The 68,031-nt window shown below is 48.6% G+C and overlaps 6 protein-coding genes across 8 annotated transcripts in view; 3 read left to right on the top strand and 3 right to left on the bottom strand.

Moving 5' to 3' along the window:
* LOC306805518 (fatty-acid amide hydrolase 1-like) overlaps window positions 1–100 on the top strand; it is an 8,172-nt gene extending 8,072 nt beyond the window's left edge. The window contains exon 15 of the mRNA XM_079313319.1: window positions 1–100. This exon is cut by the window's left edge and continues 197 nt beyond it. The gene's annotated coding sequence lies outside the window, so the exon portion shown is untranslated.
* A 14,564-nt stretch (window positions 101–14,664) lies between these two features.
* Window positions 14,665–24,706, top strand: LOC306805517 (vitamin D3 hydroxylase-associated protein-like). Its single transcript, XM_079313318.1, has 15 exons — window positions 14,665–14,970; window positions 16,275–16,388; window positions 16,665–16,808; window positions 17,950–18,083; window positions 19,023–19,229; window positions 19,642–19,682; window positions 19,895–20,019; window positions 21,111–21,236; window positions 21,608–21,705; window positions 21,870–21,969; window positions 22,070–22,113; window positions 22,562–22,601; window positions 23,018–23,126; window positions 23,383–23,528; window positions 24,135–24,706. Exons 1-15 carry the CDS (start codon window positions 14,752–14,754, stop codon window positions 24,324–24,326), a joined length of 1,839 nt encoding a protein of 612 aa, XP_079169444.1. The 5' UTR covers window positions 14,665–14,751; the 3' UTR covers window positions 24,327–24,706.
* A 519-nt stretch (window positions 24,707–25,225) lies between these two features.
* On the bottom strand, window positions 25,226–28,873 carry NSUN4 (NOP2/Sun RNA methyltransferase 4). The gene is made up of 6 exons (XM_079313320.1): window positions 28,691–28,873; window positions 27,704–28,122; window positions 27,408–27,562; window positions 27,088–27,242; window positions 26,348–26,472; window positions 25,226–25,649 (listed from the first exon to the last, which is right to left on the bottom strand). The coding sequence occupies exons 1-6, from the start codon at window positions 28,868–28,870 to the stop codon at window positions 25,376–25,378; spliced, it is 1,308 nt and encodes a 435-aa protein (XP_079169446.1). The 5' UTR covers window positions 28,871–28,873; the 3' UTR covers window positions 25,226–25,375.
* Window positions 28,874–29,773: 900 nt separating this feature from the next.
* On the bottom strand, window positions 29,774–31,046 carry UQCRH (ubiquinol-cytochrome c reductase hinge protein). The gene is made up of 4 exons (XM_079313337.1): window positions 30,940–31,046; window positions 30,837–30,857; window positions 30,466–30,627; window positions 29,774–30,027 (listed from the first exon to the last, which is right to left on the bottom strand). The coding sequence occupies exons 1-4, from the start codon at window positions 30,961–30,963 to the stop codon at window positions 29,995–29,997; spliced, it is 240 nt and encodes a 79-aa protein (XP_079169463.1). The 5' UTR covers window positions 30,964–31,046; the 3' UTR covers window positions 29,774–29,994.
* Window positions 31,047–31,203: 157 nt separating this feature from the next.
* On the top strand, window positions 31,204–39,078 carry LRRC41 (leucine rich repeat containing 41). Of its 3 annotated transcripts, XM_079313314.1 has the most exons (10): window positions 31,204–31,404; window positions 31,490–31,576; window positions 31,807–31,877; window positions 32,635–33,748; window positions 34,151–34,396; window positions 35,255–35,419; window positions 35,717–35,815; window positions 36,253–36,375; window positions 37,215–37,290; window positions 37,948–39,078. In XM_079313314.1, the coding sequence occupies exons 1-10, from the start codon at window positions 31,278–31,280 to the stop codon at window positions 38,180–38,182; spliced, it is 2,343 nt and encodes a 780-aa protein (XP_079169440.1). In that variant the 5' UTR covers window positions 31,204–31,277; the 3' UTR covers window positions 38,183–39,078. The 3 variants fall into 3 exon arrangements, with proteins under 3 accessions (XP_079169440.1, XP_079169441.1, XP_079169442.1); XM_079313315.1 differs by lacking the exon at window positions 35,255–35,419; XM_079313316.1 differs by lacking the exon at window positions 31,807–31,877 and having other exon boundaries at window positions 31,272–31,404.
* A 126-nt stretch (window positions 39,079–39,204) lies between these two features.
* RAD54L (RAD54 like) lies at window positions 39,205–56,577 on the bottom strand. The gene is made up of 18 exons (XM_079313317.1): window positions 56,496–56,577; window positions 56,317–56,406; window positions 55,199–55,318; window positions 54,451–54,511; window positions 52,753–52,888; window positions 51,932–52,001; window positions 49,600–49,888; window positions 49,054–49,178; window positions 47,557–47,707; window positions 46,305–46,431; window positions 44,099–44,173; window positions 43,564–43,694; window positions 43,354–43,464; window positions 43,081–43,204; window positions 42,685–42,763; window positions 42,400–42,579; window positions 40,820–40,983; window positions 39,205–39,692 (listed from the first exon to the last, which is right to left on the bottom strand). Exons 1-18 carry the CDS (start codon window positions 56,496–56,498, stop codon window positions 39,491–39,493), a joined length of 2,238 nt encoding a protein of 745 aa, XP_079169443.1. The 5' UTR covers window positions 56,499–56,577; the 3' UTR covers window positions 39,205–39,490.
* Window positions 56,578–68,031: the final 11,454 nt, after the last annotated feature.

The raw sequence follows: 68,031 nt of genomic DNA, 5'->3' as shown, positions 1-68,031 counted from the left end.
GGTGCCTGGTCTGGCTGCTGGCTTTGGGAGCAAGGGGAAAGCTCTGATGTGGTGGAGCTCTTCCAATCATTGTCCTAACACAGTAATTTTTATTATCTGAGTGGTATTTCAAATCTCTGTCTGTGTGTGGGGATGGGGTGGATTTTAATCACCCCAGGGAAATACAAGAACATGAACTTTCTCTCAGAAATGGGGAAACTGGGGCACGGTGACTGGTTGTGTCTGAGATGCTCAGACTAGATTACTGGAGCGCTGTGGGAACAGGGATTTTCCCCTCTGTTCTCAGCTCCCTGAGGATGAAATCTGGCGTTTTCCCAGCACAGAGCAGCAGTCAGAAGGGCAAGCTGAGCCTGTGTGCAGACTCTGGCAAGCAGGGATGGAGCTGGCCCACTTCCCACAGCATAGGGCTGCTGGCATCCTGCACAGAAGGAAGGAGGAATCATGCAATTACAGAGCACTTTGGGTTGGAGGGGCCCTTGGAGATATCTCCTTCCAAACCCCTTCCACAAGCAGGGACACCTTCCACCAGACCAGGTTGCTCAGAGCCCCACCCAACCAGGTCTTGAGCACTGCCAGGAATGAGGCATCCACAGCTTCTCTGGGCTACCTGTGCCAGGGCCTCACCATGACAAGGAAAGAATTCCTTACCTCTTATCTCAATCCACCCCCTTGCAGTTGGAAGCCTGTACTGAGCAGTGTGCCAGGGTCAGATGGACACATCTTCTCCTCCCATTTGGCCCATGTCAGGTTTTCCAGCAGGATTTTCCAGCCACTGTTGCTGGGATTGGCAGCACTGGCTGCTCCTGGCAGGTTTCCAAGGGAATGCCACAATGCAAAAGTGTTTTCCTAATGCAGGAATGTCAAAAGCAGATTGTAAAAAAAGCTCTGGCAGGATTAATGTTTGGGTTTTTGATTTATTATTGTAGTTTAAACCATGCAAAAGCATGGAGTGTTTTCACTCCATGGGCTTAGGACAGTGTTTATCACAGCCAAGGAGAAAGCAGCCCCCAAAGACCCCCATTGTTTATCAGCAGGCTTTGGAAACAGGAGGGAGGAAGCTCCAGGCATCCCATGACTGAATGCTATGTAGAGCCAAGCCCTGAAGAGCCTGGGTGTGGTTACAGGTGCTTTCTTCCCACACAGAAAATGCTGGATGTGGTTATATGTTTATTTTAGAATCCAAGCCTGGAGGACTTGTCCCAGGAAAAGCTGTGCCACGTGCAGCCCTGCTCCCAGAGCCAAGCACCACATCACTGTTTAACCTCTCTCTCCCTGGCACAGGGGTGTGCAGGGTGTGGGAGGCTGAGCCATGGAGCCAGCAGTGAGCCTGAGCCTGTAATTATTCCTCACTGGAAGCCCTGAGCAAAGACCTCCAGCCAGCCATGCCCATGGCAGGGCTGGAGCTGCTGGGTGGCTCTGGAGACCTGAGGCTGCCAGGGGCCAGCTGCAGGCTGGTGTGATGGCAGCACTGAGGCACAAAGGCTGGGATGGGGCAATGAAGACCAGTCAGTGGGGAGAGGTTGGTGACATCCACACTGGGTTGTTTGGCTCATTTTGCTGCTGTGCAAATAGGGAGGATCCTTCTCAGTTTTCAGTCAGCAGTTTCTCTGCAAGGTCTCATGTCTTCCTCAAGCTTCCTCCCTCCTGCTGCCACAGGAATAATCCCATGGACATGTCTGTAACATGATACAGCAGCATGGACACTGCCTTCAGTCCCCAAAAAGACCCCTCCACCAGAGAGCAATGGTCACTCTGGACCACTGCTCTCCCCTTACAGGCTGTGCTACCCTGCTGGCTGGAGCAGAGCCAGTGTCTCTCCAGATACAGGGGGGTTGCCTTTCCTCTTGGCAATGAGCTCCCAGAGCCATCCCCTGTCCCTTCCCTCTCAGCTTGCACGTGCTTGAGAGCTGAGAGAAAATTTTTTAGCCTCTGCTTTTCACACTAAGCCAAAGAGCAGTGCTGGGCAGGGGGAGCACCTGTGGCAAGGGGCAGCTGGTAAGACAACATGGTCCATCTTTGCATTCTGCTGGGTGCAGGATGGGTCAGAAACAGTAGAGCAGACTCTGGATCCATCTGAGAGGATTTCCAAAAGTGCTCACCCTTTGATTCAAGTTGCCAAAATGCTTTTCAAAGGGGCTTTTCTTGAACATGATACAGAGCAGTGAGTCCTTGAAGGCACTTTCAGAGTTCCTTCCACACTGCGTTTCCAGAGTCACTGCTGCACCTTCATCCTCTTGGTTCTCCTGAGCTCCCATCTCCACAGGCACAGTTCACTCCCTCCGTGAGGCTCCCCAGGACAAGCAGAACCACGTTTTCCCAGGCTCAGGGGGCTGCAGGTGATGCTGCCTGAGGGACAGGGATGATGGCTGAGCAGTTCTTGCTAATGGGCTTCAGTGCCCATTAATTATTACCCGTGGGTGTAGCAGGGCCAGCCCAGAGCTGGGCTTTGCTGCCATCCAGCTCTGTGTGTAGCCAGGTACAGGCACTGGCTGAGGGAGACAGCCCTGGGGACACCCCCACCTTGGGGAACCCCCAGGCTGGGTAAGCTGAGCTCACTGCTTTGCAGCCTGACCCACAGTGCTGCTCCAGCAGCCAGACCCTTTCACAGCCCATGCTCTGCAAAGTCCAATCCTGCACTCTGTTAAAGCTGCTTTGCTTCAGAGCTGATCCTGCACAGCAGTGCAGAGGCTGTGTTCACCAGCACTCCAATGAGTAGGTGGGAGAGCCAGGTGTCTGCAGCTGGACGCAAAAGACAGAAATCATAACTCAAGAGTGACTGTGGCAGGTCCTGGATCTATCCTGAGGAGACTTTTGTGTCCTCCTGGCTCTGCTGTGCAGCTCAGCTCAGCTGTGGTGCTTCTGGAATGGCTGGGAAGGAGGCAGGTCCAGCAGAAGATGGATGGGGCAAGGAGGTCTCAGCATCTGGCCCTGGAGAGAATGGAGAAGGCAGCTCACAGGCTGAAGGAAGAGGTAAATTTGGGGTATGTGCAAGGAAGGGATTATAATTTGAGTAACCAAAGAAATGGGGGAGCTCTGATCAATGCCTTATGAATGGTGGCTGGGGCCCTCCCACAAAAGACAGTGCAAATTAAGTATTTCTCAATACAGACACATTCAGGAATTCCTGAGGATAAGAGAAAAGTTGGAGCTTGGGACCTTCTCATTCAGGTCACCACCCCAGACCTTCCATGCCCAATCTCCTCATCCATCCCTTGGCATCAATCCATGCCCAGCGTTTCCTCTCCCATCCTCTTTCCTCTGCCCCTCCATAAGGATCTGTCTGCCCCATCATCCTCAAAATACAAGGAGGTTCCACATCCTTCCAACATCTGCACATCAGTGACCAAAAGCCATTTCCTCCTGCCCATGCCCAGGTAAAGAAGCACCTAGATTTTAGGATGTCAGGCCTTTGGAATTGTCTTCAACACATAAGAAATACCTCCTGCTTTTCTTTTCTTGGAAGGGAGATTGCAAACAGCCCACACCCAGTTTTTTCCCCTTGTTAATGATAAATTTTAGCTGGTTAAACTGGTATTCAGTGAGTTAGTTAGAAGGGGAGTGAAGGCCTGTAAGAGAGTAAACAGAGACAGGTCAAACCACACACACAGGTTCATGCAGCTCTCCAGTCAAGGTGCAGTTTTCTGCCTGTTTTGGTTTTGGTTTTATGAACTAAGACTCAGCAAATTCCCCATCTGTAAATTCCCCACTGCAGCACACACAGTGCTCTGTGGGAGGTCTGCATGTCTACAGGGCATATATCCTAAAATTTTCCACTCAAGGTGATTGCTGGGCAGATGTTAGAGTTGGGTATTTGCAGCCTTGACAAACCTTTTTCTTCCCTCTGTACCCAATTCTCCACCCTCTGCAGAACCCAGGCACCCACCCTCACACATCCTCTCCCTGGCAATGGTGGAGCTGGCAGGGAAGCTGAAGGAGGAGTCCCTGTCCCCAGAAAGTGTCCTCTACTCCTACATGGACAGAGTGAGTGGCACCTCCAGTAACCAGAGATGCATGTTCTGGACAGTGTTCTGGACAGCACCTGCTTTTCACCAGCCCTGTTCCATCATTCCCCCAGCCCAGCAGACCTCAGCTGGTGCCTCCTGAGCCTGGGAACAGCCCAGCCTTGCTCTTCTCCTGGATGCAAGTCACGGCTCCTCTTCTCACAGGTTTACAGCAGCTCCAATCCTCTTCACACTGGGAATTAGGAAGGAGATGGTTACTCCCAGCATGGAAAGGACTGTCCAGCACACAAGGAAGTGCAAGGTGCAGGGCATACAGTGGGTTCCCATGCCTGTGGCTGCCTGGAGCTGTTACCCTGCTCCTAACAAAGTCTGGATAAAACACTTTGCATCTCCACTTCTGCTCCCGGTAAAAGCGAAAAACAAATGAAGAGCTTGTTTTCTAAACTGGACTGATCTTGCTTATATTTCTGGCCCAGCAGATGTACTAATTATCTCCAAGTCAGATATCTCCAAGTCACCCCAGGCACTGTTTTTTTGGGTTTTTCTTGGTGTTCCCATAAGTATCAAACTCAAAACAGTGACTTGTCCTGACTGTTTCACTCTCTGCCCTCCCAGCAAAGGAGACATCATGGATCCCAACCAGAAATCTCAGTACAGTACTCACAGGCTTCCTGCTCTGTGAAAAGGATCTTGGCTATAATTTTGAAACCCATAGTAAGTGTGTGGATGTGTCTCACCTGTGTTATAGGAGATCTGCAGGGTGGGGAGGTTTCCTCTGCAGGGAGGTAAATTGTACCACCCAGGAATGCTTGGCAGCTTCATGTTAAATGCCTGGTGGGCTTCATAGTGAAACACATTTCCTTTTCAAACCCAAGCTGAACTTATCAAGCGAGTCTGACAGCCTTTGGTGGGAGTTTTGTGTGGGAAGGTTGAAACATGAATCTTTCTCAGGACACCTGTGAGCATACAGCTCTTCCAGCAGTGAGCTCCAGGAGAATATCACTATGAGGATCTAAACAGCATTCCCACATCCACAAGATGCCTTCCAGAACTAGGAGTGTGGTCTAGAGCTTTATTTGTATGAGTTGTATAATTAAATGTGTAAATTATTGTGGGAGTAAACCCACTTCACTGGAACTGGCCTGTCCTTCAGAGCCACTTCTGCTAGGACAAGACAGAAGCCCAAAATGCAATCACAGGGTAGCCAGCTATTCCAGCTGTGTTGTTGTTGACTAATCCCAAGTTTTTCTCTTTCCTCTGAAGGCATCCATGAGTTTCTTGGGATCTCAGCTCTCTGTGGAGTGGGGTAAGACCCAGTGAGACAGTTCTGGAGAGAGGGGATGTCTTGGCTGTGGCCACCCCTTCCTGCAGGGCTGTGCACAGCCTGAGCCAGGTGAGTGTGTGCTGCCTCTGCCCCACCTGGGCTCAGCACTGCCTTATCCAGGACTCCTCAGCCACAGGCTGCTTCAAGAGTGAAGGATGCTCAGTGGCAGGGCTGGGATGACTCCAGGGAGATCAGCACAGGGAGATAAGGGCTGTTTTCCCCATTGGGTGGTACCCAGAGCATCAGGTGCCACATTAGTGCAGAGGCCTCTGCCTGCATGTGCAGGGTGGTGTGAGGTACCTGCACCTCCACAAGAGGCACAGACATACCAAACTGGTAGAAAATCAATTTAGAATACTGATTTTTATCCAGATCTTCTGGCATGCTTTAACACAAGCTCTTTTGATGTGCCTGTAAGCATGTGTGCACCAGGGGGTCAGCTGGGTGGCACCATTGCTTGTTCCCAGAAGGGTCATGCACTTACCTTAAAAATGGGCTGTCTGTGCATTTTCTTAATTGTTTTCTGTTGCCACAGCCACAAAGCTCATTAATTCTGCCACTTTTCCAGATCTGGGATCAGCACGGAGCAGTGGCAGTAATGTGACTTTTACTTTATTTTTCTTACTGCAGTGAGAGGTCTCCAAAGTTTCTAAGCAATTGCTTTGCCCTCTGTGACAGACTTGGGGCTGGAAATTATTCACCATACTTTGCCCTGCATTGTCGAAGCAAAACCAGCATAGGAACAACCACTAAAGATGAGGCTTCACTTTTCTGTCTCTTGCTGCAAATTTCTTCATTTCAGATATTAGGTATTATTGTTCTGAGCTAAGGCCATGCTCTAACTATCAGGCAGAGACAATAGAAGTCAAAAATGTTGTCTATGAACTCTGTGACTTAGATAGCTTCCTTATGAACTCATTTGAGACCAGGAACCTCCAACAGGAAGCTTTTTCCTGGACAGCTGCATCCAGTGCTGCCACAAGCTGACCAGGTTCCTCTTTTAAACCAGCTGAGTTTTATGCTTCAATCTGGCTTTATTGAGTGCCTCCTCTTGTCTCTGCTCTGATGGTTGGAAACCTTCATGCTTCCTATGCTCTTTACTCCCTTCCAGTTTATCCTTATTTTATTTTTGTCCTTGGGTTTAAATAGCACCTCTCCTCTCTGGTATTTTCCGCTGCCTCTGTCTATTTATAGAGAGTATCCTCTTTCAGCTGGTGTTTTGCAATGCTGCAGGAGCTGTTTTGGTGTCCTCCCACAAGGCAGGATCTGTTCTTTGGGACACCCTCACAGTCCTCCCTGAGGAGAAACATCCCCAGCCTGCACCACCAGCCTTTATCAGTGCCACTCACTCCATGGATGTGCACTGTGGTCTGGCAAATTACAGGGCAGAGGAAAAACTCCTAAAAAGATGCCTTGGTCACTGGTGGGAGTGTTTGAAATTAAATGGGCATTGAGTTTTTAAAGGTGAAAACAGATTCCTCTCCCACTCCTAAAAAAATAAAAAAAAAAAGCCCACAGAAAACCAAACCAAATGAATAAACATTAAAAAAACAAGACAGACAAACCAATAAAACACACACACACAAAAAAAAAACCAAAACAAAACAAAAAAATCCCAAACAAACGCCAAAACACTTGAGAAGATTTGATAGCTTCAAAGATATTTTGAACTGTTGCAGCTCACTGAAACCATATTTTCATGAAACCATGTTTTCATCTGCTGCAAACAAGAGCTGATTCAAAAGTTTTGGCTAGTGACCAGCTTTTCTCTCAGAAAAAAAAAAAAAAAATCAGGTTAGCTGCAGTGACTGTTTCCTGGAAACACATCTCATTTGTTGAATTTTCATCAGGAAGGATCTCAGACTGCAGGTGGAAATTGAGGTCAGACTCAAAAATAGCCCCAAGGCCAGGTCTTTTGTGAGAGAGCTGGAAGTCACTTGTATAGAAAACTTGCTGTGAAAGGTTGTGCAGAACAGGGACTGGGCTGTGGGACAGATGTGTCCCTGTAGCCAGAAAATGCTCCACTCAATATCATTCTAAAACAAAGGTGTTCATGGAGAGGATTGGGTTAATACTCAAATAAATCAGTTGTGCAACACACACCTAGCATTAATGTCTGGGTCTGGGCAGCACATGGTATTCTGACAGGAAACCTAAAAGTGGAAGCACAAACTCCCTTGACCTTTTCAAAGCACAAATCAGATTTTATCTTAATTTTTTTTTGTTGTTGTTGTATCCAGGAAGGCTTTCTGCTCCTGTTCCTCTGTGTCAGCATTGATCTGCCCCTGCTGTCCAACAGACAGGTCTGTCATCTTCTCTGCCTTTCCTGCCAGGCTTACTGCACTGAATTCATGGTCCTGTTTGTGGCAGAGCTGCAGCAGGAGACTTGGGTCCCCTGGACATTCCCCAAACCATTCCCTCTGGAAGAAAGCAAAGGAGAGATTCCGGGTGGATCTTCTCACACCCCTCCTCATCTGAGCTGAGGATGTTTGGATAATTATGGGGCAGCAATTAGTGGTCCCTCTGTCCCAGGTGTTCATTGGTGGGTTTTCCCTGTTTTCCTGCTGCAGAAAGCCCCAGAGATGCTCCTGCAGCAGACAGTGCCAGTGAGAACAGCTGTGGTAGACTTTGGTACAGGACCAGGCTCTTTGGGATGCAGCTGTCTCACATTTCCCAAGACTCTGCAAACAGCAGGAAGCCTCATTGCGTGGGACTGGCAGAAAAAAGGCCCTTTTTTAACAGCTTCCAGCAAACAGTCAGGGTCCTCCACCCCTCTAGCAATGACCTTTTGGGATCCAAAATCCCCACGGTGATGTTGCATAACTGGACATCAGGAATGTCTTTAAAAGGTAGCTGGGATTTTTCCTCAGGGATAGATGCAGACTCTGAATTGGTCCCTCCCAGGAAACATCAAATCTCCACATGGTGACAGGTGAAAGCACAGGTCACTCTCTGCTCTGTGGGACTCAAACCTCTCCATCAAAAGTCTCTTTGAGGCAGCACATTTTAGGACCTCCTGTGGACCAGCAGCTCCAGTCTGCAATTCCTGCAAATCATGTTACCATCTGAAGGTCATTGCTGGCCCAGCACATTAAATTTTGCCATTCTGCATGCTCTGTGTTCCATCTGCACCCTCCTACACCAATTTGTACAACTTGCTGAACTTCCCAGCTGGGGCGGTGCTGGTCAGCACAGTCATGAGAGCCTGAAGCAACACCGAGGGCATACAGACACCCCTGGGACAGCAGGCTGGAAGAGGCCAGCAGGAAAAGAACCCAGCCCTGAGCAAGCAGAGACACCCCTGGGACATTGTCCCAAGGCTTGTCCTCATCTCCACATCTCCTGGGGAGGGTGGGAGCTGGCTGGGCAGTGCAGATTGCATGCAGTGCTCCAGCGCCCCTGGCACAGCAGGGCTGGTGTTTGCAGCTGTGCCCTCGCTGGGCTTCCTCTGCCCTCCCTTCCTGCAGGGTCCCGTGCCTGCCCTGGGGCCTGACTCAGCACTGCAGCCTCTGTCAGGAGCTGTGGGATGACCATGGCTCTGCTGTGGCAGGAGGAGATGTGCCTGCCCTTCTTGAAGGAGGCTCTTGCCCGTGGCACCAGGAGAAATGTGTGATTCCTGGGAGCCAGCCTCCAAAGTGATGGCTTTTCACTCCCTGCCCTTCACTCCAGCCACCTTCTACCTGATATGAAGCAAAATAGGCCGTGAGTTGAAAACTCTGAACTAATGTTTTAATAAAGTGGCACTAAATTCTGTTTAGAAATAGCAAAAATCTCATCTCTGTCTAAATTGTCCTTCATTGTTAGAATTAAACTGAGTTTAAAAATCAACAAAGGAGTTAATGCTAGGTCAAAGGGATCCAATAACAACAGTTTAATATTATATGTTTGGTGTGAAACCAAAGAGCTGTTTATTGCAATATTTTACTTCCAACAGTGGGCAGGAGCAGATGTTTGTGGGAAAGTATAACCTGGTAAGTGCAGAATTCCCTCTCTGGCTGTGCCATTGTTTGGCCAAGAGACCTTTTGGCAAAGACTTGCAGTCGGCCCATGGGTTTAAATAGCTGCCAAGAGAGCTCTTCTCCACAAACTTGTCCCTTTCCTGAACTCATTTGCTGTCTGGATCTCCACACCATCCAGCAGTCTAGCTGTGCAGGGAGTACTGCAAAGCTTAATGCTCTCTGTTTAACCATAAGCTGAGAGAAATGTTCACTGGTCTATCATCACTCCTGTTCCTCATTATTTCTTCCAGTTAAGCAATGGGAAAGATGGGTGTTTATTGCCTACAAAAGCTTCAGGGAAAACTGAGAAAGCATTTTTTTGGCTACATTTAGGCATTCCACTGTTTGGTGCTTCCAACAACAGTGTGACAATCTTGGTGTGCTGTTTCTTGACTCTTCACTCTCAAAGTGGAAGAAGAGGCTGGAGGACAAAGGGGAAGGGAGGAAAGAGATGCTTTGAATAAGCAACTGTGTGTTGAAATAAGGCACAATCATTAGCAATGATGATTAGGGTGATTCCTTCCCCAAGCGTGCCGGGACAGAGAAGGGATGACACTGCCCTTGGCATTCATCTGCCTCCCTGGGGCAGGGCAGGGATGCTGCAGTCATCCAGCTGCCTGCCGAGGCCACCAGCAGGTCTGAGTCACACGGGAGCGTGACAGTCACACAGCCTGACTCACCCCTCTGACCCCTGCGGAGCCGGGAGCGGCTCCATGGCACACCCTGCTCGGGGGAGATGCCCTGTCCGTGCAGGATTGTGGCACCAGCCATGCAGCCCTGCTCAGAGATGCCCTGTCCGTGCAGGATTGCTGCTGGGGGCACCAGCCATGCAGTGATCCCTGCTCAGAGATGCCCTGTCCGTGCAGGATTGTGGCACCAGCCATGCAGTGAGCCCTGCTCAGAGATGCCCTGTCCGTGCAGGATTGTGGCACCAGCCGTGGAGCCAGAGCCTGGAGGAGCCTGTGGAGTGACCATGACCCTCTCAGGCCAGGAGCAAAGGGTCTTTAGCTGTCCTCTTCGAGATGGGAGCTCTCCATTAAACAATCTAGCATTCCTGGCTAGACCTGAGCATGCACAGATCTTGGTTTGCAAGGAAGGTCTGTGTCCTTCCTTCCTGTATCCGTCCATATCTTTGCAAGGCTGTTTCTGACAGGAATTTCTCCAGGCATACTTGTGCTCTGCACTCCAGCTGCTCCTAGTGGATGGCTCTAGAAGGGATTTGCTGATCCTCCTGCTCTCCCCTCTCCTGCCTCCAGCCAGTCACTGGATCTCAGGATCCTGCAGCACTCGCTCCCAGAGCCAGCAGCCAAAGGGAATTTCTCCCTGTCATCCAGCAGATGCTGAAGGAGAGAGCATGGATGCCTACATAAAACTCTCCTGCCACTCTCCAGGAACTTACAGGAATTTACAGATTAGGTAAATGCCTCAGCTGGGCAGACAGCAAAGCACCTTCCTGGGTAAAATGAAGGGCCCTTCTCCAGCCAGGTTGCTCATGACATGAGTTGCCATTGCTGCAGAAATGTAGGAAAGTGGGGAGGGTGATGCTGAGAGCACTCTGGTGAGGCTGGGTGCTGAAACACCAGCAGAGAAAGGCCCCTAGCAGGGCATAACTTCAAGTTTTCAGGAGAGTTCTTCCTCCAAGCTGGAGAAAGAATGTCAGTCCCTTCCACACCCACCAGCACAGAGCTGCAGCTCCTTCTCCAAGAGCTGCTGGCTGGGGCTGTGCAGCCCTTGCAGACCTGCATCTTGTGTTTGCACTGACCAAAGTCCAGGCTTTGCTCTGTCTCAGAGGATTATGTACAAATGCTGCTTGGGCCAAAAGGGCTCTGTTTTAACTGGTTTATTTCATCTGCAGCACTATATCCTGGCTGTGGTCTTTGATCATTTTTCCTCCTCCCTCTTAAATCTGTCCTCCTTAACCCACATTTCATTCTGTGGCCAGATAAATAAAAAGCAAGGTTGAGAGATTGAGGCATCAGAAAATAGAGGTTTTTTATTTGGTTTTCCTCTATTTTGCAGGACTTTTTCTTTAGTTTGCAGTTCACGTTGTTGCATAATCACAAGACCAGGAGCAAATAAAACTCCCTAGAAGGACTTAGAGCAACAGAACATGAGTGGTTAGAACGGGTCAGGTGTCTCTTTACAGTATCCAAAACACACAGAACTCTCTATGTAGCAGGCAGTGGCAGAGAAAATTAGGGACACAAACATTCCCAGGATCCCAGACATTCACTTCAAAGAAGTTTCAAGGAAGGTGGTAGTTGAAGAAGCTTGAAGCAAATGTTAAAAAAACAGGTGAAATTAAACACCTGAACATAAAAAGCTCACCCTTGAAGCACACAAAAAAGCAAGAATTAGGGTTGGTACATCTTTTACTCTGCTGTTTATTGTACAAATCCTCACCCCTTCAAGTTTGGTCTCAATCTGCTCTTTATTTTTTTTTTTCTTTCCTGTTACTGTTCTGCAGCTTCCTACATTCCCTGCTTGCCCATGGGAGACCAGTGACAGCCCATGTTCCTGCTGTAAGATTTGTGCCAGGCATGGAGCAGCTGGGAGCACCCCAGTCCCTCCCCATCAGGGCACTGGAGTCACAGCTGGCACTCGGTGGGGACAGACCTGTGCAAGACACCAGACACGATGGGAGAAACAGGAATGCTCCTGGACTCCTGATGAAGAACTAACAGCTCTCTGCAAAACCCTTTCTGATCATGCCTCTGCCTTGCTGAACAAGTTCTGAGTAGGATTCGTACCACTTGGCTATGGAAAATCTGAAGGAAAATACTGCAATACCCATAAAAGTGGGGAAAATGTCAGGATGGTCAGGAGAGAAAGCAGTCCCTGCTGTCTGAGGGTTGCTGTGGGACTTCTTTTTTCCACCCTATCAGTTTATTCAGGAAAAGCCAACAGGGATGAGCAACATGGAAAAGGGTTGTTAGAGACAGGCCCTCACCTCTCAGCTGATGTTCTTGGTGCTTGGAAAGTTGCAGCTTAGGTAGGGGAGAGTTTCCTAGCTGCTGTTGTGTTCTATGAGTACTGGTGGAGTTGGACTGGAACTTAGGAAACTGTTGTGCTTCCAATGGATATTCCAGGCTGAAATGAGTCAGAAACTGGAGAGTTCCCAGAAAAAATTTATTCAGCCCTCAGAGCCAAGTTGAACAAGTTCCCTGGAGAGGTCCAGCCCATTTCACTATGATTTTGGTATTTTGTCTTTAAAATTCTTTCAGAGCAGCATAGTTGACGTGCCTCATTTTGTAAATAGTTTTTAAAAGAGCATCGGAGTGTTTGGTTATAAGTACATGAACACAAGACACAGCTGTGAAGATTTAATCAAAACAGGGTCAAAGCTGACAAAAATGTTTCTTACCAATTTAGAGAGAAAACAGTTCAGTTATAAGAATTTCAGAAAAGACCCAGCCTGCTTGAGAGCTGAACCTGCTGAGAGTGAATCAGTGCAGTTTTGCTCTTGCAAGCAAAGATGGTGCAGGTCTTGCTGGGGACAGGAGGGGACTGTCTGACTTGGTTTAATTTCCTTTTCCTGGTTTGGTCAAAGTGAAGGGCATGTTATGGGTGCTACAATGAAATCCCAGACCAGCTGTTACAGGCTGACTCTCCTTGTGAAAAGGGTCATTGCTTTCATCTGAACTCCACTAGTGGCTTTGACCTTGGTCTCAGATCAATTCAGGCGACAAAATCGACATGGAGAAGTGAATATTGACCTGCAAGGAGGCAGGTCTGTCTCCTCTGCTGTGGACTTGAGATTTGACTGGGGATATCCCTCCACTTCCCTCCTTGAGGTCCCCTTGGATTTGTGGCCTTGTGGTGGCAGGAGGAGCCATACCTCAGATTCATGAAGGACGTGGAGATGCTGGCAGGTTGATAGGAGAAGGGTTTCCCAGCACATCTGGCCATCTGGAAATGCAGCTGTGCCTGCTGAAAAATGTGCCCTTTGAAATGCCCAGTCAGTCCAGACACAGCTGTGTCTGTCTGTGTTAACCATTCACCAAGTGTCTAAAGGGCAGGAGCAGGGCACAGATCCCAGTGCATGGGCGGGTGTGGGAGGCCAAGATCCTGACACTTCCCAGCACAGGGAGAAAACCCTTCCTCATCTGCTCAGCCCAGCACCCACAGAACTCACCTCTGCCTCAGGGAGAGCTTGCACGGATTCCTGGATGAGGCCTGGGAGAGGGCTGGGCATTGCTACATGCTGACTCAGCTCATGTGCATCCCTCAGGAGCAGGATGAGCTGCAGGCATGTCCCCAGGCTGCAGCTCTGTTCACACCAGAGCTGAGGGGGCATCCCCCAAAGAAGGGTGCCCCTGCAATGGACACAGGAAAAGGCCAGCTCAATTTGTTACCACATTGCTGCCAGTTCCAGAGTGCTTCATGGGCAGCAAAGCCAAATTTGTTCAGAGCCCATAAATTTCTCTAGTTAAGAGCTAAGATAAGAACATTCCCAGCTGACACAAACTGTGACAGAAAACAGCAGTGAACTCTTACAACTGCTAAGAATGGATGTGACAATGGAAAACTGAGCACTAGAGGACCACTCAGCCCTGAAGGGAGAGGGCTCTCCAGTCTCCATTCCATATCCAGTTCCACACTCTGCTGGAAGCTTGCAAAGTTTTGTAATGCACAATCCATCACTGCCCAAACACTTTTCCCAAGGAGGGGACTCATAGAGAGGATCCACCATCCAAAAGCAACAGAGGAGATTGCAGACAGACCATGGCTGATGTTGGCTGGGCTGTTGCCTTCAGCTCAGTGTGTGGTTCTTGGTGCTTGTAGTGTGAGGTCTCTGTGCTGGAAAGATGTCAGACATCAGCCATTCCAATATTTGGTGGAAATAGTTTGCTTTCTGGACTGCAAGCCTGTGGGATTTTCCACTCCTAAGGCCAATGTGCTTTGTCACAGGATGGAACAGCCTCTCCCTCTGGTGCATGAGGACACCAAAGGAGTGCCAAAACATCCTCTGGCCACCATGGCAACAACAGAAGGGACTTGGTGAGCCCAGGGTGCCCCACAGCTATGCATTCCCTCAGCATACCACTCCCAGCCCTGTGCAGGGAAGCCTTGTTATTTCAAGCTGTTTTTCCTCTTCTCCCATTGTCCTCTCAGGCTGCACAGGAAATAAGAGAGCAGCAATTTCCTTGCTTCATTTGTTCAGTTGATCCTACAGTCCTTCCCAGCAGAGAGCTTCCCACAGTCCAGAAAGCCCCTACAAACCCAACACCCCAATGAACACAAGGTTCATTGGCCAAACTTTACATTCTCCATCTGGTGGTTAATCATTTTCACTGCACGCTCCACCTACAGTAGCTTTGCAGAGGTCAGCTTTGGGCTGAACTCTCTGAACTGTTTGCTGACCCAGGATAGGGGTGGCTGGGGGGTGGGATGGGCCTGGGGAGTCAGGGAAAGTCTCCTGCACCTGCCTGGCTTTTCTTTCTCACTGCATCCTCAGAGACCAGAAATGCCCATGATGATCCAGCAGCAGCTGAGACAGCTCCTGCCAGAGAGGAAGGTGGACACTTCTGCTGCCCTCGCCCTGCTGGGTGGCTCTGTGGCAGCTCTGGTGGTCTGGAAATGGCTGGGCAAAAAGATGGTCCAGAAGAAAATGGAAGAGGCTCGGAAGACCCGGGATGAGGGGATGAAGAAAATGGCAAAGGCTGTCCAGCAGTTCAGGGAGCAGGTAACTCATCCTCCTCGGGGGTCTGAGTCCCACTGGGGTGTCTGATGCTGTCCTTCAGCTCCCCTTTCCAGCTCATGGCCCCAGAGCTTTTACAAGATGTGCCAGCAGCCCTCAACAGGAGGAAAGGCTGCCTTGGGAGCAAGGGAGATCACTGTCCTCCTCCAGCTGGATGAGATCTGGTGGGAGTCTGCAGCTGGGGGAATGTGAATTATTCACTGAGGAGAGGTTTTTGAACAACACAGGTGATGATGCACTGGATCTTCATTGATCCAAACCCCAATTCTTTCATCATCTGGAAATGTCTCTTGCCAATAATGGGTAAAGCAAGAAAACTTTTTCCTCTACTTGACTCTAAGTTTGCACATCTGTTCACACCTTTGTCTCTAAAACTTGGCTTCTGGACTTGACTAAAACTTGGCTCTGGGAGTATCTCCAAAAGCAGCATTCAGTCAGTGTCACCTCCCATCAGGCTGCCCAGATGCCTGGTCTAATTTTACACTAATGAAGTACAGGTTTTTCAGCATCCCCTGGGAGCAGGGGACATGACATGGGGGTGAATGAGCCAGGCATCCAGCCAGCATAGCCCTGAATTCCTACTGCAACATCATTTCTAACCCCCTTTCCTTTCTGCTCTTCTGAATACACACTGGGTAAACCAGCTCATGTTTGTACAGGTAACACACCTGGAGATAAAGCATACCAGCTACAGGTGATACATTTATCTACAACCTTTTTTCTTAAATACAGATCTATATAAATATATTATATAAAAGCTTTAAAAAGCTGCTGGCACTGAGAACTGCCTGTCTCCTTTACCTGGGTAGACTATCTGTGAGTTCCTGCTGACTTCCTTGCAGTTTGGTGGGTTTGAGCTGTTAAATGTTTGTTCTCAGCCCAGGCTGTCCTGCACTGCCTGTATCTGTTCTGAGGGATGAAAGGACAGCCTGAGACTTGTGTGCAAGGACTTTGGTACCTTCTGCCCCTGGCAGTGTTTGTTCAGCTGAGGTTACATCTTGGTCAGTGGTGAGTCCCACCGTGCCAGGAGGAAGGCATTGCCATCTCCTCTCTGCAGTGGATGGGTGAAGCCCTGCTACAACTGGGTTCCTGTGTTTGCACCCTGTTTGTGATGTCCAAACTCAGGATAAAACACTTGGCAGCTCAAGGTCTGAACCCCCACGTGCAGGATTTTTCTTTCCAGCAAGCTCTGTTGATGATATTGACAAAACTTAACATGTTTATCCCCTGAGCCAAAGGGCAGCTGGAGCTGCTGCCCTGGATCCCCCTCACCTTCCTTCCCTCTGCAGGTCCCCAGTGTCCAGAGGGATGCCATTCTGTCCCTGCCCCTGCTGGAACTCACTGCAAAACTCCAGGAAGGGTCTCTGTCCCCCAGGACTGTCCTCTACACCTACTTGGAGAAGGTGAGTGTCCAACCCCAGTGAGATGGACAAAGCAAATCATTTACATTCTCCATGCCATGGTTTGTGTGCTGGTGAATGAAAGGGCTTGTTGGAGCTGGATCATGACCAGCCTGGGTCAGAGCCACCACTGGACAGTCCTTTGAGACAGATTGAGCTGGGATGCTCTGGGGAGGGAGCTATTCCTGCTGGATTTTGCAGATCAAGGTAGCTGCTGCAGGCAGCTGTGGAATGATGCTGTTCTTATCTAACACCTCTTCCTCCTCATGTCCAACAAAGGCCCTGGAAGTGACCCAGCAGACAAACTGCTTGCGACACTTTATCCCAGAGTGTGAGGAGCAGCTCCAGGAAATAGAAGGGCACAAGGAGAAGGGGCTGCTGTACGGCATCCCTGTCAGCATCAAGGATCACATCGGCCACAAGGTTCTTCCCTTTGTGCTTCTGGAGTGTCCCATCGTGGGCTGGGCTGGGTGGGGAAGTGCTGGGAGTGGAGAATGGGGAAGGGCCAAATTCCTCCCTGCTTGCACCACAGGGAACCTGGCAGTGTCTGAGGGCACTCACTCACTCACCCCACACACAATGGGATGTGGGAGAGAGAATAGAAAGGGTAAATGTGAGAAAAATTATGGGTTGAGATAAAGACGGTTTATGAGGTAAACTCTGCACACAAGCAAAGCAAAACAAGGAATTAATTCACCACATCCCATGGGCAGGCAGGTGCTCAGCCACCCCCAGGACAGCAGGACAGCAGGGCTCATGTGTGATGGCAACTGGGAAAGGCAAACACCATCACCCCAAACATCTCCCCTTCTTGCTCTTCCCCCAGCTTTATATGCTGAGCATGACTCCATATGGTGTGGAATGTCCCTCTGGTCACTTGGGGTCAGCTGTCCTGACTCTCCCCTCCCAAATTCTCAATGCACTCCCAGCCTGCTCCCTGGAATGAGAAGCTCTGTGCAAGCCCTGCTCAGTGATAACAATAACATCTTGTGTTATCAACACTGTTTACAGCACAAAACCCAAACCACAGCCCTGTTGTAGCTACTGTGAAGAAAATTAACCCAGCCAAAGGCAGCACAAACCTCCATCAGCAGAGAAAAACCAGGGATGGATAGTTACAGACATAAATTATTTCTCCTGTGATACGTGACACAGTACAGGCTGTACTAAAGTTGAGGGCTTTAAGCCCAAAGCAAGCCCCAAAAACCAAGGCTAACTGAAAAAGGCTCACATTTTGCTTACATGGGATTATTCCTTCCCTGAACATCCACTGGTGGAGTCACTTGGGCAGCAAGGTTTGATCCTGAGCTGGTGCACCTGCAGAGTATGGAGCTGCATTTGGGTCAGGGGAGAAAAGGAGCAAGGAAAAGAGCAAGGAGAGCTTCAGGAGAAGCTTTAACCCAATGAGTGCTTGGCAGCCCTCTGCCGAGGATGGAAGGAGAGGCAGTCCTTCGAGCAAGGGCTGGTACCAAACACACACCCCTGGAAGGAATTCCAGATGATCCTTCCAATAGAGCAAGGGAACTGCACTGACCATGTCCCTTGTCACTTCTCCTCTCTGCAGGGCCAGTTGGCAACCTGTGGGCTTGTGCAGTTCCTGGGCACTCCAATGGAGGAGGACAGTGTCCTGGTCAAGGTCCTGAAGAGACAAGGGGCCATCCCATTTGCAATGACCAATGTGCCACAATCCCTCTTCAGGTGACACACACCATTAAAAACTTTCCCTCTGCTTGTGCTTCTGAAGGAAAATCCCAGCCTGCAGGTCCCTGGATAGGCTCCTCCCTGGCTCCTGAGACATGGCCTGGAGAGTCCCTCTCCATTATCTGGCAACAATCTCAGCTGAAGGAGCTGTCAAATGAGACAAAGAGGGGAAAAACCTACCATGAGTGTAATGGTTTTGAAATCAAAACCAGTGAGAGACTCTAAATCAGACGTGCAATTTAATAGGAAGACAAAGGAAAAAATAAAATACATGCAATAGTACAAAAGAAAAACCACTGGCATAGTCAGAATGGAACCTGACACCCTGCTAGTTAGGGTGGTGGTAGCAGTCCAGATGAAGTGGTCTTGTTGTAGTGATCCTGCAGAAAGGTCTGGTAGCTCTTGTCCTCTGGAAACCAGTGGGTAAGGGCTGCTTTGGTGTTCCAAATCTCAGTTTTTAACTAGGTAGGAAAGGCTTGGCTCCTCCCCTGGCTGGAGCATCTCCCAATGGGATAATGCAATTTTATCAGTCACACAGTGGGACTCAATGGCCCATTAACAGAAGATATGTCCTGGAAGGAGGATGGGTTGTGGGAAAGGTAAAGAACATTGCCCCACCTGGTTTAACAGCTGGCCCATTAGCAGAGGATACCTTCCTGGAAATAAGGATCACTGCCCCACCTGGTTTCAGCAGATGGTGATAGAATACATACTTTTGGGGATATTTGCATTGTAACCTAGGACAGCGAGTTAAGGGAAATGGAGTGCACTTGTGCATGAGTGGGAGAGCAGAGCTGGTGGGAATGACTTGTGTCCTGAGGGATTTACAGGATGGAAGGGTGGGTCTGGCTATGCCACACACCCTCTCTGCAAGGGAAAACAAACAAACCCAAGGCACGCTCCTCACAGTTTCTTTCCTGGCTTTCTTCTCCCCAGCTACACCTGCAGCAACCCCATCTTCGGGCAGACCCTGAACCCTCTCGACCCTCAGAGGAGCCCCGGGGGCTCCTCGGGCGGGGAGGGCGCCCTGATCGCGGGGGGAGGCTCCGTCCTGGGCTTGGGCTCCGACATGGGCGGCAGCATCCGCCTGCCCTGCAGCTTCTGCGGGCTCTGCGGCCTCAAGCCCACGGCCAGCAGGCTCAGGTGGGTGCTGCCCTGCCCTGCCAGCCCGCTGGGCTCAAGGGCAATGGTGGGTGAGTGCTTGGAGGGAGGGGAGAGGGTGGCGCTGAACGGGCGGCTTGCTTTGCTCAAAACATCCCCCAGGATGGTTACACTGTGAAATGGGCTGTTTGCATTGCAAATCTAGCCTGGAGTTAAAAGTAAAAGGGAGTTAAATAATGCCCAGTTTTTTGTTAAACCAAAACTGAGATTTGTTGGAGTTCGGGTTTGTTTGTTTGTTTGTGGCCAAAATTTCCTGTTTTGCACTATTCAATTCAAATTTTTGAAATAATTTCCTTCTGTTTCTGGTCCCAAGCTGGAGACCTCGCTATGCTTTTCAAACACATTGTGAATATTTCCCCATTATTGAAATGACAATATACTTCTTTTCCCATAGCCTGTCTGGAGTGACTGGCCCTGTCAATGGCATCCTGGCAGGTACATGAATTTTTAATTCATTTTCCCTATATCCTGTGAAGAGTCTAATGCTCTCCTGCAGGCCAGAAGAAAACCTGAGACAACCAAGCTTGTCTGGAGTCCATCTGAAACTTCCCTCATTGCCTGCTCACCCCAGCATGGCTGTTCAGGGGGGTGGGTGGTGTTTGGCACATCCATCTGCTCACTGTGCTGTTTTTTCCTGTCCTATGCAGTCCCCTGTGCCTTGGGGCCCATGGCCAGGGACGTGGACAGCCTGGCCCTGTGCATGAAGGCGCTGCTGTGCCAGGAAATGTTCCAGCTGGACCCCACCGTGCCCCCCATCCCCTTCAATGAGCAGGTAAAGCCTTCACTCAGCACCCCCTGGTTCCTTCCAGGGTGCTACACACCCTCCTCAAGGGTCCAGTTATCTTCACAGTACTGGTTTCCAGTAAAATAGATCTCTTTGAGGCCACAATTCATAATTCTAATTTTAAAAAAAATAGGCAAATAGTAGTTATCCTATGTCTTCTCAGCTGGAATGCAGCTTATGGAATTTAGAGAATCCAGGAAAGAGCAACACTGGGAGCAAATAGCTGGAGATATTCAGGGTCTTCAGATGAGACAGGATCAGAGACTGCTGCAGCAAATCTCTTTGTTGAGGGTAGATTCCCTTTCTCTATGCAGCAGACCAGTCTCAGAAGGTTTTCCACCTCCACACTCTTTAGCAGCGGTTGAATCCACTTGTCTAGAGTGGCTGTGCTCCTCCTGAAGGAGGGACTGGAGAAAAACATTTGGAAAGGGGAACTATAAACACTAAACCAGAATATTGGCCACCCCTTAGCATCTGAAGCTCCTGATCCCTTCTGCAGTGGGTGTCAGCATGGGAGCAAACCTACCCCCAGCAGGGTGGGTGTCATGAACGAGCGAATCAGGTCACCTAAAGAATCACTGCCAAAGGCATTGGAAAAATCAGGTTTAATATATATTTGCAAAAAAAGAGACATAGTTCAATGACAGGGATTACTCTGTTACTTATTACAAAGGTGGAGCATACAAAGGAAAATTAGTTTAGTGTCACTTTGGAATTATTTGTGTGGAGACTGGGGATGCAAAGGACAAAGGTGCAAAGGGCAGGAAGACCCTCCCATTGAGTCACAAGGCTCAGAGAGGACCTCTTGCTTTCTGAACTCCTGACAGAGCCTAGGTACAGCTGAGTCCAATCCTGGTCCCAGACTGGCCTACAGTTCATATCTAATAATTTAATAGGGAAGTACAAGGAGTAGGGGAGACCCTCCTGCTGCCTCAGAGAAGACCTCCTTTGCTTTCTTGATGTACTGTGGGTGTGGCTGGATCCAGTCTTAGTCCCAGACCTGGTCAATGGTGATGTCTGAAGCATTTTCCCAGCAATCCCATCAGGAGCAGGAGTCCAAACTGGTGTCTCTGTCCCAGGTGTACTCCAGCTCCACTCCCCTGCGGGTCGGCTACTACGACACCGATGGCTACTTCCCTCTGCCCCCCTGCATGAGGAGGGCAGTGAAGGAAACCAGGAGTGCTCTGCAGGCAGCTGGGCACCAGGTGAGCACCACCACCCCCTGCTCTGCTCCCCAGGGCATCCCCAGCCTTGCTCCTCGCTGAGGAAATCACCCTTCAGGAACCAGACACAGCTCCCAAGCACACCTGTGGGGACAGTGACCTGGCTGAGGTATGGGGTTATGTTACTCCAGACACACAACACCAGACCCCTGTGCCTAAGGGAGCAGTGCACCCCTGGGCAAACAGCAGGAATCATCTCATGGGAAGATGCCTGGATGGAAAATAGTTGAATCAGGGCTTCTCTTGCACATGGAGCCAGGGAGGTGCCTCTCTGCCTTGAGGAATATCCACATTTGGGTTTTGGAAACTATTCATATCCCCAGGCTGCCACACAATCTTGTGTTTTGGTGCAGCTGGTGCTCTTCTCTCCTCCCCGGGTCCCCTATGTCATGACTGAGCTGTTTATGAAGACCTGTTTTGCTGATGGGGGCCGTACCTGGCTGGATGTGTTGTAAGTAGGAGCCCTTCTGGCAGCAGTGCTGCCCACACCTCCATCCCCACACTGTGAGCACGGCACCGGCACAACAAGCCCAGCCCTCCCACCCCAAACAGGCAACACTCAGGTCTCTGAGAAAGGGCAAACAATTTCTCTGGCATCTTCTTGTCATCTCTCAGCACAGGAGATATTGTAGATCCAGGCCTGAAATCCCAGGTGAATTCCTGCAAGATCCCGAGGCTGGTGAAGAAGCTGCTGGCTCTGCTTGTTAAACCTCTGGTGAGTCCCTGTCCCTCAGGGCAGGAACAGGGGCTTCCCAGGGTGACACGAGTTCCTGCAGCCCCATGTCATGTCCCTAAGGAACCTCCTGCCTTTCCAGTTTCCCCGCCTGGCTGACTACCTGAGTGCCTTGGCTGGAATAAGGTGAGATGGCATTGTCCCCTGGGATGTCCATGGAAATGGGTGATACCTCCTTCTCTAGGTGGCCATGGCTTGGGGGAGGGACTGGATTCACAGCAGGCTGTGATCTGCTCTCTGCAGGGGCTGAGCTTCATTCCTGGACATGGCTTCACTGCCCCAGTGATATCCTGGCAGGAATGAGGCACTTGAATGGAAAAGGTCATTACAGGAAGCCTGTAGAAGAGATGAGTATTAAATCCAGGCCTATCAGGGAAACCTTTTCTCCAGCACTTCCAGACATTTGCTGCTTAATTGCTTGGCCAGATGCCAAAGGAAACTTCAGGAGGACCATGAAAGCTGTATTGTTTTAAGCAATTGCTAAAATCACTAGGGCTTATCAACTCAGAGGACTATTTAAGCAATTCCTCCTCCTCTTAAAGCTTAAAGATGCTGCTATGATTTCCACTTGCAGGTCAGTGAAGGAGATGTGGAATCATCACCATCAAATACAGGTGTGTTTTCAGGGCTTTCCTCTCTGGCATCATGTTACAAGTTGAGGCTTTGTGGCAGCACCAAGTGGGAGAGTCATCGTTTTGGAAAGGGATTGTGCAGGGAGGGGTGGCTGGGGAGGAGACAGGATGGAGGGAAAGGCACAAAGAAGGATAGGAATGGGGTGGATGGGCTGTTGAGTCAGCCCAGACAGAACTTCACTGTTTACCTGCAGTGCTCGTGCCCAGGCACAGGGAAGGCTCTGCTGGGAGTGGGGATGGCCAAAGTGAGACCTCCCAAATTCCTGCCCACATGCTGTGCAGGCAAACACACGCTCCTCTGCCTCATCCCCCGAGCACCAGTGGGTGCTGCTGCCTCCTGAGGTGTGCCTGGAGAGGCTGAGAGGCTCCAGGCATGGATGTGCCCCTCTCCCCCCCAGGAGTACCGTGCCCAGTTCATCGCCCTGTGGAAGGAGCTCCAGCTGGACGTGGTGCTGTGCCCTGTCCTGGGCCCTGCCTTCACCACGGGATTCCCTGGGAAACTGCTCAGTAAGTGAGTCTGGGGCCTTCCCAGGAGGGCAGACAAGCACAGTGGCCAAGATTGGAGGGAAACAAACATCCACTTCCACAGAGCTTCACTGCCCACCCAAACATTTCATGGGTATTAGGAAGGAAAAGTAACTACAGAGAGCTCTCTGAGCAGGTGGACACAGGCACATAGTTCTCAGGGGCTTCAGTGAATATGAATGTGTAAGTTTGGAAACAGGAGGCGGTGACTGCCTGCATCCTCTCCTGCTTCTCTCAGCTGCCATCTCTTCCACGATGCTGTACAATGTCCTGGACTTCCCTGCCGGGGTTGTTCCTGTCAGCAAAGTGACAGAGGCTGATGAGGAAGAGCTGAAGCTCTACAGAGGGTGCTGTGATGACCCCTGGGACCGGACACTGAAACAGGTATGGGAAGTGCTGGAGCAGACACTGCTGGTGAGAGCTCAAGTAACAGTTTCAGTGATATCAGGGGCTCCTAAATATCTCCATCACTATGGGCACAGGGCAAAAAAAATAATATCTTCTTTATCCACTCCTTGCTAATCCCCAAATCGACCTTGAACATACCCCTTGCTTTTCTCCCAAGCCCCAAAGGTAAGTGACTAAGCTTTGGGGGACTAAAGGATCTATGGCAGGCTGGGTAGGCTGAAGCCAGCAAGGAGCCATGCAGCAAATCTTCTGGGAGCAGCTCCTTGCAACAGCCACAGCCCACAACCCTGCCCTGCATTTTCCTCCTGCTCCATATGCCTCCAGCCAGGCCCAGGCTGTCAGTGGAGCACGGATCAGGAATGAGGATGGATTTGCCTACAAGGCAGCTCAAAGCAGAGCTGTGTGTGGGGGAAGGTGCATCAAACATGTTACCCAAGATTTGGCAACCATTTCTATCAGAGAACAGCAAGAGCCTTCCCTCTGCTCAGCACACTAACAGGGCTCAAACTCCAGCCTCCCCACCCAGCCCAATCCAAGTTCCCAAAATCTGCTGGAGGTCTGAGCCCCGCGTGCCCCCTGCAGGCTGTGTCAGGAGCCCTGGGGATGCCCGTGGCCGTGCAGTGCGTGGCTCTGCCCTGGCAGGAGGAGCTGTGCCTGCGCTTCATGAAGGAGGTGGAGACCCTCAGCCATCACCAGAGACTGCCAGTCACCCTGGCCCCCAGGGGAAGGGACAGTGCCACACGCCTGCCACCAGCAGTGCAGAGACCACACTGAGCAGGGCAGGAGGGAAACGCCACCTCTGGGCCCCTCTTCTTGCCAATCAACAGACCCTGCAAGGAACAGAGATGTCCTGCAGCACTGCCTTAAGACAGGCTCAGACAGTGGTAAATCTAGGAACTGCACTTCTGGCAAGGATGGCCATGCATGTGTGCTCACCCCTTCACCCCTGTTCCCAGCAGGGCTGCCTCCTGCAGAAGCAGGGCGGTGCTGAGAGGAAAGGATTACAAAAGTTCAATAGTATTTTCTTGCTGGCACTGGGGTAACTTCATGTGGATGTAACTATGGGCTGCCTCATGAAGTTTACAGCCATGTCCATTACTTACCACCACTGTATTTCGCTCAGAAAAATAAAAATGTAACTATTAGGCAACTCTTACCATAAATTCCAGTAATCCTTCACCGTTTATGATGGTTCTATAAATGAAGTTACTACTCAGAATCCTACAAACACTTGCCCACAGGACATTAAATAGCATCTAGCATGGGAACATTAACACTTATGCACACCTTCCTAGCTGTGAGGGATGGCAACAGTCAGTGGCCTCTCAGCATTCCAGCATCCCAAGCACATTTCCAACCCCACAGGAGGGGCACTTAGGAACCTCTGATTTCACAACCTCAGGCTGCTCTCTCTGAAGACAAGAGATAAGCACAGGCAGATGCAACTCATTTATGCAGATGGTGAGATCTGGGACAGAAAGGCTGAGATCCCCAGATGGTGTTTGTTAACCCAAACCTGCTCATGTAGGATCAAAGCAGCCAGACAGGAGGAGGAGAGCAGGGCTATTTATCCTGTCCCACACATATGGATAAATCACTCCCTCCTCTCATAAGACCTCTCTCTTTCCCAGATTAAACACCTCAGCCTCAGATAAATATTCAGGAAACATCACAACAGGTCTTTCTCATTTATTCCCTATGTCTGCAGTAAAAAACCAGGCTTCCTTTGGGACATTTTACAAAGAAAAATAAATACCAAGCAGTTCTGCTTTCCCTTCAATACTGGGCTATTTCCTGGCAGCAAACAGAGTCTGTTGCCCCTGCTACAGGCGGCGCAGTTTGCAGAAATAGGTGGGCCCAAAGTTGGCTGTGAGGTGGGGCAGGACCAGCTCCCCGAGCTGGCAGTCCCAGGAGAAGCAAAAGGTGTCCTGGAAGAGCGTCCGGAAGTGCCTCAAGTCCTCAACGTGGATGCTGATGCTGAACTGGGCTTCTGCAATCTCCAGAGCCCTCTGCACCACACACTGGTTCTGCAGTGGGGACAGGGAGCAGGTGGAGTACACCACAGCCCCTCCCGGCCTGGCTGCCAGGATCCCAGCCCTGCAGCAAGGGGAGAGCACAGGGGAGGGTGAGGGAGAGACACGGCCATTCCCACCCACTGACACTGGGACACCTACAGGGACTCACAGAAGTGACACACAGAGCACACTGAACTCCACAGGCTCGGCTGTCACTACAACACGAGGAGAGTTTGGGCCAGGGCAAAGAATCACACATATTGATAAAGAATTTAACGTGGGAGATGCTACTGGAGAGCAGCTGGAAGGTGTAACCCTCCAGTCACATCCAAAGGAATGGGATATAAGTGCAGGAGAAGAGATTCTTGCAGTTCAAGTGCTGCCATGGGACTCTCTCATCTGCTTCCTCATTGCCACAGCACACGGTGACAAGCTGTGGCACTCCCTGGTGGGAGGACGCCACCTGTCCTGTGCTGGGAGAGGTGGGCACACAGGAATCCTCCAGGGCTGATTGCCAGGACCCAGGAGATACCACCCAAAACAACTGCACCCATCCTGTATCTCAGACCCTCTCCCTGTATCCTACAGCTACTGCTGGGGACAGAAGGACAAGTGATCTGACCAAGAACATTTGCATTTTCTTACACTTATTGTCATTTGATGTGTTCCAACTACACGTGGTTTCCACATTTCCCAGCTGGGGACACAGTATGAGGAGGTTTCAGTGCTGGAGAGCTGCTTTCAGCACCTGGGGAACACAACCCAACTGAGCTCACTCACATCAGCAGCTGCAGCTGCAGCAGGGGCAGCATCTGACGCTCTTTGGTTCGCCTCTTGTGGAAGATGTTGTTGTCCTCCTCCATGGCAGAGTGTCTGTCTGTCGTGCAGGGCACATCCACCAGCACCTGCAGCAGCACAGGTCCCACCTCAGCCCCTCACAGGTCAAGCTCAGCGAGTGCCCTCCTGCAGCAGCCCCATGCTCACCTCCTCCACCCCTGTCAGCAGCTCCCAGTGCACAAACAGGTGTGCAACACACTGAACTGTAATCATCTGCCTGCTTTGGCATTTTGGGAATGTGCAAAAATGGTGGAAAACATCCTGCACTCACTTAATGTCCCTGCTCTATGTGCGTCCCTGGCAATGCTCCTGCTGCTGCAGTGATGCCTCCCAAAATACCCAACCCAGCCCCTGGAACACCAAACCCAGCCCCTGTGGCTGGACACAGCTGAGAAGCCAGAATTATCTAATCTTCACATTTAACCTCTTCCAGGTGATGGACAAGAACAGGATTCCTAAGGAGTATTACACAGGAAAAGAGAGGTAAAACTGTAGATACACATATGCACCAGATCCTGCAGGAAGGGATAGCAGGAGGAAATATTACTCCTTATGTGGCTTGGTCTTCTCTCTTTCTCTGCATTTATAGTTCTATGGAAGGATAAGTTATATGGAAGGAGAAGCTCAAAAAGAGGAAGGAAGTAACTTGATGGGTTTATCTTCACTGGTTCCCAAACACATACCTTATGGAAAGTGCCACCTTCCACCTGGTCCCAGTCCCTTCCATCATAGGATGTGACACTCACAGTATCCCTGACTTCTCTGGGGACATAGCTATGGAGAACCTGGTACAGCCTCTTGGTCCGGGAAACGGAGATGTCGTTGGCTGCCAGATGCCCTGACAGGACAGAACAGGCACACTGGGAATGTCACTTCTGCAAAAACACACCTGATCCCCACCTCTTACACACAGAAATTATTGATGGTCAGACACAGATGGGTGCAGTACACTGTGCAGCCCTGTTTTACACACGGGAACAAGGCAACACCCATCCCCACTCACCGCAACACCCAGTCTGCAGCAGAGCCAGAGTCTTCCCACCCGGAGCTGCACAGAGGTCGAGGACAAAGTCATCTGGCTGCACATTGAGTGCCAGGACAGGCAGGAGAGAGGCTGCATCCAGCAGGTAATAGTCGAGGAGCCCCAGAGCATCTGGCCTGGAAACCATCAGTTTGTGTAACAAAAGCAAATGTTGGAGGGGAAAAGAAAATAAAAGAGCATTGGAAGTGAGAATGGAGATACATGGAAACAGCCCCTGAGGCTGGCAAAGATGGGGTGGCCTGTCAGGGATGTCTCACCGTGCAGGGGGAAAGCGCGTGACGTCACCCCTGGGGAAGGTGTAACACTTGATTTTGGAGCTGATGGAGGTGCAAAGTGGTGGGGACATCTCTGCCTGTGTCACCATTCCTTCCTGCATCGCAGTCCTGCCCTCACCAGAGCCCTCCTGGCACCCTCTGGCCTCCCCCACAGCTGCACCCTGCTGTGCCTGCTGCGCCTTCTGGGACGCGGGGGAAACGAAATCGGCGGCGTTGAGCAGCTGCAGCTCCTGGGGAACATGGTCGGCAGCAGCGAAGCTGTTGAGGAGGGCCCCGTACTTCTGCTCGCAGAGCAGGGCGGCGCGGACCGAGGGCCACAGCGCGCCCAGGTGCAGGCTGTAGCTGCTGTCGAAATAGTGCAGCGCCAGCCGCGTGGGCGGGACGCGCGGGGCCGTGGCAGCCTTGTGGGGAAAACAGCACAGGCGTTAGGAGACAAAATACCTCGATAGCCCCAAACACAGCCCTACCCCACCCAGCCTGCGTGTTTTACTGGGAGAATCCAGCACTGGGTTCTGTGCTGCCACAAGTCCATGAGGCTTTTCCCGAGTGTGAGTGTGACAGGACCAGAGGGAATGGCTTGAAGCTGTGACTTATGAAAGGTTTTACACCCACGGCGTGGCTGGGCACTGAAGGAGCTCCCCAGGGAAGTGGCCACAGCACCAAGCCTGCCTGAGTTCATGCAGCATTCGGATAATGCTCTCAGGCACAGGGAGGGATTTTTGGGAGTGTCCTGCGCAGAGCCAGGAGCTCATCCTGATGCATCCCTTCCAACTCAGCATGTCCAGTGATTCCAGGATTCTGCGATGGCCGAATGTGGTCGGGTCCCGGGTGGGCACGGCTGCCCGCGGAGCGGCAGCAGGAGGGTGAAACGGGGGGATGAGAAGGGGATTCGCAGTGGGGTGCGGAAGGGTTAGCGGGGACAAAAGCCCTGGGGCGCGGGTGCTCTGGTCCCGTTCCGGCGCAGCTCACCCACTTCTCCTTGTGCCGGTGGCGGCGCGGCCCCGCTCCCGGTACCAATCCCGGTACCAATGCCGGTGCCAATGCCGGTACCAATCCCGGTACCAATGCCGGTACCAATGCCGGTGCCAATGCCGGCCCCGCGCCCCGGCGCAGCAGCACCGCCCGCCCGCGCCCGCCCAGCGCCGCCATCGCCGCTCGCCTTCCGGGGCGGCGCCGGGGAGCGCCCGGGGAGCGCTGCGAGCCGCCCCTTCCAACATAAACGTCCGGCGACTGCTGGGCCGGGTTTGGGCATCAGCTGCGGAGAAGGATCCGGCCACAAACGCGCAGGCACAGCTGCACCCTGCCCTGTGCCACAGGGGAAACAAAAACATAACCACGCCAAACCCGACTGGAACTTGCATGGTAGGCCTACCCTACCGAAAGAACTATGAATCACTACATGGATAAAGAACAGCCAAATTTATAAGGTGGTGCCTTTCATTCCACTTGGAAGAATAGCAGGGAAATTTTCTATCCCGTGAGACACCCTAGCTTTCCTCCTACTAAGCACTCCCTCTCGCGAAAGCAGCAGGCAGAGTATGGACAGGACAGCCCAGGGCGAGCAGAACGGGCTGGTAACTCACACAGAAAGGCTTTTGCTCCCCCCAGGTGACCCTGGCTTGAGCAGGTGAACCAGCCCCATGCGCCTCCACAGCCAGGTGTTTGGGCTCGTGGGCAAGAAGGCAGAGCTGGCTGCTGCCAGGAGGCTCTTCCAGCCACTGGCAGAAGCAGGAGACAGTGAGGGACAGGTGACAGCTTTCCCCTGAGAGTGGGGAACTTTTGTCTCCTAAAAAAGGTTCACTCCCTTCAGTCTAACTTAGAACATACTGTGTGAACAACACTGGTCTTGCGGGGCTTAGGAATAATCTTTGTGGCGCCAACAGACAAATTCTTCCCCGTGGGATCAGGCTGCAGCAGCTGTCCATCATGGCAGCACAAAACATTCCCTCAAGTGAGGAAACACTCCCACCCTTAACTGGGCTCTGACACCCACTGATTTCACCTTTCAGTACGAGTCAAAAGCATGAGAACTAGGAAATAAACACAGGGCACTTCCACAGGAACTGTCAATGTTTAATATGGAAAATTACAGAACATCAACACGTTTGTATTTTTTGCACAGCTGCACATCTTCCAGGAGCACAGAGGCAGTGACAGGCTGCCAGGAAGCCGTTTCATTCATGCTCAGCATGGAGGATGGACTGCAGGAAGCAGAACTGTGATTCAGGAACCGCTGGCACTGACTGGAAGCAGATGGACAACCATGCCCTCCTTCACTTCAGCTTACTGAAAAGCTTGTGAGCAACCTGGAAAGAAATAAACAGAATCCTCAGTAACTCATGGTTTAGGGATGGAAATCAGCAAGGTGTCACTACACCCCTCTTGGTTTTCTGGACCAACAATGCACACAGGTGCACAGCCTTGGCTTTTGTTCTGCAACAAATCATTCAAGAAAGCTGCTGAAATGCTTTACAAAGCTTTAGCTCAGGTTCAAAAGGTTTAACTTTAAAATGGCAAATACAAGACAGAAATAGCCAAGTGCCATTTGCAGGGTACAAACACGAGGTTTGAGTTATTTAACTGTTTAATAACATACCGAATCCCAGCTAGATCTGTTGTAACAAAGAGGAACCAAAGATTAGACAAGAAAACGGGACTGAACAGCTACCACAGCTCACACTCAACCTGGCCGCACAGTCAGCAGTGTGGCTGAAGGCAGCTCCGCTCAGAGCCGCAGCGCTTACACAGTGGTCCCTGGCGTGCAGGAAATCGAAGAGCTCCTCTGTGCACTGCTCCTCCGTCTCGGAACGGGAGGACACCCGCGCGTCACACAGCTCCAGCCGCTCCCGCGCCTTCACGCATTTCTCCGTCTGCTCGCAGTGCTCCCGCACCGTGGTCAGCGGGTCCTGCGGACACGGGGCTGCGCTGAGCACACGGACACCCGCTCCCCCCGAGCCCCCCCGCATCCGCACCGCAGCCCGGCCTCCCCGCCGAGCTCCGCGCCGCCGGCACAGCGCGGCCCCGCCACAGCCCCCCGAGCCCGTTCGTCGGCGCTGAGGGCCCCGAGCAGCCGCCCCCGGCAGCTGCGAGTCCCCGCCGCGGCTCCCCGTCTCACCACGAGCTCTTCCTCTTCCTCCTGCGGAAAGAAAAGAGACACAGCGTTAGGGCCGCCTGCCGGTGCGGGGTGCCGGTCGGGCGCGGCGCGGCCCCGCGCTCACCTCGGGCTCCCCGCGCTGCCCCATGGCGCTCCCGCCGCACAGAAGGACTCCGCAGGGTCACCCGCCGGAAGCGCCGCCGTCCGCGCCGGAAGCGGAAGCGCTCCCTCCGCAGGGCGGAGATCGCCCCGGGGCGCCGCCCCTCCAAACATGGCAGCCCGCAGCTGCCGGGCGTGTGGCCGCGCCAAGAAGGCCATTGCTGCGCTCCCGCCTTTCCTCTCCCTTCCTCCTGTGTCCCTCGGCCTCAGAGCCGGCTCGGCCGAGCGCTGCCGCCGGCCTGTCCGCCGCGCTGCTCGACGCGACCTCCCCAACATGGCCGCCCGGTCTTGCCGCCCCCCAAGATGGCGGCGCGGTGCGAGCGATCCGTGCCCGAGGCGGCGATGGCGGCCGAGCGGCCGCGCAGCCTGTTTGCGCTGAGCGCGGCCGCCGTGAGCCGCAGCATGGCCGCGCTGGAGCGGGACGTGTGGGGTAAGGCGCGGGCGGCGCGGGGCGGCGGGGCGCGGGGCCCGGGCCTGCCCGCACCCTGCCGCCCTCTCCCTCTGGCTCTCCGCAGCGCTGCCCGGCCACCTCCTGCGGGGCCTCCTGCCGCTCCTCACCGTCTTCCGTCTCGAGCGGGCCGAGGACGCCGCGCGGAGAGCAGGTGACAGCGGCGGGGACACTCCCGGGCGGGAGGGACGGGCCCCTCACACTGATGGGGCGGGAGGAGCCCGCGGCGCCGGGAGCTCTGGAGAGAGGAGCTCCTGCGGGCTGGAAATGGGAGCCCGGACACTCGGGGGCCGGGAACACCGCCCTGCGCCCGGCATCCCAGCAGCTCCGGAGCGCGGCACTGGGAGAGCGCTGAAAGGCCCCGCTGATGATTCTCTCCCCCAGGCCTCTCGACACAGCCCATCTGGCGCAAGCTGTGGGACGATGTGATGAAAACCAGGCCACCCAACGCGGAGGTGAGGAAAGCCTCCGGTGGGAGAAGGGGCTCGACACAGGTGCCCTGTTTCTGTTGTTCTCCATGAGGTTTTCTTTCTGGTTGCCTCCAGTCAATTCCTGGCACCTCTTTATAAACATTGGTAGAGCTCCAGTCCAAGGCATGACCCTGATAATGCAAACATTTTGAGAAATGGGATTTATGAAGGAAGCATAGTGTACAGCCACACCCTTCATCTCCCAACAGTGAGTTTGCCAAAAGAGCAAACCTTTGTCTTCAGAGGATAAAAACAGCATCTTTTATCGTGTTTATACCTATACTGGAAAAAAAAAGATATGTTGATGTCTTAGAAAGCATAAAAAAAAAAAAAAGAGAAGACAGTGAGTTTGGAGAATGGTTTTATGTAGATGAACTGAAGCAGCTTCATTGCTTCATCATCATAAAAGAATCATTAACAGACAATTTAATGACAGCCAGTAAATAGATGCTCTGGAAAAAATTGGTGGTGACTTGGTTTTTAATAGGCAAAGAAAAGGGCCCAGCTTCAAACCACTGAGTGTTTAAATGTGGCCAGAAGGAGGATGAAGGGCGCAATGGGACTCAGATTTTCAAGGAATATACTGAGGAAAGATGCTGAGAACTAGAGAGGTGGTCTCAGTGGAGCTAGCAGGAGGGAAGTTTTGGACACCAGGTTAGCAGACAGCAATAATTTAACTTTAAAAAAACCAATAAAAATGGATGCTGACTTTTTGTTCCTACACCCTGTTGTTCAATTGCAGAGCATAACATGCTGGAGGAAGAAGTTCCTTGAAACATTCTTCTCCAACGTCCTCCATGGTGTCCTGGACGTTTCCTCTGACTGGCGCCTCAATGACCGTCACTTTTCGCCGCTGCTGCACAGCTCCCCGCACGTTTCCCAGCTCACCCTCTGCAACATGCTCCAGGGGGCTGTGGAGCTCACTGCTGAGCACAACCACAAAGTGCTTGAAAACCTGGCTGGCTCCCTGCGCATCCTGAAGTTCCAGCACCTCCTCTCCTGTGACCAGTCCATCAGGCGCTCGCTGGTTTTGCTCCTTCACCGGCTGGTCCACCACGGCTCTGTCAGCCAGGTGTCCATGTGTTCCTGGCCTGTTCCCGACACGGTTCTTCTCGTTCTCATCCTGACCATGAGCGCTGGGTTTTGGCGCTCAGGAAATGCCCTCGCCTGTCACAGCAGCCCGTGTGGCCTTTGCAGAGAGGAGGGCAAAGCCCAAAGCCAGCAGTCAGCACAGGAGGGAGCAGAGAGGGGCTGCGATGCTCAGCGGGAGGGGAGCACCACGAAAGAGGTGGATGATGCTCCCATGAGCTCTGTCCTCTCTGGCCCCAGAAGTCCTCCCCTGCGAAACACAGCGTGTGAGGAGACAAGCAGCGAGGTGTCCTGTGGCCACACCAGCACCCAGGGGGGTTCTTCCCATTGTTCCAGCTCAGAGCAGCTGTCCTGTCACCCCATTCCCCGAAAGACACGCAGACGGCTGAAACCTGCAGTGGGGAGGAAACGTCGCTGCCTCAGGCGGAGCAGGGGATACTATGCTGACCCAGAAGATCTGTATGATTTTGTTTTTACTGTTGCTAGAGAGAATAATTCAGGGTTACTGGACAAAACCAGGACCACAGAGGGAGAGAACACTGAGAACCAGACTAGTTCCTCCCCAGGATCTCCATACACTGGGCATGCTGGCTGTAAGAAAAGAGGAGGACCTGCTGGGATCCTTTCTCTGAAAGCTGCTCACCGCTTCCGAAGTGTCTCCACGTTGGAATTGTTCTCCATTCCTTTGACTGGGGAGACATGTCGGACTCTGAGTAACCTGCTGAGCTCCTGGGTGTCTCTAGAAAACCTGGTTCTGTCCTACAATGGTCAGTGCTGTGAATAAGGAACTTCCTTCCAGCCCGGCTGTAATGGTCTGGGTTTACTGCTCATGTTTACTCTGGGTTAATTTTCACTAGAAAGGGCATTGTAGTATTGGTGCCCCATCTTGAGAAAGGTGTTGCGTGAGATCTTTAATGAGTGGGAGGACTTGAGGGTGAGAATGGGATCCCTCTGTCCCAGCCCCTGGCTTTATGCTTAAATGCCTTTGAGAGAGGGCAAAGGGAAGAGCCTGTCTCCATCTCCCATGCACAGAGCGTAGCTTAAGGGTGTGTAGATAAAGCGGTCTGAGAGTTTATCCTTTGGCTCGGGCTGCCGTTGCTGCAGCTCCAGCTCTGTGTGTCAGTGCCTGCACACACAGCTGACACTTCCCTGTACAAATGCTGTTGCAGGCCTGAATGCCAACATCTCCTGCATCCTCTCCGGGCTCCGGGCCCTGGCCCGGCACCCAGAGTGCCGCTTCCGCGTGCTCCGTGTGAGCGACATGTTCTCCCACATGCCCTGCACGGAGCTCGTTCGCTGCATCCTGAGCGCCCTTCCCCAGCTCCACACGCTCTCTGTCAGCTTCGACCTCAAAAACCAGCTGGAGGGCAGTGGGCCAGAGGCGAATCCGAGCTGTGGCAAGGCAGAAATCCCAGGTAGGAATCATTCTGAGCGATGGCAGGACTTGGCAGGCAGGTACAGCTGTAAAGGCTTGATACAGGCTTTACTCAACACTGTCATGGTGGTTTGTTGTTAGGCAATTACAGCATTACCTTTCTGATTTAGTTGTTGCAGTTTGTCTCTTCCCGTCTGAGATGTTCTGTGGAGGCAGAATCTTAGAGGAAATGTTTTATTGCTGTATCCTAGTCTGCTGCAATATCAGCTTTGTACAGGGCCCATCATAACCTGCTACCTGTGACTGTCCATGGGGAGTCTATCCCATCAGATCTGTAAATTGACTGGGAGTTTCCACTTTGTTTATCCCATCGACTGTGAAGCTGTCAGCCTTAGGCACACCCTTAAGCAGAGGGAAAGCATCCTTTGATCATCACAATACCACAGCAGATGGCAAAGCATTGCCCAGGCCTTTGGATTACAGCCTGGGAGCTACAGCAGTGTGTGCTCAGCTCACAGGTCTCTCATCACCCCTACCAGCCCTTGAATTGCCAGAACAGCAGTGAGCAAAGCCTGAGTGAGTTTGGAGTGGGGTCAGGAAAGACCTGTGCGCTGGGAAGACACTGACTGGCTTGTGCATTTAAAGGGTGACCTTTTCTCAAGCACTGGTGAGCACAATGGAAATTGATGGCCCTGTGGTCTGGCAGGAATCCTGGAGTGAGCTGTAAGTGATTGGCAGGTCTGACTTGCCAGAGCTCCTCAGGGCAGGGCACAGTGCATAGGCAGTTTCTACCGACCTAAAGGATGGTGGTGTTGGGCACACAGGCTTCTTGCTTGCTGCAGCTACACTGAACACAGGCACTCCAGAGCAAACCCTTTCACTGTTTTTCTTCCCTCAGAAAGCTGCCTGGAGGTGCTGGAGATCCGATTCCCCAGGGAACCTCTGCACACTGCGTTCCTGCTGCCAGTGCTCAAGGCGACTAAGTCTCTCCAGCAGCTGTCCTTGGACAGTGCCATGCTGCCCTGCCCCCAGGAGCTTGGGCTCCTTTTGGAGGTGCTCAAAGGTACTCTGCTAACCCAGCATCACTGGAGCACACACTCTGTAGCTTCCGTGCTGTGGTGGGTCTGTCTCTTCAGCATGGACACCTTGAAGTCTCCCAAGAACAAGAAATGGGTGTCAGCCATCCCACATGCTGTGCTATGTGGATGATCCTGCACAGAACAATGTTTTTAGTTATCCACGATCCAGCACAAACTACCCACAATCTAAGCCAGTTCTGTGCATTAGCTGGCAGCCAGGTTAGGGTCCTCTTATCCCAAGGATGTACAGTGCTTTACCTGAGAACTTGTTTTGCTTTTAGAGTGTACTCCAAATTTGAAGAAGCTGAGTTTTCATGATGTGAACCTGGCTGAGCACCAGAAAGAAGTTCTGCTTTTGCTTCAGGATCCTGGCCTACAAGGTACAGTCAGCTCCTGGGTGCTGTTACTTGGAAAGGTGCTGTGGTTGACTGGCATTTAAGAGATGTAGCCAAGTGTCAGACATGTGGAACAGATCTGCAGGTACTGTCAGAGTGGGAACATGCCTGGTTCTTTGTGCCAGTGGAGCAGAGGAGCTGCTGGCAAATCCTGCAGGGAAGTGTCTGCAGTCTCAGCTATAAAACAAAGATTTTTAACCTTCAAAACACATCAGCATTTAACTGGGTGAGCTGGCAGGGCCATGAGGCTGGGTGTGATCTCTGCTCTCTTCCTGACACAGCAGAAGTGCTGTTATACACAACCCACTGCTGAGGGAGCTTTGTTCTTGCATATGGATTAGGGGCTGGGGCTGTCTGCAGAATGTAATTATGGAGTAATGAAGCACAGGGAGTACTCATACTGTAAATCCATTTCTTCACAGAAATCACATTTTCCTTTTGCCGCCTGTTTGAAAGCTCTACTGCTGAGTTTTTGTCAGAAATAATCAGTACAGTGAAAAGAAATTCATCACTGAAGAGCCTCAAACTGCCTGGGAACCGCCTTGGTGTGTACTGTGGGGCCCCAGAGCAGCTCTCTGGAGGGAACTTTGGGGCTGGAGTCAGGGCCATTGAGAGCTGCTGACTGCACTGCTGAACTCACCATATCTGCAGGAACAGAGGGGGATTTAATTCACAAAATAAGGAGCACTGGATCCATTTTTAAAGGCAGAATTTCAGTTGCATTCAGCAGTGGACCAAGGTACTTTGCAGGAATAATGGCAGCTTTTCTTGGCAGCAAATGTAAGTTCCAGCAGATAGCCAGATTTGAGTGAACAGGAACAGATCCAGCATCAGATGCACTGCCTCTGATTCAGAGGCACAGATTTTGCCCAAGTTTGGGCAGTTTGTGTCTTGACAGCTGTTGGCAGCCACTGGAGGGATGAGAACAAGTCAAGGAGGAATTTGTAGAGGAAAATAAATGGAAGTGAATTTACAGAAGTGATTAGTTTTTCAAACATTTCTACTTGGCCTCCAAAAAGCTTATTACAGATAAATCCAGAATATTGTTTTCTGTTGTCTTAACTAAATAAAACAGGACACTTGGGATAACTTGAATATACATATTTTCTAAAACAAAGCTGCATCTGGATTTCTCAACCAAAACCATGATTTTTCAAACAAACTACCCTATCAGCAAATGTTTTCATTGCTTCAAACACTGCTCAGGGGCATGAATTCACTTGATGTCACTGAGAGGGACATACTGAGAGTGCAGAGGTGGGCTCCCTGTGTGGCATTCATATGCTTGCAGACTCCTTTTCTGCACTATTATCCCAGCCCTATGGCAATTTAAATTTTAAGACCATTTCCAATTTGCATCTAATAGTGCATGTCTCCCTTTCAGGGAATCACAGGCTGGTTGCCCTTGCAGACATTTTCTCTGAAGATTCCTCCTCTTCTCTCTGTCAGCTGGATGTCAGGTATTCTGCTGCTCTAAACATTAAATTCTTTGTTTTGGGAGGGAGATAGCCGAACTTCTTTACATCCCCATGGCTCAAGTTGCTCAGAGTACATAGGCTTGACAATTTATTTAACCATGACCAAACTCCTTCAGCAGGCTTGAAGCCAGATTACTGTTCTTCTGACAAGATTTAATTCCAGCATGCAACTTGATATTTATTTATGCATCTCTGTATGGGAATTGACCTTTTAATCTCCTAGAAATACCAGACTCTGACACATGCCCTTCAGATTTTCTCAGCAGGAAGAGATAAATAATCACTTACTGCTGAGTCTTGCATTGGGACCTGTAGGTTGGACCAGAGAATTGACAGCTGCAACATTTATTTTAAGGCCACAGCTAGATGTACTTAAGTAATAGTAAGAGGTCTGGATAATGACCTTAACTTAGCAGCTGTTACCATCTTGTTTTAAAAAGGTTTGCAGCCCTTCATACTCAGTTTTGTTTCTCATGAGAAACACTTGTACTTTGTACTGCTGAAAAAAGGTGCACCTGGCCTTGAAAAGTTCTCAGGTACCTGCACTAGCAGGTACTAGAAGGAACAGGAATTTAAAGTTCTCAAATTATAGTCTAGACTCTCTTAATGAATTTTTCTTTTTCTTCTTTCCCTGGGAAGCTCAAATTGCATCAAACCTGATGGGCTCCTGGAGTTCACCAGGAAGCTGGAAGGCCACATGCAGCAGAGGGGGGGACAGGTTCCGTTCGCAGAGCTGCGCCTCTTCCAGAACTGGCTGGAGCAGGACGCGGACACGGCGCAGGAGGCGCTGCGCCGCCTCAGAGCCGTGTGCAGCGTGGTCAGCGACGCCTGGGACTCCTCCCAGGCCTTCGCCGACTACATCAGCGTCATGTGAGGGACACCCAGCAGCTCCTGGCTGCAGTTCCAGCAGCACAGAGCTGCTCTTTTCACTCTGCTGTTCATCTGACAAAGGGCTGTGGCACTGCCGTGACGCAACAGCTTTATTTCCAGGTGATCTAACTCTGCCATCTTTTTGAGTATTATAAATGGGACATACATCACATGAGCTTCTGAACGAACGGTTGTTTACGTCACTGGGTGTTGTGACAAATTTGATCTTGTTTCAGCTAATGTCTCACCAATAACCATCTCCAACGTGGGAGAAACTCAAAAGCCATCGGGTTGTGGTCCTTGGCAACCAGGTCTAGGTGATCTCATTTTTGAGGGGGAATATTGGACAGTATCACCTGACATCCCTTCCAAGTCCATCATTCTGTGGTCTATGAAGCAAGAACTCCTCCCTCCACTAAAGGGAGTAGAAAACAAGCTAATGAAGCCCCCAGGCTTGACCTTAAAGTCGTACTTTAAACCAAAACATTATTTTGTGTACCAAGTAGCTTGCTGTTTATTTGCAGTCATACTGCCCTTTCCCAGTGTCTGCAGTCATTTTACAGAAGTTTTGAATAGTTTGTTATTTTGTAATGTTTTTATAATAAAATTATAATTAAGACCCAGAATGTACCAAATGACTTTTATTACTGTCATGTAATGTGATCTCATTAAAACACTGCTAGATCAGGGGATCCTGCCCATAATAAAGCAAGTGGTTTTAGAAAAGGAGTTCCTGGAATAGAGCCTGATTTCCTACTGCTTGCATGATCTTTCAGGCCAGATGTTCAACATACAAGCTAAAATTCTTCCACCTGTACAAAATCCTCTTGTTCCCAAATAATCAGTGAGGTTCATATTTCACAGCAAAAATGGATCCTGCAAGTTTTGATGAGTAGCTGTAAGCCAGAGCTGTCAAAGAAAAAAACCTGACCGCACATCAAGTGCTATAAAACTCCTGACTCAAACCTGAAGACAAAACTTGTCTGAGTAGAAGGCACAGATACCAAAGGCAAGAGAACCAATGCTAAATCTGATCAAGCATGCATGGTGCTGTTATTCCCAGTTCCCAAGGGGCTGTTTTTCAGGCACACAATACAACAGCAGAGAAAAAGCCATAGACTTCTTGCTTCTGCAGCAGACTGAACACTGCCAAGGGCCTTCCAGCCACCTCAGAGTCACACTGTTGTGCTAACCCACAACCACACCACAGTCCAGCACGCACAGCTGCCCACTGCCCCTTTCTTTGAAAGGGCTGAAAGTGGAGCAGGCTGCCCCAGAGCCTGCCCTTGCCCCCACAGGGGACAGTAACCTGTTAGGGAATGCCTCGCTGCTCCTCGTGGGAGTGCTGATGGAAAGTGAAGGTGACAGCAGCGTCCCAGGCAGCCTTGAGCACCGAGTCCTGCAGGCCCCTCTTGTCAGCACAGTGCTGCCACTGGGACAGGTCCGAGGTGCAGTCGCAGCCGGCGGGAGGGGGCCGCACCTGGTGCCCGTTCACACAGCGGCGACACTTGATCCTGCCACGACATCAGGGCCACATCAGCAACAGCTCCTCTGCTCTCCCTGCCTTTGGGCTGCTTAAAACTGAGCCCAGTTACATTGGGATTAACTCCCTGGAGCTGGATTTTCAGATTCTGAATTACTACTGCATTTCATGTAAACACACAACTACCTTCTGGTGTGCATGACGGGTAAGGAGGGACTTAACACATTTTGAAAACTTGGGGGTGTTCTGTTTCCAATGGCAGTCCCTCTTCATGTTTAACCATTTGGGAGTGGTCCAGCAAGACCCAGAGGAAGGTCAGGAGTTTCTCTTGAAAGGTGTGGGATGTTGCTTAAGGCAGATCTCAAGTGACTGCTGTTAACACCTTATTAGTATTGCATCAGGACTCCTAAATTCAAAGAGCACACCGTGCTCCAAAACACTCCATCCTGTCTCCCACCACAGCCACCAGGTCGTGCTCAGGCTATTTTGGAGGTGCCCCACTGAGCTGGCACTTCAGGAGACAAAGAGCAGCAGCAGCCAGGCCAGCAAGGGCTGTTGCCATGCAGAATGGAGACCTACACTGAGCTAAGCTTTGATACAGCTTAAAACTAATCCTCTTCACTTCTTGCCTGAATTAAGAGTCTTAATTTTCACAGTGAAGCATTTTTCCTGCACTCCCTGTCCTCTTTCTGGTGGCTATAATACCACAGGTTCTGGGCTGGGGGAGAAGGGCAGACAAAGGAGTATTCTTTTGGTTGCCAGAATAGCCCTTGAGCTTCATGAATTCTTAGCCAATGGGGAAGCCCTAATACAGAAGCAGTTCAGCATTTCTTTACCAGTTCACCAGGAAGAGACCAGTAAGGAAGGACCAAGTTAAGCTTCACCAATTTGAACAGCTCTGACCAATTTTTCTCTTTTCATTAGCTGCACTATTTCAGTCTCCAAACCAGACAGCTACAAGATAGTCCAGCCAGAACAGCTTTTCTAGACAACCAAAAGACAGGACAGCAGGAAAGTGCTCATGTCTAATTGGTTAACAGCTTCAGAAGCAGAAACATTTGAGCTCACTCTCTGGACTTTCTCCTGCTGCTTGGGAGACCCCTGAATAACACAACCAAACTTTTGCCATCCCAGCCATGAGTCATTCAGAATACTCACTTGTCATGGGTGTCACTGGTGGTGGTCTCATTCAACGTGAAGAGCTCCTTCAGCTCCCCAAGTGAGAAATGCCTTTCTACATCCTGCTCTTCATCCACCACGCAGCTGCTCAGGGCTTTCTTGTGGGTCTGACGCTGGAATATCTTCTCCTCTATGGTCCCTGTCTACAGGCAAGTCAGAGATGAAGCACAGTTGGAACACTGGTGTTAAAGGAGCTCTGCTTAGAGAAAGAATCACAGATAGAATGGCACTAAGCTGTTGGGACCACTCAGTGCCTCACCAGTACAGGTGGCAGGCAAGTTTCAGCAGCTGCACTCCAACCACGTGTGTTTTGTTGCTGATCTAACCCAACTCTGCTTGTCCTTCCCTGTGGCTGCAGGACTGGATCCAGTGGAGGTACAGATTAGGAAGAGGTGGAACTGCCATTCACGGCTAAGCTCACACACTGAACCAGGTTGTGCTGACAGGAAGGGAAGGAAGGAAGGGAAAGGAGACGAGCAGCTACAGCTGCTCCCTGACAAAAAATCCCAACCACAATTTCCCCAAGAAGCAGCAACAAGGTCTAGCCCTGGGTGACACAAGCATCAGCACTATTTTCTGGTTCACCCACACACAGATCAATCACATCCTGCCTGGAGGGAGATGTCTGCTTCCAGAACAGATGTGCAGAAAGCCCAGAGTGCTGCATTTCTAAGGCAAAAATCTAAAAGCAAAATGTCTGTTTTGCAAATAAATGTAATACCAAGGAGGGGGGTGATTAGTCATGATTTGCAGACTGATTTCTATTTCTAAAAGCAAAGGAGCTCCCTGCTTCCAAGTGCAGCAAGGTCAGAGAAGTCCATTAAGAGAAGATGGGCAAAGAACATCTGTTTTCTCAAAGTAAATCTAATAATTGAGCAAGGGACCTAAGCTTACACAAAAAACCCCAAACAAAACAAAAGACCACACACACAAAAAACCCACCCAACAACTTCTGCCTCATAAACAAAACAACCCCACAGTCTAAATTAATGAGAGGTGAACAAGAACAGAGGAGACACTTTAAGCAGCAATCACTACTGGCACTGCTGGACAAAGTGTTAAGAGTAGCCTGAAAAGTGCAGTCTCCTTCATGGTTTTCCTCTACAGAGCAGCTACCCCATCTGCTCACTGGCAGCTCCATCCCAAATGCTGCTAGTAATTCCAGGAACATACTTGCTGTTTCTAAAGTACACGTACACCCAAAACAGACTGCAGCCTGACTGAAAAACAGCAAGTTCTGCATCAGACACCCCATGAAATTAAAGAAGTCAGATGCCTAAATGACTTCAAAGGAACATCTTATCTGCAAAGCCACACTTGTTTCTATTTCTCAGAAGCCAGTCACTGCTAGAAAACCAAGGGCTGCAGTAATGACCCTCCAGCTAGAACCTTCATGGTTTTCCATGGCAACACATCTAAGGGTAGGAAGCAACTAAGTTCCAATCAATTCTGGTCACCAACACTGAAGAGTTCTTTCCCTTCTGGCCCCAGTCACAGCAGCTGCAGTCTGGGCTGGCCCCAGAGCTCCATGCTGAGGAGGGCAGAGGGGCTTGGCTCACCGAGAGCAGTCGGTAGATGTAGCACATCTTCTTCTGGCCGTCGCGCCACACGCGCGCCATGGCCTGCTCGTCGTTGGCCGGGTTCCAGTCGGGGTCGAACATCACCAGCCTGTTGGCCCCGATCAGGTTCAGACCACAGCCACCTGCTTTGCTGCTCAACATGAAGATGAACTCGGGGCTCTGGAAAAAGGCAGGCTTGGATCAGGCTACAGAGGCAGCCATGCTTTTACCCACAGCACTCAGAGCTGGCAGGAGAGCTGCTCGTGTCTGGCAGGTTCCACTCACCGAGGGGCTGTTGAATCGCTCCACGATCTTTGCTCTCTTTTTAATGGACATGGTGCCGTCCAGCCGGACATACAAATGCCTGGAATACACAGCACTTACTGCCATCAGACTGCTGCCATCTTTACAGCATCCTACTTAAAGGGAAAAATCTGCTACTATCAGCCCTATAACAACAGAATGGGCTTTAGAAATGTTAGCAGAGGGCCAGAGATTTTCTGCTGAGTGACCCCAGCAGACAAAGCACAAGCTACATTAGTTCCAATTCAGGAACGCGTGAGCTGAAAGACAGATCACAAGTTCCTGCTGATAGAAAGTATAGAAATAGCCCGTTCTTTCACAACATAGGCAACAAGAACAGTCTAGCAGGATTAAACCAGTGAAACCCAAAAGACAAACCTTCTGTTCCTGCAGAGCTTTTCAAACAGATCCAGTGTCTGAGTGTAATTGGACACTAAAACCACCTTGTCATTACTGGTGCTTTTGGTAACGGCAAGGATGTAATCCAAAACCAGCATCTTTCCTGGACAAAAGGAAAGAAAGAAAGCAAGAAAAAGCTAGAGCAGAATTTCCAAATTCCAGACCCTGGAGGGGCACTTAGTAAGATGCTAAATACAGTCTCATGGTTGCCTGTGTTAGGCAGCATATGTATAATGCTGAGTTCCCTCATACCTGAAAGCTGGGGCTCCACAGATTTGGTGCTGTAGCCAGAAGGGAACAAGTCCAGGGCTCCCATAAAGCCTTCTTCTTCTTCCACACACTTATCATAGATTAGAGCAGGATCTGGAGAATAAACAGAGCTCAGAGACCATGGAGTGGACAAGGGAGACCCAAAAAAGCTCCACCAACAGTGCAAAACCCAAACCCACGTGATCAACTCACGATTACAGAGCTTCTTCAAGGATGTGATGGAAGAGAGAGATGACACACTGATTTTGCCCTCCTTCAGCTCCTCCACTGGCTTGGCTTGCTTCAGGAAGTTCTTGTACAGCTCAGTCTGCAGAGGTGTCAGTCTGAAACACAAAAAGAGCTCTGCAGAGTCCCAGCCTGCAGTCAAACAAAAGCCCTACTCCATCTACAGAATGGTCCTTTCAGCTTGCTTTTTCTAGCACAAACAGCCTAGAACTGCCCCCAGGGCTGCCAGTAGAGTATTGCTATCTTCCAGAGCTGGAAGAGAAGCTTGCAGAGACTGCACAGCCCAGAGCTCTGCTCTACACAGCTGCCCAGAGCTGATCAGCTGGCTGGCAGAACCACCAGGTGTGGGTTGTGGCTTCAGGAAGAAAAGCAACATATTGCCAATGGCAACATTATTCCTAGAGGAAAGCAGTCACTACAAGAATTGAAGGGCTTTTTGCAATTTTTCAGTCCTTCCTGTTACTTCCACTGTTTCCCAGACACAGCAGATGCTTTTTGATACCTGCAGCAGACCACCTGTTCAATCTTCACTGGCAGATATTTGGACAGGATGTCTGAAGTTCTCCGAATTAAACACCTGCAGGGAGAGAAATTAAGATCAGATGCTTGAATGATTCTTGGATCCCTTCTACAGATAAAACTCTGTTTTATCACTATTATTCCTCATGGTCAACAGACAGTCCCTTTGATATTTTCTCTCCAAAGGTCTGTGACAGTCAAACATGGCAGAGGCCAGACTCACAACCCACATGAAGCCTTATTGCAGAGCCCCATATAACACATTGTTCTGTAAGACTTCCATGTGGTTCACGAGATTTGGAGGGATGGACATAATTCCACCTACACAGAGAGATCTCGGTCACAGGAGAAACTCTGCTCTTCCTCAGACTACCAACAGCATTTGCAATTTGAGCTGCAACAGATCAGCAGCATGGACAGCAAACAAGTACAGGGATCGACCACCACAAACTGTGGGCATAACCCCAAAGTACAGGCAGGCAACTCCCCATTTAATAACTCGGTAGCCATCCTCACCCAAGATGGGCTCATGGCCTGGCCCAAAATTCCAGCCAAGGACATATCCTTTGGCTCTGGAAATGCTCCATGGAGCAGTTTTGCCACAATTCAGAAAAGGTGGGATGGACAAAAAAAAGTGCTGAGCTGAGCAACCAGAGTAAGAGGTGCAGAAACCCAGTTCTGCCAGGAAGCATCAAAGACATGTTACAAAACCTACAGAAGACAGACAGCAGGGATATATAACAACCCCAAAAATCAGTCAAAGACTGGTAAATAAAGGAATAATCTGGTCTCTGAACCCATAAGCAGCAGGATGAAAACTAATAGGCTTAAACTGCAGTAAGGAAGATTTATGTTACACATTAAGAGCATTTTTTTAACTGCAAAGACAGCAGTGCCCTGGAAAAGGTGTCCAAGGAAAACTGCAAAGTCTTCAGTGCTGGGTGGGGTTAAGAGATAGTTTAGGTCTAACACCTTCTACCTTAGGACAGACAGCAAGACTGGTTAGATGCCTTCTCCGTGGCCCTTCCAGCCTTACCTCTATGATTCCATGTCTTTGCATCAGTCCTGTTTGCAATTCCTACCAAATTCAACAGACTCATCTGCTACTACTTTTGTGCTTTGTCTTCCCCATTTCTGTACCATGACTGTTCAACAATAAAGGAAAGGACACAGACCTCAACAGAGCCAGGCACAGGCATTCCTGAGCACACTTTTACATCAATTTTTCATCAACTATAAACAGAAATCAATGCACCTCAAGAAGGAATAAGCTTTTCTCCTCACAACCGTTCCTTTTTCTGAAGCTCCTGCAAGCTGATCTGAGTCAAGGTCAGGACTGTCTCTATGGAGTGACTCTACTTAGTGTGCAATTTAATTTACCATGACTGTGAACTGAAGGATTGTATTTGCGATGGCTGCAAAAGATCAGGCTATAAAAACAAAACACCCCAATCAACCAAAAGCCACCAAATAATAAACAAACAAACAAAAAACCCAGAAAAAAACAGAAAAAAACATGAAGACACCAGAAATGCTGAGAATTCAAGAGTCTTTTCTAGCAAGTTCTTAAAGAGAGCCAAGCAATTGCCAGCAGACATGAATAAATTGGTTGTATTCACGAAGAAAAAACTGGTTTAAACAAGTACCACAAATCAGCACTTCATATCACAGAGGTGCTTCTTGGGGATCAGAAGTCCCATCTGACACTTGTAGCCTGTCCTATCAGCCCTACAGAACTGTGGAAGTGTGAGCTGGACTCTTCTGTGACTTGAGCAATCAACAGCAGAATTGAGTGACATTTCTTTTACTCCTGTTCCTCAACATCTGGGCCAGATGGATCTCAAGTCTGATCCAGCCCACATTTGTAGCTAACATAAATAAAAGGATGCTGCCTGATTATTCAGGACCCAGGAGAAAACAGAAACATAAGAGTCAAACAATAATTCAGTACCTGAGAGTACTGCTTGTGGGTGACTGCAGCTGACTGTGCGATGTCAGTTCCATTTATCAGACTAAAGCTCCATGTTATGTGGATTTCTTAGGCAATAAATACTTCCACAACCACTTGCTGAATATACATAACAGGCAAGAGAATTCATTACAGCTACAACTGTAATTTGGAAAGATAGCAGAGCTTATGCAAAGGGCTTATGCAAAAGCTCTGCAAAGAGAAGAGGGATGAAGTTCACCTGTTCACAATACTGATCAGCTCTTTAAGCCTCTCTTCTCCCTTGTGTCGCTCAGCTTCACTTGCATCTGCATCTCTTCCTTTCAAGATTGGCATTTCAAAATGTCTTTTAAATTCCTGTGCAGTTCCTGTATAAAACCGAAAAGGTAACAACCACTACCAAAGCACCTTTGATCAGGTTTCCACAGCCCCAGTTACCACACCCCAAACACTGAGCCCAGCAGATAGAAACCCTCATCCCATCCATAAGATTGGTATTTTTTTCTAGCCAAGACTCAAACAAGGCAGACAAATCAGTACAAGAGATAATCATTTTGTACTCCAACAACAATGCAAAGCCAAAGGTCGTAGAATTTTACTTGAACAGTCATGCACATACTGCTTCTGCTCACATTCCAGTTATACTTTTATTTTTGTCCTTGGAAACAACAGCATAGACATTATCTGTGCCTAGTCCAAAATTATCTGTAATCAGTTGCTTATTACTGACCACAGGCTGAAAGTGGAAAAAATGCCTACTGAGTGCATGCAGCTTTGCTGCAGTAGTTACACCATTAACCTCATCTCAGAGAATGAACTGCAAGTACAGGGACAGTAATCTTGCCCAAAGTACAGGTCAAGGGTGGCAGGTGAAATCCCATCAGCTCCCTGTAATAGCTACCCAAAATTGAAGCACATGGAAAAAGCAGATGTAGAACATCTACCATCCCATTCCATCCTTTCCTTCAGAACTCCTGGGAGCAAAACAGCTGAACAGAAAAAGACACAGCCAACATTGTGCTTGCAAGACTAAGAATCTGATGAATTGTGTTTAACTAGACTTCTGCACACACTAGAATTAATGAGAAGCCTCTTGGACTGGATGCCTAACACCCTGAGACAATCATGGGTGATGAAAATATAAATAATTTACAGTAGCAGTCAGTTTTGCAGATTCATTTAACCTTAACTGACTCCCCTTCCAAAATACCTGTTCGATGGTGTACTTTGCATTAGAACCTTGTTGCAACAGAGCTCAGATGATACATAGCCTAGGTCAGGGTGCCCTGTCCTGGAGGCTTTCTGGATACAAACTGAAAGGGACTGAGTCTCATAGAATCACAGAATGGAAAAGACCTTAAGGGATCACCTTAGATCATCAAGCCCCTGGCACGATTTATCAGCAAGTTCTCAGTTGTTGTTTTTGCTGGCACTGAGGGAAGCCTGGCCAGCACCTCCCCCTCCCTCCCATCTCCCACACATTCATCTCTTACCCAGAATGCCTGAATTGACAAAGTGCACCAGGCTGAAATACTCCAGCAGGTCATTCTGAATAGGGGTGCCCGAGATAAGGACTCGTCGAGGGGTGTTTAAGCTGTTGAGAGCCTGATAAGTTTGGTTTTCAGAGTTCTTCAGTCTATGGCCCTGTAGAAAAAAAAAAATAGAGAAAAGGAATAAGGCTGATAAATCCAGTCACCCTGTTAGGAAGCAGCTTGGAGAACCACATCAGCACTGATAAAAGGTATCTCACCACTTTTCCTACTCCTGGTAGTAGAGTAAGTGTTGCAACAGACTTCTTTCAAAGACAAGGATCTAGTGAAAAGCCTGAAGCCATTATGTGAAGAAGCAAGACATTACAAGCTTCCCAGAGCAGAAATATCAGAGCTCCACCCAGGCAAGAAAGTCTACCATGAAAATAACAACCATCACACAATAAAACTCTAAGAATTGTTTCCTGTTCTAAGACGGGAATGTTTTCAGCTATCAACACAAGCACTGAACTCTGGACCAGTAGAATTGCTTCACTCAAGGTCAAGAACACAAGCCACTCAGACCACATATACAGAGGATTGCTTTGCACCCTAATAAAAATGGGTTCTTCGCCTCTTACAGGGGTAATCTGAATACAGGCCCTATTTCTCATGCCTGGGAAAAGCAACTTTATTAGCATCTGAGTGCTGGGTAGGACAAAGCACAAGATAAGATGGTTTTCATGAGTGCCAGACTACAGCAGAGGTATTTATTGGGAACATATAGAAGCCACAAGGCCAAGGACATGGGTTCCCAGACTCCCAAGGTGCTGGCCCCCTTCCAGAAGTACTGAGAAGTGTGGGCAGTCATCATGGACTCATAGATAACACGTTTATGGGAGCTACACTCCTGAGGACACTTACTCGCTTTAAGGCACTCTCAGCTCTGTTCTGGCAAATACAAAGCCAAACCACTGGGTGGCACCCCTATTTAATAAATTCCTTCTACCCAGAAGCAGATGACACTTCAACCCCTGCCAGGCCATAGCCTGATTGTTTCAAGGAGGCAGAGGACACTTGTTTTATTGTCCTTCAAATCATCTCTGGCTCTCACTACCTATAACCACAGATAGGGAAAAACAACTCCGTTTAGGCCATGTGCAAGCAGAGCTTAATGCACACCAATGGACAAAAACCAGTAAGCCACCTGGCACTACCAACAGAGACAGGCATGGACATCCCGTCTGGTACACATTTCACACGGAGAGGGCCTGAGTAGGGATGGATCAGGAGCCTACAAGTGGATGCAGTTACCACCAACTGGATTTTCTTCATATCTTGGCTCATGAAGACACCTCACACAGTATGGCTGATCTTACTCAGAGCCTCTGAAACACCAGGTGTTGTCCACAGCTAAGTCCTGTATCCCATTGTCCGCTCTCCTTTTAAGAAAGCGGATGCAGTTCCACCCAGATATTGAGAAAGCAGCAGGAATGGATTCCCCTTAGAGGTGCCCCCTACCTCATCACATATGACCAGCCCAACACTGCCCTTCTGCAGCACCTCAGCATGCAGCCGGAATGTCTCATAGGAGATAATCAGGATGGGTGAAGGCACTCGCAGGCCACGCTGGTTCATAAAGCCAGCTGCAGATGGGAAAGGGTAAAAGGAAAACAGGAAAAAAAAGGATGAGGAAATCTAATAATAAACAGTCAGTCAAAACATTTGCCCTAAAAATTTATGAAAACTCATCCTCCCATATGTACCCATTCTCCTTTCTCTACAACTATTCCCATTTCCATGTCCCTTCTGCCTCCTTTCCTGCCTTCTGGGAAGAAAGCAGAGCAAAAATAAGAGGTGTTAGGGACTACCCTAACACCTAACTAGATCTGGATTATGGCAAAAGATCAACTATTACCAAACATGCAAGGGTCAGATCTAAACATGTTAGTGGAAAGACAGTCATTAGTGTGCAGAGATCCAGCAAACATGAGCTGCTGCAGCTTTCCTCCAGCGCAAGACTTTGACCCAACCAGCCGAACGCCCAGACTGCACACATTTCTGTACCTAGTTTACGGTCAATCTCTTCCTTGGAGCCTCCATCAATGGCCAGTGGCTGGATCCTTCCCCCCAGCCATTTCTCTACTTCATCGTACCAGTTTCTCACCAGGCTGGAGGGAGACACCACCACGGCTTTCTCGATTTCGGGCTTGCAGTCCGGGCTTTGCCGGAGAAGCGTCCACATGAGCGTGATGCACTGCAGAGTTTTGCCCAGCCCCATTTCGTCTGCCATGATACAGCCATGGCTCCCAGGGATCCGCCGGCTCGTCACACAGTCCCAGAGGAATTTCACCCCCTGCCAAAAAATTGTTCTCTCAGAGCAGGATGAGGACATCAGTAGAGTGACAACTTCATTACCACAATGCACAGGACTGATAGCACAACAAACAGATCTGTGTGTCACATACATCCCTGGGGACATGCAGTGCTCTAATGAGACAGGGAAATCACCTGAGGCACAGCTAAAATACTGTCACATCTGGAGTGAATCTGCACTACTGGTGCCAATGTGCATCTCACAACATGCACAAGATCATGCTACATTTTACTTGTACAATTCCAACCAGCTTCCTAACATGAATTCCCAGAAATTTTCTACCCTTGGCTGCATTAGACAGGGCCTGGCCATGAACTAAAATGCATCAATCATTTCAAAGAGGTTTATCATCTTAACACCACCAAATCAGGTAATTTTAAAGAATCAGAGTGAGAGAGTTGTTTCTGCTGCCCAAATAATTCCCAGAACACCATCATCAGCCCTCATAATTTCTGCCTAGAAGCAGTGACTCACCTGGGGGCTCAAGGTCCAAAGCAGATTTAGCTTTAGAGAAGACAGAGAGCTGAGGTTATAACCCACGTCACATGGTGAGAGAAGAGCTCAGCCCTGCATTAGGCTCTGATATATCACTGAGACAGATTAAAAAAAAGGGGGGCAAGAGACAAACTTCAAAATGTTCCCATACCATGTGATGATAAGAGTCAAAGAAAACCAGGGCATTGTGCTGGGAATGTATAAGCTAAACCTGCAAGGATTCATCCTTTCTACTCCACTACTTAGGACTTGAAGATGGAGCACCCTGACCTGAACTTTCAAGTCCTTTTCTTTATTTCTTAAGCTTTTAGTAACAGGCTAATGGAATTTATTTAAGCCAGTTGTACAATTATGAAGCACATTACTGGCTATAAGACTGCATTTTACTGCAGAACCAGCACCTAGGCAAAAGTCACAACAAAGTTGGAGCAGACCTGTACAACTACATAGGAGCATTAGCTGAATAAAGCAGCATAGGAATCTTTAGCAGGTAGAGACTTATTAGTCAGCCTAGAGCAGAAACCGCTTTATCATCGACATTTACCTACCAAAAAACAGTGTGCCTAGGACACCAACATAACTTTGATTACTTGACAAAAGCAGCAGCAGGCAGCAGCTTACTCAAAACCAGAGTGCCTCCAGCCATGTAGCCATAGAGGCACATCACACTGGGTCACAGGTTCATTACCAGATCTGAGATAAAACTACAGCCATGAGCAGCCTACAATGCTCTCAGAGCCATCTGAAGATCTCCCATGCAGGGACACATCTAACTTGACCTGCTCAGCCTGCAAGATCAGCAATCACAGCTTCCATCTGTGCTCCCTCCAGGTTTAAATTATAATATACAGTATCTGGGATGAACTTTGAGCAGTCCAGAAGCGTGTATCAGATATTTGTAGAGTTGTACCCATTGGTGCCATATTACAATGTTGCACATATTTATAACACAAAATATTTTTGGCAGTCTCCACTGTCAAATTTCAAGTCTGCATAAGCCAGGCACAGCTCACACCTACCAAGGGCAGCCTCCAAACAAAGCACACTAAAGTAGGAACCTACTCTACACTTTTTTGGGAACCATGGTACCAGAAATTGGAGTCTTAGCGTTTCCTAGCTCAGGGACTGCAGATGCAATCAGTTCTGCTCAGCAGTAAACACTGGTGGACAGTCTGCCCTGCCTGACTCAAAACTGGGCTTCAAGATAAGTAATTGCAACTATATCCCATGATCTTCCACACTGAATTCCATCCAGCAGAGCTACATCTCCAGACTTCAAGGTAAGTAAAAGCAGGACTTTCAGCCCTGACTCTTCACTTGAAAAGAGACAGGGAATATCATCAGCATTCAGGCTTCTCAGAGGATGCTTAAAACAAATGCTTCACTTGGTATTTGCACCAGACTAGAGTCTGACTGTCAGACTGTGAGGTCTATGCAGACCTGTAACAACTCCAGCAGAGGAAATGCAGCTTTTTGAAATGGAGCAAATCCTCCAGCCACACCCTCACATCCCAATGGAACACTTACTTCTCTCTGATGGGGTCGTAAAATACGACTGAGGACAGGATCCACCACAACATGGACAGGTATCTTATCCCTGCAGGAGGCAGTCAAGGAAGAAGAGACTGTGATAAGGAATTTGGCACATGTTTAGGTTTAAATCCCACTGCTATATTGAGGACTCCCCTGTGGCACAGGGGAAGCAATTTCAAACAAGAAAGTGAAAAATCGATTAATTCAGCTTTGAGAATGAAGTTAGAGGCCTACCCACAGTCTGAAACATCAGTGAAACCATGTATGTGGGCTGTAATTAAAACAATGGCAGAATGTGGTTCAGAGACACCAGAGTCAAAAAGTCAGTATTGTTTTTGTTGTTTCTGTAACAATATTGCAACTAAATTTCTGGAGAGATAAACCCCTCCCTGTGTCCATGAACAGCCTTTTAAAGTTACAATAGCACAAAAGAAACTACTATGTCAGAATACAGACCAGTAGGCAGCCTAATATCTGAGAGTCATCTCCCTTTGCTTGTCCTTAGATGCTGACTAACAACTAAGCCATGGGATTTTCTAAGCAACCTCTCCATGCATGTATGCTCATTCCCTGCAACAGGTTTAAATTTTTGATGCATGAGAGATAGAACAGTCAGTGAAAGAACACAAACAATCCAGCATGGCTACATTCCTTCTTTGATTGAAGCCATACCTGAACCAATCCAGGCAAAATACTTGGAATTGAACTCCCCTTGATATTCAGACCCCAGCTCAAACACATTTCAGAGAAAAGCACATAAACCTACACCAACAAAGAGGTCAGAACTGCAGCATTCATGCCATGTGATGACTCACTTGTCTATTTTCAGCTGGTCATGGGCACTCAGCACTGGGGGCTCATACAGAACCAGAGCTCCTTCCTCAAATGGGTCATGGAGGGGACCCCTCAGTCCTGCTCGTTTGACACCCAGCGAGCGCAAGCCCAGGGGCCCTGAAATCAAAGGCACAGCTCAAACAACAACATCTTCCTGGAAGCAAGCAGAGCCTGGCAGCAGAGTCTGATTACACCTAGGAACAGTGAATTAATTGGGTGCTGTAGTGGAGGTGCACACACAGCTGGTGCAGACAGCAAACTGAGCGGGGCTGCTGTTCAGCAGCACTCTGGCAGCACACAGTGGGAAGCGCTGCAGCAGGAAAAAACAGAACAAAGGAACAGAGGTGAAGATGGAGCAATGGCACTGCTCACCCAAGGCAGTTGTTCTAGTTTTTTGAAAGCCAAAAAGAGGGCTCCAGAATGTACATCTCAATAAATACACTCCTACATACAGAATATGCTGGGGGAAATCCTCTTTTGGGGTCACCTAACCCTTCTTTGCCAGAATTGTATCTTTGATGCAAGGTCAGGAATTGATTTTTAACAGTGATGAAGTTCTACAGCACCACAGCCAGCGTCATATTGTCACTACTTGCTCTGGGGTATTATTTTCTCTCTGCTGAGCAATAGTAGATGTTTGGCCTTGAAACCAATTTCTGTGAAAAGCAGAAACCAAGCATCAGTCCCTTTTCCTAGTACTGTATTTTGATGTCAGTTTTGAAATGGAGATGAACACAAGAACATACAAAAAGAAAACCTTTTCCTGCCAAAATTCAGGCAACTGTGCTCCCAGGATTGATTGTGCTTGAAAAATATTTTATCAGTCTATTTGTCCACTGTTTACTAAAGCTCCTTGCAAAACAGGAGTGTATCACAAGCTGAGGCAGCAATGCACACACAGCAAGAAAGAAAGCACAAGAAACAGCCACTTTTCTCAGTAGAGCAAGGTAGCAGCCACAGAAAGCAGCTTTCCCAGTTACAGTTCTGTTTGAGTCTCCTGACAAATTTGCTTCTCCAGAAGTGAGCTTTGCCAAACTCTTTTGGGGCTTGTCATTCCATATTCAGTGGCTGCTCACAGACATTTTTATAACCCAAGTGTGAGTGAAAGTGGTTGATCTGCATTCGAATTTTGCAGCTGGAGGGTGAAGAGGAAGCAGGGGACATGAACAGGCCTATTTGTTTCTGAGATCTTATGTTTCACTGATTCGAACCAGCTGAGGCTTTCAACTTCAAAACAATCTCATTTTGAAGATCACCTTGAGGCTCAACACACCAAGCCAAGTAGAAATAAAACTGGCACATACAAATCTTTTTCACCTCAGCCTTCTGTCTGTTAGCATCATTATTTAAATGATAAACCTTAGTGGCTTGGAATTCATTTTGCTTTTGTATTTGTGATATGCTGTAAAATCTCCTGGCACTACATCAAATACATAGCAGTAAGACTGTAAAATCCAATTCTGAAATGTAGGATTATCCAAACTAAACACTAGTAAGAAATATGAAGACTTTGCTAATATGCCAGTATTTTTCTTTCAAAATTAAGTCAGGATTTCTGGAACATATGCATCAGTGCAAAAAATAACAATAATCCCCAAAGATATATTTGACAGGCCTAAGCATCATCTGTTTTACCCAAGTCAGCCAAGACAGACAATCCTTAAACCTCCTCATCTTACCTTTATAATTTGGAATGGGGACTTTGAAGGGTTTGGACAAAATACTGCGAATAAAAGCCTCCTAGGAATTCAGAAAGAAAACACATTTCAGAAGTCTGAAATCAGAGATTGCTCAAGAAAGCAAGTCCAGGACATTTTTTGAGAACTCAGTTTTGCCAAGTACTCAGAGTCCCTCTAATCTACTCAAGTTTCAACTCCATCTACTTTCAAGACTATCCAAAAGGAAGAAAGTAACAATTCAGCACAATTTCCTCCACCACTTCTGCTTTTCAAAACTATTTTCCTTTGGGTTTTCTAATATATGAAATTGATTTTTCATAGCCCTCATCTTCCTAAATCCACTGGCTTTATTAATTTCTTAAAGGCTATGGCTTCCCCCTGCCTTGGTAATTCAATCAGGAAACTCATTTCCTGTAAATAAGCTGGGTTACCACTGCAGAAACATCCATGATGGATCAGCAAGCATCCAGCAGTGGAAGCCCAGAGAGAACTGGGCAAGCAGACAGGATGGAAAGCAACTCACATCTCTGGGTACTGTCCTTCACCTGGGTCTCACAGAACTCCCTCACTAAGGATTTCCACTACAGCAAGCTCCTTCAACATTAAAGGGCTGGAGCTGGCAAAAAGCTTCTCCAAAAGACTCTGTGTCTGCATAGCACTTCCATAACACCTGAGTTTAAACGGGACCATGGAGGCACTTGGCCTTCCTTGCTGGGTGAGCTGTGTGTGTCCCAGCAGCCCCACTCACGTGCTGACTGCTGTCCAGGCAGTGGGGTCTGTTGGTCAGCTGAGCCAAGGGTTTGCGGAAAGGCGACCTGTAGCACTCTCCACTCTCCGCCTCACCGGCCGCCTTCTGCCTCTTGTGGCTCTGGAAAACAGAACCAAACAACTCAGGGCAGCTGGGGAGAGCAGATGCTCTGCAGTCACACTCTGAAGAGGCCCTGAAGTCACGCCCAGTAAGCACCAAAGCACACAGAGCATCATTGCCCAGGCAGCCGAGCAGCTCTGAGCACTCACAGCCATCACTCACCCCCGCTGCCACGGGGCTCACGCAGCAAGGTCACTGCACCCTAAAGCTTAATGTACACCAAGCTTAAAACAGAATAAGAAAATAACTAGCAGAAATAACTTTCTAGCCTGCAAAATCTAAGATTTGTCCTGTCCCGCCAGTTAAAATAAAAAAGCAGAATTAAGAAAAGGAAGGGTCAGTAGCATGGAACAAACTACATCAAAGTCCCCAGAGGCTCCAGGGCACCTGGTGTTATGCAGGTGAAAGGCCTCACACTGAACCTTACATTTCAAACACTTAGAAAAGCATGAAAATAAATAGATTATTGATCTGTTTCCTGATTTAGCACAGTCGTCTTCAGCATAAGGCACAGCTTCAACCATCTGCTGGCACAGAAAAATGGATTTGACACAGAAAAGATTACATGAGAGTCTTTAACCTGTATGACATAGAACATAACTGCAAATTAGGATTAGGGCTGGGACTCATGTCATTATGAATGGCTATTACTATTTCTTACAGATAATCGGCGATACTGATCCTCTCGTGTCCTGTTAGAAAAATACGTAACATTCTACCTTAAACAGCCTATTCCTAGCTACCCAGTCACCGTTCCTTACACACGGCCCTCGAAGCTCTCACAGGGAGAACTTTTTCCATAACCACGAAGCACCATCTGCGCAAGGAAGTTCTCCCACCAACCACATGCCGACACACGGAGTTTTGCGGCAGCACAAACCGGGGGCGCGATGCCCAGAGGATGGGGAGGCTCAGGCACCGGCGGGGATGCGGGGTCACACGGGGCCGAGAACACACACACAAACACACACAGACACGTCCCGGCGCCTCTCGCTCACCGTTGGCGGCCGCCAGTCCTCCTCCTCCTCTTCCTCATCTTCATCGCCCGCCTTCCTCTTGGCCAGCTGGCTGGGGGCCAGGCTCCTCCTCTGGAAGAGAGGCACAACACACATATAGTGAGGAGACGGGAGGTTCCGGGCACGGACACGGACACGGAGCCCCCCCCCCCAGCACTCACCATCGCCTCACGGGAGCGCGCGGACGCGGTAACGGCCCGCCCGCGCCGGTGGCGGGAAAAGCGCGGGGCCGGCTCCGCCCCCCGCCCTCAGGCCTGGCCAAGAGAGCGCCGAGCCGCATCGACCCGCTCGGGGCGCCGCGTGCCTTGAGATTTATCGCGGATTGCTGTGTCGAGTAGAGGTGCTCGAAGGGGGACTGGAAAAGGAAAAAAAAAAAAAAAGTGATTTTTTTTTGTTGTCCAAAGAGAGATCCCAGCCTGTCTGTTCCCTTCAAGTAGGAGTAGTGCTGGTAGGGAAATCAGTAGGAGGTAATAAGCAATTAAGCCATTAGTTTTGGCTGTTCTGAGGTGAAGGGAGCCATCTCCACACAAAGGAGTGCAGCAATTACAGCCCTGGGTGTTGTGATGTGACCCTTGGCACCCAGGAAAGAGCAGTGCCGAGGGCGAAGCTGTCCCTTTACAATTTTGTCTCAATTTGGCACAATCTTAGGTTATTTTGTGAGCTTACCAGTTCTGACAGGTTTGACATTACCTATACTGTGTGTGACACTATGGCTGACCCGAAATCTCTGCATCGTTTTCCGCACCCGTGGAACAAAGAGAAAAATCCCTTTGGAGTCCCCTAAAGGCTGTTTGTGAGGGTTCAGGGCGACAAAGCAAGCTCAGGGCAGCAGCAATTTCAGCGTAGATTTGTTTTCCTTCAAAGAGAAGGGCGGGCTAGTGCTCAGGAAGGAGCGAGGCTGTGGCTGCTCCATGGATCTCAGCTGACATGATAAATGAGGGCTGGTGCTCGCCAGGCAATTTAAAGGACAGGCGTTTTACAGGCTGCAAAACCGCAGCGTTTTGAAGACACACAGCTAAATTATCCTTCTGGCTACACAGGGAAAGCCCCAAACAAGTCGGTGAAAGGAGCCAAGCCCTGTGACACATGCGGTTAACCCTTCCATTGCTGCATAGGGAAAGCATCCTCCTCAGGATGAGATTCCCACACAGCTTGTAGGGGAAAAGTGCTGCTCACAGGCCTTGGAGCACATCCCCCAGAGCCTGTGGGTTCCTGGAGGCTTCAGCAGCTGACAGCATTTAATAGATTTTGGGAAACCTGACAAATCTCCAGACATTGTCCACAGATCACCCTGGGGACAGGCAGGGTGTGAAACGTGGCCTTTAATGCAGTCCAGCAGAGCAAACATATTCAGTGCCCTTCAGCTCTTGAAAGGACTTTGTCTTCCTCCAAGGAGGAGAAAAAGAAGAAAGGGGAAGATGGATTTCCCCTTTGTGGTAAAAAGTCTTAGCTGAAAACCATAAAACAACATTGCTAGAAGAGTTAAAAAGATTGTTGCTTACCTTATCGTTCTATCCACTCATTCGTTTGTTGGTTCTTTGATCAAGTTGTTATGTTCTTTTCCCCAGTTAAATGTAGTCCCTATGTAATTCAAACCCTGGTTTATTGTATTTCCCCTATCCCAGTTACTTCCTCCTTCCGCCCTTTCCCTTACCTCATTTCCGGCCTTACCATTTCCGCCCTTTCCCTTACCTCATTTCCGGCCTGCTGCTGCCTGCCTATCAAGTTAGCCACACCCTATATGTAAATCTCCAGAAGTTTCCCAGTACCACCATTACCGGAAGTTGTTGTTGAAGAAAAGATTCACAAAAATAGTCAACCAACACCGAACCCAAGTTCACAGATCATCTCAACTAACAAGCCAAGTCACCTGCAATATGTCCTTTGTAACTGTTTAATCACCGCAACCTTAAGGGCAGTTAAGAAGAATGACACCCCCAGACCAATGAGCCACTATTGAGATCTCGGACGTGTCCGTGAGGCTGAGACTCCCATCCCTACGTTCGTCGGGATCGGCAGGACCTCCTCCCGGCGTTGCCTGGCAGCAGCAGCAGCAGGCGTAGGGCCTACTCCCTGTGACCCCCCATTAATAAAGAGCTGTTTAATAAAGGCCTTGGCCCTGCTACATTCATTACAACTTGGGGGCTCCTCTGGGATAGGCCACGCCCAGAAGAGGACGTCGGAGGGGGAGGCGCCACCCCGAAGAGGCCCTCTGGGACAGCTGGCCACCCCGGACCCGGAGCTGCGCGGAACCAGGACAACGCCTGGAGCACCGGTAAGTAGACCGGTGGCGGGCACGGGAGGCGAGCGAGTGTGGTGTGGATGAGACGGGGGCTGGCAGCTCAGACCCCCGAAGCGAGTGTGGACCCCTGAGTACCGCGGTTCCGGACTCCCGCGAGGGGGCCGGCCGGGAAAAGGGGGAAGCGAGTGAGGCCTACCAAGGCCTACAGCGTGAAAGAGGCGCCTCCTTGGGGCCTAGGCCCAAGCTTGGGGAAGAAGGAGAACCTTCGCTAGGACCCAGCTTTCTGTCGGTTGGGGAAGGAGGGGAACCTTCGCTAGGACCCAGCTTTCTGTCGGTTGGGGAAGGAGGGGAACCTTCGCTAGGACCCAGCTTTCTCTTGCTTGGGGAAGAAGGAGAACCTTCGCTAGGACCCAGCTTTCTCTTGCTTGGGGAAGAAGGAGAACCTTCGCTAGGACCCAGCTTTCTCTTGCTTGGGGAAGAAGGAGAACCTTCGCTAGGACCCAGGTTTCTGTCGGTTGGGAAAGAGGAGAGAACCTCACTAGGACCCACCACTGTGTTTATTTTCAAAGAAGGGGGGGTGCAGGAAGGGGCAGCCGGCGCCCCGCTGGGACCGAGCCCCCCAGGGACGAGGGTTTAGGAAGGGGTATCCGGGCCCCGCTGGGACCTTACCTGACTCCCACCGGTGGAACTGAGAAGAGTAGAGGGAGGGGGCGACCGGGGCCCCGTTAGAGACCGGCTCTATCTCAGTTTAACTGTGGGCCAGGAAGGAGCATAGGGAGGGGGATATAGGTAAACCCCAGTAGTGACCAGCTCTTTCCTTTGCCTTGTTTTAGTTGCCCGTCATTAAATTTGCTTTGAAGTAGGGACACCGTATATTTTTTTTTTTAAAGAAAGAAATTATACGTTAAGTTAGAAAGGGCCAAATTTTTTTGTTGAGTGTGTCTTTAGTTGCCTGTCAGTTGTTTCCTTTCGAGTAGAGGCACAGTAAGTTTCTGTTAGGCCCGTTTGAAAAATCACTATGGGGTCTTGTATGAGTCAAAAGAGTAGAGCGAAAGAGAACAAAAATGTAAAGAACATCCCTCCTGATAGCCCTTTGGCGATAATGTTAAATAAGTGGGATACTTGTGAAGCTACTAAAAAGTTAGATAAAATAAAAATGATCCATTATTGTGTTGAAGTATGGCCAAAGTTAGATTTACCAGGAGCATGGCCATGGTTCGGTACCCAAGATCCATGGATGTGTACAATGCTGAATCAATATTTAAAGACTTGGGGAGGATCAAATGTGGAACAACTTGAATACGCAGCTTGTTGGAGAGGGAGTAGAGCAAAAGAAGAACCAATAAAGATATGTAAAGTAGTAGAGAAAAAGGGACAAAGGAACGAGGAAGAGAAAAATAAAAGTAAATGGGACCCCCTTGATTATCTTCCCCCTTTTCCCCCGCCTGTCAATAACCCCAATTACCCACTTCCTCCTCCTCCGACCGTCACTCCCCTTCAACCTCCTCTTCCTCCTCTTCCGTCCATTACTTCCTTCGAACCCCCTGCTGTTTCTCTACCCACCAATGCTTCCAATAACCTTCCTTCTGCTCCATCTGTCAATTCTCCTCCTACCTCCTCTCCACCCACCAACACCCCCACTTACTTTCCTTCTTCTGTTCCACTTGTCAATTCTCCTCCTCCTCCTCCTCAAGCATCTAGCATAACTCCCCTGTCACCACCTTCCCTTAGTACCCCTATTCCAAATCAGCTTTTTTTACCTATGTGCCCACTTCCCAACCTGCCTTCACCCCTAGTATCTCCACAAACCCCAATTCCTCCTGCCTTGGTTCAGGCCCCTCCACCAATAGGTGTCCCTTCACCTCCTTCCAATTGGGAACTGAGTCTATCTCCATCCAACAGTAGCTCTTCCTCCAGTAATCAACAGAACCCTGTACCGGCACAAGCAGAGGGACCATATTATAATACGAGGTCAAGGGCAGCAAAAGCAGAAAGGATGTTTCCACTCAGGGAAGTCCCTATGGGAAGAATAGAGGGCAGACTTGGGTTTGTAGACGCACCGTTGACGGCCTCAGAAGTGAGAGGATTTAAAAAAGAAATTGGGAATTTAGTGGAAGATCCCGTAGGCATTGCCGAACAGGTAGATCAGTTCTTAGGACCTAGCATTTATACTTGGAGAGAAATGAATTCAGTTATAAATATACTATTCAACCCAGAGGAAGTTAGGATGATTAGAGAAGCCGGCCTACGCATATGGGAGAGGGAAAACCGGCAAGGACCACCGGGTGACTATAAACTACCTCTCACAGACCCGGGATGGAACCCAAACCAAGAAGAGGGGAGGCGGAATATGATTGACTATCGAGCTTTAATAGTTAGGGGAATAAGAAAGTCTGTTCCTCGCCAAAGTAACACCAAATTGGCCTTTGGAGCAGTACAAGAAAAAGATGAAACCCCATCCGCGTGGTTAAATCGGTTAAGGAAGAATTTTCAGCTGTACTCTAGTATAGATCCTAATAGTCCGGATGGCCAAGCAGTATTAAGAGTACATTTTGTCACCAAATCTTGGCCTGACATCCGAAGGAAATTAGAAAAGATGGAAGACTGGCAGGAAAAAGGGATAAATGAACTACTTAAAGAGGCTCTAAGGGTGTATCTGAGAAGGGAAGAGGAGAAAGCGAAATCGAACGCCCGAGTGATGGTAGCGATAGCTAGAGAATGTATAAATGCAACTGGAAATAAGCTAGAGAAGCCATGTGGATCTAGAGAAGGAGAACCTAAGATTGCGCCAGGCGCAGGAGGTTCTAATGCCAACCCTTGGCAGAAGGTCGGAAAATTTCAGGGCAGATGTTATTACTGTGGTGAAGTGGGTCATCTCAAAAGGTACTGTAAAAAGATTGCCATCGATGAAGCAATTGAAAAAGAACAGGAAAATTTAGAAAAGATTCTGAGAGGGGAAGATTAGGGGTGTCAGGGGCTCTTCCCTTTAGGGGACCCAATGAAACATCTAGATGAGCCCTTGATAAACCTCAATGTTGGTCCCCAGAATTTAAGTTTTGAGTTCTTAGTTGACACGGGAGCTGATCGGTCCAGTTTGAAAGATCTTCCAGTAGGAGTCCATATTAGTAATCGAACATGCGAAGTAATAGGAGCTGAAGGGACACCCTTCAAAGCACCAATAATTGAAGGAGTAGAGTTAAAAGGAAACTTTAAACAGTGTGTGGCAGAGATGATTTATTTACCACATTTAGAAAAGAATTTGTTAGGGAGAGATTTACAAGTTAAGTTAGGAATAGCAGTTATTCCAGAAAATGGGAGGATGGTTGTGCGTATTATGAAATTGACCGAAAAAGATATAAGTGAAATCAATCCCCAAGTATGGGCAGAAGAAGGGAAAACTGGCTTTTTAGACATAACGCCAATAAAAGTGCAAATGCAAGAAGGAACTACCCCAGTCAAGGTAAAACAGTACCCAATATCAGAAAAGGGTAGAGAAGGACTAGCCCAAATTATAGACCACCTTCTGGCGGAAGGTGTGTTAGAACCATGCATGTCCCCCCATAACACCCCAATTTTAGCAGTCAAAAAGGCAGAGGGAAAATATAGATTAGTCCAGGATTTGAGAGAAATTAATAAAAAAATCATCGCTAGACATCCTGTGGTGTCTAACCCTTACACTCTGTTGAGTAAAATTCCCAGGGAACATGCATGGTTCACCACCATAGATTTGAAAGATGCCTTTTGGGCGTGTCCGCTAGCAGAAGAATGCCGTGACTGGTTTGCATTCGAGTGGGAGTACCCAGGAGGGAAGAGAAAACAACAATTAAGGTGGACCCGTCTACCTCAAGGATTTACTGAGTCCCCCAATCTTTTCGGACAGGCTCTAGAAGAACTATTAGACCAGTTCACCCCTGAAAATGAGACACGAATCCTCCAATATGTAGATGATTTGTTAATATCTGGAAAAGAACAACAGCTAGTTAGAACAACTAGTATAAAACTCTTTAACTTTCTGGGAGAAAAGAGTCTAAAAGTATCCCGGAACAAATTGCAGTTCGTTGAACCAGAAGTGACATACCTTGGTCATATAATTGGAAATGGATACAAAAAGTTAAGCCCCGAAAGAATTTCGGGCATACTAGCCATTTCGACCCCAAAAACTAAACATGACATTCGAAAACTTTTAGGCTTGTTTGGATACTGTAAATTATGGTTAGACAAATATACTCAAAGTGTAAAATTTCTTTATGAAAAATTAGTAAACCCTGAACCCATAAATTGGACTGCACAAGACGAAAAACAATTAGAAGAATTAAAAGAGAAATTATCTTCGGCCCCAGTCCTAAGTTTACCAGATCTCACAAAGGAGTTTGAACTATTCACGAACACTGAAAGGGGAGTAGCTTACGGTGTACTAACTCAGGAATGGGGGGGTTTTCGAAAGCCAATAGCTTACCTCTCTAAATTATTAGATCCAGTAGCAAAAGGATGGCCACTATGTCTCCAAGCAATTGCGGCTGCAGTAATTTTGATAGAGGACGCACAAAAACTGACATTTCAGGGAAAACTTAAAGTATATACTCCACATGATATTAAGACTATCCTCAGCCAAGGGGCCCAGCAATGGCTAACAGAAGCCAGAATACTAAAATATGAAATTATATTAATGAATGCAAGTAATTTAGAATTGGCCACCTCTAAAAGTATTAATCCGGCTCAATTTCTCTCAGGGGAACCCTTGCCAGAGCTAGAGCACAATTGCCTGGAGCTTATAAATTTCCAAACCAAAGTAAGGGAAGATCTACAAAGTACACCGTTGCCATATGCAGAAGTATTGTTTACCGATGGTTCATCTAGAGTAGTAGATGGAAAAAGGGTATCTGGGTATGCAGTAGTAAAAAGAGCAGAAGGAAAAGAGCTAGAAGTGATAGAAAAGGGGAAGCTACCATCCAATTGGTCTGCACAATGTTGTGAGATCTATGCGTTAAAAAGAGGTCTAGACTCATTAGAAGGAAAACCAGGAACCATTTACACTGATTCAAAATATGCATTTGGAATAGTCCACACATTTGGAAAAATCTGGGCAGAACGCGGGTATTTAAACTCAAAGGGGAAAGATTTGGTACATAAAACCTTAATAAAATCCGTATTAGAATCCTTGCTCAAACCAACAGAAATTGCAGTTGTGCACATAAGAGGGCACCAAAAGGGAAATACCTTAGAAGAAAGAGGAAATCGGTATGCTGACAAAATAGCCAAAGAAGTCTCATTAAGTTCCGAAGGGCCTATAGAAGTCTTTAAATTAAATGAGATACCAGAGAAATCAGAAATTACAAAGCCCATTTTTAGTGAAGAAGAGTTAAAGATAATAAAAAAGTTAGAAATACATCAAGGAAATCAAGGAGAGTGGGTAATGAAAGATGGGCGCAAATTTTTAAACAAAAGTCTAGCCAGAAAGGTATTGGCAGAAATCCATGAACTGACCCACTGGGGTGTTCAAGGATTATGTGACCACTTCCTCAGAGAAAATTTTTGTATTGGGATATATAATCTGGCTAAATCAATAACTAAAGGGTGTTTAATCTGCCAAAAAGCTAATTAAAAAGTTATGCGAAAAATTGAATATGGGGGAAGGGAATTAGCATTAAGACCATTCCAAAGTGTTCAAATTGACTTCACCGAAATGCCCCCAGTTCAAAAATATAAACATTTATTAGTTATTGTGGACCATCTTACCCATTGGGTGGAGGCCTTCCCCACTATTAAAGAAACCTCAGAAGTGGTCATAAAAATAATCCTTGAACAAATTATTCCTAGATATGGATTAATTAATCACATCGATTCTGATAGAGGCCCACATTTTACGTCACATATATTACATCGAGTCATTGAAGCACTGGGAATAAAATGGAGGTTGCATACTCCATGGCATCCCCAAAGTTCCGGCCGAGTAGAAAGAATGAACAAAACCTTGAAAAATGTATTAACAAAATTAATTGAAGAAACCCAAATGAATCGGCTCAAATGCCTACCTCTTGCCCTATTACGCATTAGGACCAGACCGCGTGCAGACATAGGAGTTTCACCCTATGAAATGATGTTTGGGCTTCCCTTTTTAATTACCCCTTTTAGCTCTGCAAACTATCTAGAAGGAGAAGCTGCCACCCAAGAGTATTTAAGAATCATTGGAAGAACAATAGAGCAACTAAAGAAAAAAGGATACCTGCCCCAAACCTCTCCCTTAGATTCAAATGCTCATCAGATCAACCCTGGGGACTGGGTTCTTGTTAAATCCTTAAGTCACACATCTCTATCTCCTAGGTATGAAGGCCCCTTCCTAGTCCTCCTAACTACACACACTGCTGTAAGAACAAAAGAAAAAGGTTGGACTCACATATCACAAGTTAAAGGACCAATTCCACCTCCCCCTAGTGAATCGGACTCCACAGTATTTCAGCCAAAGGCACCTGAATGGACCATTACAAAAGGAGCTACAGACCTCCAACTTAAGTTTAAGCGAAAAGAAAAAGACAGCTGAAAAGACTTAAACAGTTCCAATTTGAAAACAAAGTGTTACTGTAACGCAGTTTATGTTGACTCTAGTTGTTGTTATAACGTTGTTGTTGCATACTTGCAGTAGTCTTTCGAGTTCCCAGTAGTTCACTAAAGTTCTTGTTGTTACAAAATTGTTGTATCATACATCCTTCTCCGATTGTAAGTATCATTCAATCCTCTGTCGAAATCCTCAAATTAGAAGTTTGCCAAACCATAAAGACCAATTCCCCTACAGAACACTTTCTAAAAACACCTAAATTAGTATAAAAAGGGGATGAGAGAACTCTGGGAAAGTAAAATCTTACCTAAGGGGACCCCCACCTCCAAGAGGCAAGCCCGGGTGAGACTGAAAGCAGTTCATACCGGACTCTTGAGAGGAGTGTTGCTGGCCTTGCTAACAAATAACCTGATAAGCAGCGAAGAGGTTAAATGCAGCAAGTGTTACCATCTGATATATGATGGGGAGACCCAAGAGTCCCTAATAAGAATTCACACCAACGTGAATCCCAGCTGTTTCAATCATTCCCAGATCTCCACTTGTCAAGAAAGTGGAAAAACGTATTGGATTGCTAAGAATACTGCCACTTTTCGGCAGCGGTTGCTCGGAGAATGTCCTATAGGGGAAGCCTGGTTTTGCTTTGAACATGAGAATAATCAAGGAGAATTAATAGATTTGATCAAAGAAAAACAATTAGTAATAGATACCAAAAAGGAAAACGAATTGGAAATACCTTTAGGGAAAAATTTATTCATAGATTTAGTTGAAAGAATTAGTAAAGAATTAAATATAACCAATTGCTGGGTATGCGGTAATACACAAATGTCTGAGATTTGGCCATGGGAAGGGATCAGTTTAAGCCCATTGGAAATTCTAAAATGGAAGCAAACTAACCAAACATCTCAATTACCTAAGCAAAAACGAAAGAAAGAACAATGGAATTTAAAATATAAACCTATTGGAGAAGAATGTATTAAAAGAGTTGGAAACCCATATAGAACATTTGTAGGAACTATGCCCTGCAAAAGGTACCTAACTATAAAAAAGTCAATTATAAGGTGGATACCTAAGGAGCCAAACAAATATTGGACAATACACCAAAAGGAAAAAGGATGTGTTTATCACGAAGGATATGATTTACATGAATGTGCTGGAAAGAAAATAAATCCCTTTTGGGGATTAGAGGAATTATCCAAATATTGGTCATGTCCCACCGAAACCAACCAAACCTTTTGGACAGCACCCGAGTATCTATTCTGGATATGCGGAGACACTGCATATACCAATCTTCCAGGAGATTGGGCCGGGAGCTGTACAATTGGGATTATAAAACCTTCATTCTTCCTACTTCCCAAAAATTCGGGGTCTAAATTAGGAATTCCCTTGTACGATGATTTGAAAAGGGCTAACCGAAAGAAAAGGAGTATGATTAATTTAGAAAGTACTCAAAAATGGAAGGGACAAGTGTGAACACCTGAACGCATCATGGAAGTATATGGGCCAGCTACGTGGGCACAGGATGGGTCGTGGGGATACCGTACTCCCATTTATATGCTGAACCGAATCATCAGACTCCAAGCAGTATTAGAAATAATATCTAATCGAACAGCCCTCGCATTAGACCACATTACCGAACAGTTAACTCAGACCCGAGCAGTGGTCTATCAAATTCGGCTTGCAGTAGATTATTTATTGGCTGATGAAGGAGGTATTTGTGGAAAATTTAATACATCCGAATGCTGCCTGGAAATTGATGATAAAAGCGAAGTAATATGAAACATATCTAAAGAAATCCGAAAAATAGCATATGTAGGAAACCAACAATGGACCCCTCTAATGGACACTAGCTGGTGGGATGACTTCTGGTCCCTAAAAAATAAATGGTGGAAAAAAGTAGTCTTTTTAGTTGCAAGTGCAGTCATAAGCTTTTTATTTTTACCATGCCTACTCCCATGCCTAATTAGGCTTATAAATACCACTATACAAACCAGTATAAGGAATATGACTGATCAAACGAGAGCTAAAATTTTGATGATCGGAACCCAAAACCCAGAACATGATTCAGCTAAAGAAATCTTAAACCAATTTCTAGAAGTACAAAAATTATACCCCCAAGAAACCGAAAATTGTGATTTGATGCGGGTCAAAGACCCGATCAAAGAGAAAGAGGGGGGATTGTGGTAAAAAGTCTTAGCTGAAAACCATAAAACAACATTGCTAGAAGAGTTAAAAAGATTGTTGCTTACCTTATCGTTCTATCCACTCATTCGTTTGTTGGTTCTTTGATCAAGTTGTTATGTTCTTTTCCCCAGTTAAATGTAGTCCCTATGTAATTCAAACCCTGGTTTATTGTATTTCCCCTATCCCAGTTACTTCCTCCTTCCGCCCTTTCCCTTACCTCATTTCCGGCCTTACCATTTCCGCCCTTTCCCTTACCTCATTTCCGGCCTGCTGCTGCCTGCCTATCAAGTTAGCCACACCCTATATGTAAATCTCCAGAAGTTTCCCAGTACCACCATTACCGGAAGTTGTTGTTGAAGAAAAGATTCACAAAAATAGTCAACCAACACCGAACCCAAGTTCACAGATCATCTCAACTAACAAGCCAAGTCACCTGCAATATGTCCTTTGTAACTGTTTAATCACCGCAACCTAAAGGGCAGTTAAGAAGAATGACACCCCCAGACCAATGAGCCACTATTGAGATCTCGGACGTGTCCGTGAGGCTGAGACTCCCATCCCTACGTTCGTCGGGATCGGCAGGACCTCCTCCCGGCGTTGCCTGGCAGCAGCAGCAGCAGGCGTAGGGCCTACTCCCTGTGACCCCCCATTAATAAAGAGCTGTTTAATAAAGGCCTTGGCCCTGCTACATTCATTACACCCTTCATTGGTTGTTTCACTG

Source organism: Erithacus rubecula (genome assembly GCF_903797595.1).
Source record: "Erithacus rubecula genome assembly, chromosome: 10".
Lineage (NCBI taxonomy): Eukaryota > Metazoa > Chordata > Aves > Passeriformes > Muscicapidae > Erithacus > Erithacus rubecula.
The sequence above is the reverse complement of the archived record's forward strand: the minus strand, read 5'-3'. Positions and strand labels throughout refer to the sequence as shown.

Excerpts from the sequence above, each read along its gene's own strand:
- LOC306805517 (XM_079313318.1), top strand. The coding sequence starts at position 14,752 with ATGCCCATGATGATCCAGCAGCAGCTGAGACAGCTCCTGCCAGAGAGG. Across the intron at positions 14,971-16,274 it reads TCCAGCAGTTCAGGGAGCAG|GTCCCCAGTGTCCAGAGGGA; the intron begins GTAACTCATCCT and ends TTCCCTCTGCAG. Across the intron at positions 21,706-21,869 it reads CGTACCTGGCTGGATGTGTT|CACAGGAGATATTGTAGATC; the intron begins GTAAGTAGGAGC and ends GTCATCTCTCAG.
- NSUN4 (XM_079313320.1), bottom strand. The coding sequence starts at position 28,870 with ATGGCGGCGCTGGGCGGGCGCGGGCGGGCGGTGCTGCTGCGCCGGGGC. Across the intron at positions 27,243-27,407 it reads GCTGCAGACTGGGTGTTGCG|GGCATCTGGCAGCCAACGAC; the intron begins GTGAGTGGGGAT and ends CTGTCCTGTCAG. Across the intron at positions 25,650-26,347 it reads CTGCAGCTGCAGCTGCTGAT|GGCTGGGATCCTGGCAGCCA; the intron begins GTGAGTGAGCTC and ends CCCTTGCTGCAG.
- UQCRH (XM_079313337.1), bottom strand. The coding sequence starts at position 30,963 with ATGGGGCAGCGCGGGGAGCCCGAG. Across the intron at positions 30,858-30,939 it reads GGCAGCGCGGGGAGCCCGAG|GAGGAAGAGGAAGAGCTCGT; the intron begins GTGAGCGCGGGG and ends TTCTTTCCGCAG. Across the intron at positions 30,628-30,836 it reads AGGAAGAGGAAGAGCTCGTG|GACCCGCTGACCACGGTGCG; the intron begins GTGAGACGGGGA and ends CCGTGTCCGCAG.
- LRRC41 (XM_079313314.1), top strand. The coding sequence starts at position 31,278 with ATGGCGGCGCGGTGCGAGCGATCCGTGCCCGAGGCGGCGATGGCGGCC. Across the intron at positions 31,405-31,489 it reads GCTGGAGCGGGACGTGTGGG|CGCTGCCCGGCCACCTCCTG; the intron begins GTAAGGCGCGGG and ends GGCTCTCCGCAG. Across the intron at positions 34,397-35,254 it reads TGGCAAGGCAGAAATCCCAG|AAAGCTGCCTGGAGGTGCTG; the intron begins GTAGGAATCATT and ends TTCTTCCCTCAG.
- RAD54L (XM_079313317.1), bottom strand. Across the intron at positions 42,580-42,684 it reads AGCGATTCAACAGCCCCTCG|AGCCCCGAGTTCATCTTCAT; the intron begins GTGAGTGGAACC and ends GCCTTTTTCCAG. Across the intron at positions 39,693-40,819 it reads ACCAGTGACACCCATGACAA|GATCAAGTGTCGCCGCTGTG; the intron begins GTGAGTATTCTG and ends ATGTCGTGGCAG.